Here is a 72089-nt window from a genome sequence, read left to right on the forward strand (position 1 = left end):
GGGAAATACCATCTGACGGATGTTCCCGGACTGACACTTTCGTCAATACCATCTCTGCCTTAGGTTGTGACCAGGCTTTTCTCATCGCAGATGAGTAAGGAAACTTTATTATGGAGATGAGACCACATTTGAGCAGATAACATAATTTGTAAGTGGAAATATATATCAAATTGAAGCTGATACAGCAGTTAATGCATACCGGTATTCTCTAATAATCCTATGTTAAAACTGGCTTCAGGGGGCCGGCAGGTGGGCGGTAACCTCTGACCTCACGCTCATGTCAGCCAATAACCATAAAAGGAGTTCCCAATGCAGCGAAACGCCCAAATATGGAGTGTGTTGTGCATCAGTTATCTCCACATATGGGCACAAACGGGGGCATGCTCATATTCGGCCATGCTGACGACATCAGGGAACTCCATATACGGGCGTGTCAGCGTGCACATATATGGGCAACGCGTTGCACCGAGCGCTCAGTCTTTCGTTCCACCGCGGTCAAGACAGCCAGAAGGTCGAATCAGCTCGACAGCTCCACGCAAAGGATACCCCAAAGGACAGTTTAGTAGAGAAGAAATCCCTTGTCTTTAGTTATGAGTCATGTGGTCGTGGATAATTCACACGGTGTAGAGCAGCAGCGCGCTGTCCTAGACCGTACCTCCGCTGTGGACGGACAGGGTGGAGGAGGAGGAGGAGGCACTGGCAGGCACTACATTCCGCCTCACTTGAGGAACAACGACGCCTCCAGAAATGACGGCGGCGGACGCGGCAACGGATCCGCGAACGGGAACCACGACGGCCGCGGCACTGACGCCGCCGGAGGGCGTGGCGGACCACCACCCCTTCGCAACGATAACAGGGGGTACGGCGGAGGAGGTTTCGGCGGCAAAGAAGGAGGCGGTGGCGGCGCATGGGGAGGAGCTCCCAGGGATGCCGACCGTAGCGGCGGCTTTGCGGGACGCAGCGATAGGGGCCAGTCTGCCGTCTTCGGCGACCGAGGGGCGGGTAACAGAGGAAGTTTCCAGCGCGTGGGGGGCTTCGGTGGCGGTGGTGGCGGTGGAGGAGGAAGCCGGCGCTGGCAGGAGGAATCCAGAGACGACGAGGATTGGTCCAAACCCACTCCGGCCAACAAGCGTGTGGAAAACGAGCTGTTCTCCGGGAGCAACACGGGCATCAACTTTGAGAAATACGACGACATTCCCGTGAATGCCACCGGAAACGACTGCCCGCCGCACATAGAGAGCTTCAACGACTTGGACATGGGTGAGATCGTCATGGGCAACATCAATCTGACAAAGTACACTCTGCCCACTCCAGTCCAGAAGCACGCCATCCCCATCATCAAGCAGAAGAGGGACCTGATGGCGTGTGCCCAGACTGGCTCCGGTAAGACCGCCGCATTCCTGCTGCCAGTGCTGAGTCTGATGTACACGGACGGGCCCGGAGCTGCCCTGCAGGCCACAAAGAACACCGGTCATGAGCACGGAAAGTACGGACGCCGCAAGCAATACCCCCTGGCCCTGGTCCTGGCTCCCACCAGAGAGCTGGCCATGCAGATCTACGATGAGGCGAGGAAGTTTGCCTACCGCTCCAAGGTGCGTCCCTGCGTGCTGTACGGCGGCACCGATGTTGGCCAACAGATCAGAGAGCTGGAGAGGGGCTGCCACCTCCTGGTGGCCACACCCGGGCGTCTGCTGGACATGATGGAGAGAGGCAGGATCGGTCTGGATTACTGCAACTACCTCGTGCTGGACGAGGCCGACCGCATGCTGGACATGGGCTTCGAGCCCCAGATCAGACGTATCGTGGAGCAGGACACGATGCCACGCAAGGGCACTCGCCAGACCATGATGTTCAGCGCCACCTTCCCCAAAGAGATCCAGAGCTTGGCGCGCGACTTCCTCGAGGACTACATTTTCCTGGCTGTGGGCCGCGTCGGCTCCACCTCTGAGAACATCACCCAGAAGGTGGAGTACGTGAGGGACAATGACAAGAGGTCCTACCTTTTGGACCTTCTGAACGCCACGGGGAAAGACTCCCTGACGCTGGTGTTCGTGGAGACCAAGAAGGGCGCCGACTCCCTGGAGGACTTCCTCTACAAAGCGGGCTACAACTGCACCAGCATCCACGGAGACCGCTCCCAGAGGGACAGAGAGGCGGCGCTCGCCGAGTTCCGCTCCGGACGCTGCCCCATCCTGGTGGCCACGGCCGTGGCCGCCAGAGGCCTGGACATCTCCAACGTGAAGCACGTCATCAACTTCGACCTGCCCAACGACATCGAGGAGTACGTCCACCGCATCGGCCGCACGGGCCGCGTGGGCAACCTGGGCCAGGCCACGTCGCTCTTCAACGAGAAGAACAGCAACATCACCAAAGACCTGCTGGACATCCTGGTGGAGGCCAAGCAGGATGTTCCCCAGTTCCTGGAGACCATGGCCTACGAGCACCAGCATAAGTGCAGCAGCAGCGCCCGCGGGCGCTCCAAGAGGTCCTCCGGCGGTGGTTTCGGGGCCAGGGACTACCGCCAGACGTCTGGAGGTGGTGGCGGTAGTGGGCGTGGCGGGCGTAGCACCAGTGGACATGGAGGAAGCCGTGGCTTTGGTGGTGGTGGCAACTACGGCAGTCATGATGGCTACGGTGGTGGAAACTACAGCCACTCTGGAAGTACGGACTGGTGGGGCAACGGCAACTAGTCGCCATCGCTATGCCAACCCCATGGAAACCACATAACGCCGGCGTGGATCGCTCTCTCCATTCCAGACAGTCATATCTTAAAATTAAAAATTAAAAAGATAACAATCCTTGTTTTACCATACCCAACAAGCCAAATGGCGTCGCTACGATGACGTCCTCCGGCTTCGGCGACGTTCAAGATGTTTAGGCCAGATCACAGCCCATATGGGGATGATCTTTACGTAATTTTCAGGACCTCTTCGCCAGTTGAAATAATATAGCTTATTCTGGGCCAGATCTGACTAGTCTTGGTTTGACTTGAACTGGCCCCAATCGAGACGTCACTAATTCGTCCAGGTCCTGACCGTCCGTGCTTGCTGGTATATGTTACATTGATCATAAAAGAATACAAAAAATACAAAAGTAACATTTTTTTTTCAGAGAGAAAAGAATGACGCATTTAGGCGGATGCGTTGTACCTACACATGAATGCACCAATCATAAAGTAAAATACAAAAAAATGCGATATACCAAAAAGTATAAAAGTAATAAAAGAAATATATAGATGACACATTTTTTAACACTCCAGTTCCTTTTTTTGTTAACCCTAGAACACTAAACACGGGTGATTTTCACCCGGATGATTACATTTTTGTAATTTTCATAATTTTGCTGATGTCCGTGGTGTGTGGGTCTTTCAGTACCTTCATGATGCTCAGTGACATCATTGGAGTTAGGTTTGTTTCCCTGCCCACATCCCTTTCCTTCAGGCAGGCATGGGTACATTTCACCCATGTTTAGTGATAGTGTGATAGAGAAAAATCCCATACACGCACAACAGATTTTTTTTCCTTCATCACTGGACGAACCATTCCCACACGTCCCAGGAATGGGTGGACCAAAGGAGAAGTTCACAGCTCCATTTTTGACCCTCCTATGTCCAGCTTTGAGGGCTTGTGTAAAAACAAACATTGTCTTAACACAAACATTGAATGCCATTGACAAAGAATGGCCAGATTTCAGTGTTTGCGTAAACACAAACATTGAAGACAAAGAAAGGTGAGGAAGCAAATTGTGATTGGCCAGGAATGAGATGATGATGATAAGAGCGCCCCTCACTTCACACAGGTGTGATTCTTTTTAGAGATTTTTTTTAAATAATATGCACGTTTTTACCCAATCTTTTCCTCCCTATGATAGGCTCCCCATGCTATCTATATGTTGTTCTTGTTTCTTGTGAAAAGCCATGATGACATTAAAGAAGAGGCGGCTGTTTTGACGTGCGCGGCGTTCGCAGACGGTGTTGTGAGGCCCTAACACACACATACAGATAGTTCTGGCGAGTTTATAAAGAAGCCCAATACACAAGGAATGGCTCAAACAGACAGTCAATTGACACCCAGACCAAAATAATGGTCAAAGTTAACATATCTCCATATATGGTGTGGTCACAGTAAGCACAGCAGGAACTCAGAGCATTTGCTACCATCAGCAAGAGATCAATAGTAGCTATAGTTTAACCATAGAATGCAAGCTGTTGGTGCCTATATGCGTCTGACATGTCCTGTGGCCTCTCACTCATGAGGTGAGACAAGAGACTCAGGTTTACACTTTAGTTTAAAACAATTATTTATGCTATATTAATGTGAATTGTGGTTCCATAATACAAAATGTACATGTACAGTAAGGACTTGAGTAAATGTATACTTGGTTACTTTCCACCATCACCTTGTTACCGTATCTGATCGAGGTTAGTGGTTCTGTAGTGTGTGTGTGTGTGTGTGTGTGTGTGTGAGGACTGAGGACAGACCAACAAGGCTGTCTTTCTGCAAAGACTGCTTTCTTCCCGTTAGACCCACCGAGATGGCATAATACTGGAAACGTGTGCATTAGTGTGCCCCAGTTTGGCCTTAGTGTGTAATGTGTGTGTGGGCATGTTGTGCTCCCTGCCTGTGCGTGTGTCGTGTGTGTGTGTACGCACGCGTGTGTGTGTGCGCGTGCGTGTGTGTGTGTGTGTGTGTGTGTGTGTGTGTAGTAGTGGATGTGTCGTGACGTTGGTGAGTCATACGCTGCCGGGAAACCGTGCATGCGTCTGTCTGTACAGTACCATCTGGCATCTGAATTATTAAAAGGTGTAAAATCTGCAGTTTGAAGATTTTTTAGACACGGTCCGGCTCTTAACCCGTTCAGGACGGGAGGATTAACCCCTTTTTGGTGTTTTAAGGATGTATGTTGTACTTTTATAGCTATCAGATCTACAAGAGCTTGTATCTAAAATCCGAAATCGTGAACATGTGGCGCAAATCTTTGAATATATTCTTTCAGAGCGAACGTTTTTAACTCAAACATTTGCTTCTGGGGGGGCGGGGGGGGGGGGTCCCTGGAACTACATATTTTCAGGTAGGGGTCGGCGGCCAAATACACAATAATTCTGGGGGTCCTTGACATGAAATAGGTTGAGCACCACTGACATGAGAAACGTTTTTCAGAAAGCTGTTTCTTCAGAAGACATGTTTTAGAATGGGCCTTAGTCCTAAATGGGTTAACTACACTTTACCCCCCCCCACACACACACACACACACACACACACACACACACACACACACATACACACACATCCGACCCCCCCCCACCCCCCCATCATCATCATCATCAGGAAACAGGGACAGTGCTTACCGGAAGACCTCCTTGGTCGGCTGACCTAGAAATACCGCACATATAAGATACAGCCATGGTACTATACTGTATATAGTGAAAGTGGTTCTCAAACATTTTCATGAAGGATCCTGCAAGATTGGTGGTTATTTTTGTGTCTTAATTGTCTGTTATTTGAAAAGATTTTGTGCCAGTTAAAAATGTCCAAAATGATTCCTTTATTTACATATCGGATATATTTTCCGATAATAATGAATTGCTGTTATGGCCGATAACCGACATTACGGTTGTCGATAAGATCTCATTCTGTCTTAAAAAGTTATGATAATTTTGGCCATTCTGAAAAATACATGCAGGGTCTGCACTGCAGACTTATAGGCAAGCCAGATTGAACTTTAATACCTTGTATTTAATATTGTGAGCTTGTAGATCTGTTCAAGCTGTTAATTTGGGCTTGTTTATCTCTAAAGACAATCAGACCGATTAATTAATAATCGGGAAGATGCAGGTTAATGAACAGAATTGTGTTTGCCGATTCATCTCCCATCACAAAATACTGTAAATAACTCATTTGGGGATCCCCTCTCACCCCCGCAAGAACCACTGCTGTAGCGTATAGAAGTGTGCCTGCGTAGGCTTATATCATCGCCAAATGGGAATGCATGCTGTTCAGAACAGCGCTAACTACAGTACTAATATAGTGTATAAGAATGCATGCTGTTCAGAACAGCGCTAACTACTAATATAGTGTATAAGAATGTATGGTGTTCAGAACAGCAGCTAACTACTAATATAGTGTGTAAGAATGTATGGTGTTCAGAACAGCGCTCACTAATACTATAGTGTGTAAGAATGTATGGTGTTCAGAACAGCGCTCACTAATACTATAGTGTGTAAGAATGTATGGTGTTCAGAACAGCGCTCACTAATACTATAGTGTGTAAGAATGTATGGTGTTCAGAACAGCGCTCACTAATACTATAGTGTGTAAGAATGCATGCTGTTCAGAACAGTGCTATAGCCTTCAGGAATACTATAGTGTGTAAGCGTGGCTTCCCTGCACCATGTCTAACCCATTTAGACCTGAGGACGATTCTACACATGTCTTCTAAATCCTGACAGTTTCCTGAAAAACCCATGTTTCTATGTCAGTCGTTCTCAAACATTTTCATGTCAAGGACCCCTAAACATAATTATACGTAATTGGCCGCCGACCCCCATCTGAAAATATGTTGTTCCAGGGACCCCCCCCCCCCCCGACACCAAGAGTTGAGTTAAAAACATTCGCCGTGAAAGAATATACATTCAAAGATTTGCTCCACATTTTTCACGATTTCCCCAAAAAATAGCAGATCTACACGCTCGTAGCGCGGCACCAAGTGCAGCGCCACGTGCTTGTAGATCTGCTATTTTTTCAACAGCTATAAAGCATACAGTAGGCCTATAACAAAAATGCTTAAAACACCAAAAGGGGGGGGATTGCCGTTCTGAATGGGCTAAAGAGATTCACACGGCAATGCTACGTCACCGCTATCAGAAAGAAGCACCCTGCTGCTGCCGTGACCCACTTACTGTACTCGCGTACACGTGTTACTGCTACCGTATATACACTGACGTACTGTATAGAGTTGCTGCTGTCACTCAGGCAGGCAGAGAACCTCATATCTCCACATTCTAACTTGAGTTTTTTCGTAAAATGAACGCTCTACTTCAGTGGTTTTCAACCCTTTTCATGTCAAAAGTTCCATTATTTATTCAGCATTTTGAGCCACGGGAGGGAGGGAGGGAAACGCACCATTTGATGACATTTTGAAGCCTCTCTCCGACCCAAAATGAAATAATATTATTTTGTTGTTGGATGGATACACACGATTCCATGCTGTAACGATGTGGTTGTACCATTAGGAGAGATAACGGCTAAACGTAAATCGAAATACAACATATTGTCTGTAGACTTGTTGTGAATTAAGAAATGCAGATGTTTTTTAACGATTATTTTAACTGTTCCGCTTGGTTTCATTTTCTACGAGTTAAAGATCTAAAAGGGGTCCATTTGGTTACACCCAGCAGATCCATGAGCTCGAAGTGTGGTGTGGTGCGGTGCGATGTGACGCGTTCTGAGCTTGTCAATCCGCCGGTTGCAATTTTTTCACTGGAAAGTATAACCGTTTTGGACATAATATGAGGTTTCCCCGCGACAAAGACAATATACAGTACAGCGAGTGACCTAGAAACATGCATATGCCTCAACTATATGCCCATATCTGATTCAAGATATTGCTCTCATAACCCATTCTGAACGGGAACCCATTTCGGTGTTATAGCATCATGTTATGCTTTGGCTATTGAAAAACAGCAGATCTACAAGCTCGTAGCGCGCCACCGAGTGGCGCGCTACGAGCTTGTAGGTCTGCTATTTTTGAAAAATCGAAGAACGACTGACATTTTTAGAATCTGATCTCAGGTCAGAATGGGTTCATCAGACCAGTGTGTGTCCAGTGGAAAACCTCGTATGAATCTGATCTCAGGTCAGAATGGGATAAGCTACAGTATAGGCTTCACACATTGACCTACATCTGACCTGAACACACATAATACACGCACAGTTGTGGCAGTTGTGTGTGTAAACGTTGACGTGCGTCGACCATTTATCTGCGTTATGTCATGACGGGGGAGGCGTGTTATGTGGCGGTGCGGCAGCAGCAGAGATATAATGTACAGTATACGTGGTTTCTTCATCATGTGTCAATCATATCACATCATCGTTATGCATCAGTGTTGCTTTTGTCGACTACCCTTTTTCACTGAGGAAAACTGAATGGAAACTAAATGAAAACTAAGCTATATATGATGACTAAAACTAAGACTAAATATAGGCTATTGACAATTTCGTCAACAAATACAAAAACTAGACTAAAATGTTAGGAAGGGACAAGTGGACAAGAGATCCAGTATGAGTTATTTTACACTTGGTTGCATGCTGAAAATAGCTGATCTACAAGCTCACAACGCGTCGCAGCGCGAGTTTAAAATCAGCCATTACGACGGCATCAAGGCCCGCACAAATACATTTTAGTCGACTAAATCAACTGTAGAATTAGTCGACTAAAATTACATTTAGTCCCGATTTAGACTAAAACTAGACTAACACTAAAACATTCCGGGTGACTAAAATAAAATGAACTAAACTAAATGAAAACTATTCAAAAGACTATGACTAAAACTAAAATCAAAATGTGACGCCAAAAACAACACATCATGCAGTAAGGATTCATTTGTCAGGAAATATTCAAACCTGTGGTCGTCTAAATGGGGTCCTTGAGGGGGTTCCAAAAGGACCCTTACAGGTCTGCAACTCTGATTAATGGACCCGGAGCAAATGGACCCTTACTTACGGGTAAGGGTCCATTTTGGTTCCATTGATATACTCTCAGAGTTGGATCTTTGAAATTTAAAAACGAGAACCAAGCCATCATACACAGCATCAGTTAGCTGTGCCATAATTACGAGCTTATCTCGTGAATAGCTATTGTATCCAACGGTGCCAATCACGAGATTATGAGATTTGATTAACACAATAATTCCCGGGATTCCTTCAAAAGAGGAGCAATGGGGTGCTGAGAAGTCAGAGTTGAAGCGTTTAGTATATCCATCCACGGAGAGCGCCCTGGATTAGCAGATACAGCTAACAGCTAAGTGAAAGGGACACTAATATGAATGAGTAAGACTCAGATTGTGGTGAAACTGTGCATGCATATCCCACTAGGCTGAGGAAGAAATGCCACTTGACAGTTTTCAAATCAGCGTCATGGTGGCGCTACAACAGGCCAGTTTGTGACACACACACACACACACACACACACACACACACACACACACACACACACAATACATGTTTATATTTCTCCTAAACATTTTGCCAAACACCACACACACCCCTGCCCAGAAGGGCACTTTTTTCTAGTTTATGCTATATTAATGTGAATTGTGGTTCCCTAAGATACCACACTATCACATCCGGGGATGGAAGTGACCTGTCTTGTGTATAATGCTTATACTGTATATCGCGGATGTCTGCAGGAGTTCCGGGATATATACATATATAGGGAATGGTGTTCATTAACATGTTGTGCTAATGGCCCCATTGTCACTTCCATCCAATGCAGCTCACGGATGCAGCGAGGACTGCCGCGCTAGGGTGCCGCCCCCCAAGCCCAAGAGGAACCCCAACACCCAGCTCAGCGTCTCCTTCGACGAGTCCTACATCAAGACGCACCACGGCTGCTCCTCCTCCTCCAGCAGACCCGGAGGCGGAGCCCTGCACCACCCCTGCTGCACCTCGCCCTGCGGCGAGCGCCGCGTCTCGCCGTCGACCAGCGACGACACGGCGAGCCCCGACTGCGAGGACGAGCCCGTCTACATCGAGATGGGCGGCATCGACGCGGGCGGCGGCGGCGGCTCCTCCGCCTCCTCCCGGCCGAGTTACGAGGAGGGGGGCTACGGCGGCGGCGGGGAGTCCGTGTACGAGGAGATGAAGTACCCGGCGCTGGACGACATGGAGTACCGCAGCGACCCGGTGGGCTGCCGCTCGGCGTGCCCCACCCCGGCGCCCTACGACCCCGCCGGCGAGACGCCGCTGGGCAGCCGCTGCTCCACGCCCCGGAGCATCCCGCTCTGCGACATCCCGGCGCCGTTCCCCAACCTGCTCACGCACCGGCCGCCGCTGCTGGTGTTCCCGCCGGCGCCGGCGCAGTGCTCGCCCAACTCGGACGAGTCCCCGCTCACGCCGCTGGACGTGGCCAACAAGCTGCCGGCGCTGGAGAGCGGCGGCGAGCCCTCGCTGTACGGCAAGTCCCCGACCTCCTCCTCCTCCTCCTCCGCCTGCACCGAGCCGTCGCAGCAGCCGCCGTCGTCCTCCTCCTCCTCCTCCTCGGCCTCCCGCCTCCGCCGAGAGCTCACGGCCACGCCGACCCTCACGGCGTCGGGGCGGTCCTCGGCGCCTCCCCTGCCCTGCACCCTCTACAAGTCCTCCTCCTCCTCCTCCTCCTCCTCCTATCAGCGCAGCCACTCGGCGTGTCCGTCCCCGGTGAGCATGGGCCGCTGCCTGACGCCGCTCAGCCTCATGCGGACGTCGGCGGCCTTCGACGCTCCGCCCGGCGGCGGCATGCCGCGGAGCGCGTCGGCCACGCCTCACGGGAAAGGCTCGCCGCCTGCGCAGGACGGCGGCGGCGGCGTGGGGGGAGGGAGGCTCCACGGCTCCATGCAGAACGTGTCCACGGGGCGCTCGCGGACGCCCACCAGCCCTCTGGACGAGCTCACTAACCTGTTCACCGCCGGCCGCCACATGCTGAAGAAGAACACCAGTGGCAGGAAGTCCAAGGAGCCCGGAGAGAGTGAGTTACCCCCCCCCATCCCATCCCATCCCATCCCCCCCCTACTTCACATTCAATAGATCAGGGCTCGCCCTATAGGGGGCTCCCCAAATTAGGGTGATGTCAGCTAATTTGGTCCGCTTTTTGGTAATTAGCCTGGGAAACTATAAGAAAAAGCGATGCATGACACTGAACTGGGTTTATATGATCAACATTGGCTCTTTTTTTATACGTTTGGGTTAAATTTATATAATAAAAAAGAATAGTTTAGGCCCTACAGCTTTTGAAACATAAGCTGTCACATCTTTTTATTTTATTTTGCGTTTTCATGTAAAATGAGCCACCTGATCAGCTAAGATGAGCCACATTGCTTTTTAGCCTATTAGCTCCTTGCTCTTTAAGGTTGAACAGCCAATGGATGCACATGATTCTTGCCACAGTTGTACTTGACATAAACCAGTTGCTTTGATTGGTCTATGGTTGTTATGGTGGGAGATGCAATGCATCACATCTGATGAGGTGCAATCAGCTAAAATGACTCGAGCCACTCTATCATCTACAATGCAAAGGCAAAACAGTCATTTCCGATAAAATATTTTATTCATTTTTTAATAATACAATGAATAGCATGCATCATACAGTGTAGAATTACATGATTAAATGATAAAACAATGAACAACTTTAAGTCAATTGAACTCTGGAGTGGAATGTACCGTATGTGCATGCAAAAACAGCCCCAATCACATAGATGCAACGTATTTCCAATCACACAGGTGCAAGCGTGCAGAAATTACAATACCTATTATATTCATATTTAGAAAATGTTTCAGATGTCAAACATTTCTGAGACGATAGAATGGTGATGGATGAGGATGGTCATGGAAGGGGAACCTTCTGAATGCTTCATGGGCAAAATAAAATGAAAAATGTCAAAATGACCTCTCAGACATGCTAGTGTTAACCCATTCTGACCGGGCACCCATTTTGGTGTTAGCATCATGTTATGCTTTAGCTATTGAAAAATAGCAGATCTACAAGCTCAAAATCGAAGAGCGACTGACATTTTTAGAATCTGATCTCAGGTCAGAATGGGTTAATCAGACCAGTGTGTGTCCAGTGGAAACCTCGTATGAATCTGATCTCAGGTCAGAATGGGTTAAAGGAAAGGGTGGCCAGTTGTGTACACAGACCATACATGCAGTATTATGCTCCTTGTGAGCGCGATAGCACCATGCAGGTTCTGAATCCCAACTGTCTCTCATGTCTATCAGTGTTGATTTCGTCGACTAAAACCAAGACGAAAAATGTTCGTCGACTATATCTTTTTTCACTGACGAAAACTAAATGGAAACTAAATGGAAACTAAGCTATGATGACTAAAACTATGACTAAATATACTGACAATTTCGTCAACAGATAGAAAGTAGACTAAAATGTTAGGAAGGGACTAGTGGACAAGAGATCCAGTATAAGTAATTTTACAATTAGTTGCATGCTGAAAATAGCCGGCATCAAGGTCCGCCAAAATACATTTTGTTCGATTAAATCAACTGTCTGTAGATTCAGTCGACTAAAATCTTATCATATTTAGTCGACTAAAACTAGACTAACTCTAAAACATTCCAGGTGACTAAAATGTGACTAAAACTAAATGAAAACTATATTCAAGAGACTATGACTAAAACTAAAATCAAAATGTGCTGCCAAAAACAACACTGATGTCTATCCTGTCTCTTTAGGCCCCGTATACACAGCAAATCGGGCAGAGCAGCTCGCAATTCATTTTCAATGGGAGTCACTGTGTTTCACAGAGCAGCTCTGCGCGGCACTAGCTTGTAGATCTGCTATTTTTGAAAAATGAAAATGTTGGAATATATATTCTTTCATAGCAAACTTTTTTACAGGGGGGTCCCTGGAAGTGGAACGACATATTTTCAGATGCGGGTCGGAGGCCAATTACATATAATATTTGGGGTCCTTGACATGAAATATTGAGCACCACTGACATACAAACATAGGTATTTCAGAAAACTGCGTGTCCTGCATGAATCACGCAGTATTTACCTGGCGACGTTTGTAGTGTCTCTGCAGACTTCCCTGTAGTTTGCCCTATACTGTATAGGCCTTGCCAGAGCCATCTAATAGAAGAGTTACGACACTGAGGGGGCAGAAACCGCGCTCGAGCGCTGTTCATGCAGCCCTGAACTGAGCCAAGCTGGAGTTGGAAATACATTGTTTTCAATGAGGGCGGCGCAAACAAGAGCTATTTGAAGCATGTGTGCAACATGACAACTGACCACTAAGGTCTCTGTAATGTTTATGTTGTACTATTACTACAAAACAATCTAAACTAAAGGGATTTAAGATCATTAAAGCTGGGCTGTTGCCCTGAGTCCAATGCATTTCTGCCTATACTTCCCGGTCCAGGACTTGTCCCAGTTGGTTGTCCCCTGCATGCTCAATAGAAGTCTATGTACAGTAGGAGAGCCACCATTGAACTGAAGCCCCATGAAGTGAACGCAGTTTGCGTAACTCTGGCCAAACCGACTCTGATCAGGTCATTATGAATTAATCTGAAGGATTAGAGGCTATAAAGCATTAGGCCGCCAGACAGCATTGCTTTAAAATACGTAAACATCGTGTTTAAAGATGCCTCCACACAAAACCCTGTCAAAACAAATTCAAATATGTAACCTGCAGACAACCCTGAATAACTTATGAATTTAAGAATAATAAATAAAAACAAATTTATTTTTGTCTTTCCCCCCCCACTGTGATATGGGGGAGCATGGTGCAAATACTGTTAACCATCAGTCATGCATTAATGCTTCAATTCTCATGCATAATGCAAGCATTATTTTCCTTCCGATGAAAAAGCTCTGGTGAGGCGATGTATTTTGAAGGTTTAATGCCCCGATGTAAAGGAATAAGACATGAAGCCCTGCCTGGCAGTCATGCCAGATAACTGAATTACTTTTAGAGATGTCTGTATCGGTATCCGAAATGTATCGGATCGGCCCTTATTTGGTCATATCGGGTCATATCGGTATCGGCGAATGTGCCAGTCTAACCACCGATCCGACACAGGGGTAAGGGGTTGACACTATGGCAGGTAAATACAATTTACCTGGTAAATACAATTTACCTGCCATAGGGCATGTGGAGTTTGCTTTCGAGTTGCCCAAACTGCAAGTGCACATTTGAGTGAGGAGACTGCTATAAACACAACTCAAGATATATAACTAGACAGCTATAAACACTATTCCCGGTCGGTGGACTTCAAAATAAGATAGAAGATTCAAAATATGTATGAAAGCAGGTCAAACATACTATAGTTTTTTCCTTTGGTCACAAAATGGGCTATATTTCCCACCATATTACATTTAGACTTAGAGACTTGCATTTAGCAATATTACAGTGTACCCAAAAGACTCCCTGATGTTGAAATATAACAATTATTAAACAAAAAGTAGGTAAGTAAGTATGGCATAGAATGATCCCCCACCCCTGGGAAATTACCCTGCAGAAAGTTACAAGTTACTGTTCACATGTAAAAAATATCATTAATATCTTTCATTTCACTGATAGTAATTTATGTTAGATGTTTCTTGAGAATCTCACAGTCTGACCTAGTTCTGGGAGTGGGCGTGTCTGACTGAGCCTCCTGCCTGGCAGGTGGACACCACCTGGAGACAATCATACTACAATCAAGCCAGCCCTATTTAAGCCCCAGTTTGACTGGAGCTCAGATTTGTTTCTCCACTCAGACAGAGCAGTGAGCAAGCCAGTCAGCAAGCAAGCAAGCAAGCAAGCAAGCAAGCAAGCAAGCAAGCATTAGCAAGCAAGCATTAGCAAGCAAGCATGGAACCAGATCAGAGACCAGTAATCAATAGGCAGGAGTCCACTGACTGTGTTGTACACAGTTCTTTGGATTCTCCAATGGCCCCATTAGTATAACCGAGGGACTTAAATTCATGGGCTACGTTATTACAAGCCGCCCAGATCCGTGAATTTCAGCCCCTCGTGGATATTGCACATAACTTGCCTCCAAATGAAATCCCCAAAATACAATATCATGCTATTAAGTGCAGGAAAATTTTCACAATGAAAAGAGATTTAGACACCATTGTGCAGCGACAATCCAGCGAAAATGCAACATCATCCAATGATGAAGTTAAAATACGACGATCAATTAGACAACCAGGGTCAAGCTCAACTGTTTATGAGAAAGTATGTATTGTATGTGGAAAAAGTACAGAAATATATCAAAGGCACAAAAACACGGGAACCTTTAATAAAATGTGTCACAGAGGAAGCGGACTGTGCATTACGCAAGGCTGCTGTTTCTAAAATGGACAGTAGAGTCATTGCTGTCTTAAGCCGTAATGCGATAGGTGCCGAGGTGCACTTTCACAGAACATGTTATCGATTGTACACCAAAACAGATCAGACCAAGTCTTCCCAAACTTCTGATGCAGGACAAAGTAACGAGTACTCAGAAATAGAAGCAATGGCATTCAATAAGGTCTGTGAGTACATACGATCTGATATAATTCAAAATCCCCATGCGGTTTTTCTAACAGAACTGAGAAATATGTTGATAATAACCCATATGAACATGTCAAAAAATGTTACCGTTACTCAATCAACAAAGAAAAACTTTTGTTCCAAACTTAACAATACAATACATAGTCTTTGGAATGAAACTTCATTTCGTTTTAGTCACATTTTAGTCGCCTGGAATGTTTTAGTGTTATAGTCTAGTTTTAGTCGACTAAATATCATAAGATTTTAGTCGATTGAATCTACGGTTGATGTAGTCGACTGAAATGTGTTTTGGCGGGCCTTGATGCCGTCGTAATTACACTTGCTGAAAAATTTACATTATGGCCAGTGATTTACACTATGGCCCATGGCCATGGAAGAGCAACATACGTTGCTACCTTGAAATATAGCCTATTTATATTTGATACAGAGGCAGGGTTGTTTTGTGTCCAGTAGCTCCAACACAGCCTCACTCGTGCAAATCTAATAACTTCTTTGACTAGACAATTAAACACAATAAGCACAAGGAATTAAAGGGTATATTTGGTTACCAACTCTGCATGTCATTATAACTGGGGACCACCTGGAACCCCCTCAAGGACCACTGGTTGAGAACCACTGGTGTAGCCTATGAGGTTAATGGTGTTTACCTCATTTACTGAGACAGTGGAGGCAGAATCAGCTAGCATGACCCACTTTACCAATTGGTTAATCACTAGACTACTCTCTCTCTCTCTCTCTCTCTCTCTCTCTCTCTCTCTCTGCCCCACCACACACACACACACACACACACACACACACACACACACACACACACACACACACACACACACACACAGTAAACCAGTGTGTTCATTTAACTCTACTGATAGTAGAAAATGGATCAAATGGGTCCATTTACACTTAGAGTAAAATGAACACTGAGCATATTATTTGTTCCTGCGTGCACTCACACACACTCAAGTGGCATGTGTGACACATGGCCACGTCAAGGGACCTCTGTAAATGGTAGCCTACATGGCAGGCCACATACGGGTCAGGCATTAAAATCCATCATGCACATGAATTTGTTATTGGTGCACGGCACAATCTATATCTTTATTGGACCTTGAACGAAAGGTCACAGATGAGACGCGCTTCTCTGCTTATGTTGGCTTCCTGTTGATGAAATCTCCAGAGTCCAGGAGCATGTGTCTGTACAGTATGGCCTATTGGTCTGATTTATATGTTGTTGTTGCGCGTCAGTGTCTCATGCCTTGTAGTAGCCGTGTTGTGTGAGCTTGTAGATTCTCACTGTGCGACACCATTGGCATTGTACAATATGCACATTACTTATTTGGTGACAATAGGAGAGAAAATGGTATGGTAGAAAATGTAACACAATCATGCTGATTACCAACCATGCGCACTCACATGAGCCTTTTTCACTAGAGCACACAATATAAATGTGAAAACCAATCGGTGACAATATCTGTCAACAGCTGTTGCCCACCAATTCATTTGGCAGAGTCTCCCATATTCTCCTCTATCTACCAGAGTTGGTAGAGAGTGACACCCAGTGGTTAGTTGTTGGTAATGCAGTGACTCAAAGCTGCAGAACTGCACTTGCTCATTGTGAGTTTATTTTGTAGGAATAGTATCTAATTGTATACGTAGCGTTTACTTTTGGTAATATTAATATATTTTATATATATATATTGTACTGGACTATTGCCACTACTGTTGGAGCAGCCATAAACTACACAGGTTCATCCCGATGTTCTGGAGCATCTTTATAATGTTAGTGTTAGTAAAAAGCAGGTAAAAGAGTAACGTTTGAGGCAGACTAACATCAGTCACTCTGCCGTTCACTATAGTAGAAGAGGTCGAGTCCGCCTACAGGAAATACGTAAGCTGTGACCATGAGACCCTTTCCTGGATTCGTTTATAGTGGCCCTCTCCATTGTCAAAGTTGCTCACTCCTGATATAAGAAACAAAAGCTGGTATAAAATGTGATGACATCATCTGTCCCCTTTTCCCCCCTGTCCTTTCAGCCGAATCCAAGAGCAAGTCCCACGGCGAGTCCAAGCGCGAGGGCAAGGAGCGCCACGGCAAGGAGTCAAAGCACGAGTCCAAGGAGCGCCACGGCAAGGAGTCAAAGCACGAGTCCAAGGAGCGCCACGGCAAGGAGTCGAAGCGAGAGGCCAAGGAGCGCCACGGCAAGGAGTCGTCGTCGTCGTCGTCCTCCCACCACCGGCGGGACGGAAAAGACCGCGGCTGCAGCTCCGTGGAACCACTGCCCGCCCGCCGGGACAGCAGGGACCGCGGCTGCAGCTCCGTGGAACCACTGCCCGCCCGCCGGGACAGCAGGGACCGCGGCTGCAGCTCCGTGGAACCCGTCCTCGTGCGACGGGACTCTAAAGACAGAGGCTGCAACAGCTCCGTGGAGCCCATCCCTCTGATGAGGAGAGACTCCAAGGAGAGAGGAGGAGGAGGAGGGGGTGGCAGCGGTGCAGGGGACCCGGTGCCTCAGAGGAGGAACAGCAAAGACAGGAGCGGGGGAGGAGGCGGAGGAGGAGGAGGTGCAGCACACGGCGCAGAGTCTTTGGCGAGGCCGGACAGCAAAGACAGAGAGAGGCTGGAGCTGGCCCCCGCCGAGCTCTTGGCGAGGCAGGACGGCGGCAAGGAGAGGACGAGGAACGGACCGGACGGCGGCCGGCACGAGAGCAGCAGGGAGAGGCTGCCGGATGCGCCGCCGCCCGATCTCATACCCCGACAGGAGAGCAAAGAGCGCAGCAGGAGCGGCGGCTGCCCCGACTCAAAGCACGAGGGCAGAGCGCCTCCTCCGGAGCTCCTGCCCCGGCAGGACAGCAAGGAGAGAGCCAGGGGCGGAGGGGAGTACAGGCACGACGGCAAAGAGCACGCGCCCGAGCTGCTGCCGCCGCCGCCGCGACAGGACAGCAAGGAGCGAGCGTGCAATGGCATGATGGAGCACAGGCACGACGGCAGAATAGACCAACCGCCCGAGATCCTTCCCCGGCTGCAGGACAGCAGCAGCTCCAGGAGTGGCCTGGAGTGCCGGAGGAACAGCAAGGATCGATACCCCGAGACGGGCCGAGGAGATCGGAGCTGTTGTTACAACAACAACAACGGCACGGCGGTGGTGGACCCCCCTCCTCCTCCGCCTCCCCTGCTGCCCAGACAGGACAGCAAGGACATGCAGGGCAGAACGGGCCTGGAGGTCAGACGGGACAGCAAGGACAGGAGTCTGAATGGCTCGGAGCAGCAGCAGCAGCGCTGTGAGCCGAAGGACGCCAAGAGCCCCGACGGCTCTCTGGAGTACCGGCGCACTGCCAAGGAGAGAGGCTACGGTTCAGCGGAGGCCACGCCCTGCAGGCGAGAGAACCGGGACAGAGCAAACCACATGAGCGCGGACCAATCGAAAGCACAGGAGAGGAACGGCGGAAGCACATCGGGACAGCAGTCGTCCACGCCTACTCGCCATGGGAGACCTGCCGGCAGCCCGCCCATGGCGCTGGGATCTGGAAATGGTATGGAATCAATAATAATAATATTCTGTATTGTCCCGAAGGATATTCGTCTTCACAGTCCCCCACATCAAAAACGACACGGAACACATAACACCAAGACAATACAAAAACACAAGGTCTCCACAATTCAAACATAGAAGAAACATTTAGTTCAAATGCAAGTCGTTTATGCATTTTATGTATTATAATATTGGCATTTATTGAAGTCTAATGTGTGACTTTGTTATATTTCTCTGAAGAACTGAAACTGGCATCCAGGTATGGACGTTCGCCTTCCCTGCCCGGCACTCCCTCTCCAATGGGCACTCCACAGAGGAAAGCAGCAGAAGCACACCAGAGTCAGGTAGGCAGATACTGTATCTTCATCTTTCACAAATCACATTTGTGGCATCCTGCATGGAAAGGCATTTAGGCATTAGGCAGTTATTCCACCTTATTAGCTTACTGTAACCAACTAAAACCCAGTCTAGACCTGAGTTGGCTCTGTATTTGGACAGCTTTTTCCCTTTTAGCCAAACTCTTCTTCGATCTACAATCTCACAACGCATCGAGTTTAAGGGCCACTTCACCCCTTTTTCAGCCAGAGCTTATTTAAATTATGTTTAGGACACACGAAACACAGACATAAAAACACCCCGTCGCACGTCAGCTAACTTGCCGATAACTTGCTTCTTACAGTACATGCGCTGGACAGCAGTGGAAATAGGAAGGTGCTGGAGCAATTTGTGTTATTCTAAAAAGAGTTGTAATAAACATGGTTATTTTTATGACATGGAATTAATGTTATTTCTTCATTCAGAGCATGCCAACACATTACACAGCAGAAGAGAGAAGTGAAGGAGCAATGGACAGTTTATTTCAATAAACATGCTTCAGTCAGACAACTCACAAATAGATTTAACCAATATTTATTGTAGAATGACAATAGTGTGCATCTGATATTTGACATCGGCTCTGCTGCATTTTCTCCCTGCACGATTAAGCACCGTCATAAAACATTAAGAGCAGGGAGATAGATATACAATAAAACACCCATGGGGAACATAAATAACAGAGCCCACGGGTGGTGCTGGGGTGGTGGTGGGAGCAAACATCACATAACAATCCAGGAACCATATGCAGAAGAAGACAGGAAGAGCATGCAGTCTAGTGAGCTTAAGTAGCCCGCCCAATTGGTCAGCTGACTGCCCATCAGCGAATGACGTGTTGGACTTACACACCCACATAGTAATGCAGCATGTTAACCCCTTGAGTATAGTATGCGCCTTGAACACGGCATGAGCCCCCTCGAGTATATCTTACTGAACTGACTCCGCAAGCTATACGTATCATTTATGACATGGCGTTGTAGACACTACGTGGAAGTATAGGTTCTGCCGTCGTAGGAACGGCTGCGGTGGCAAGCAGGTTTATCTATCGAGCACTGATCCATTTCCGGTTGCCGGAGCGGACTTCCGTAGCCGTCGTTGCTTAAAGTCCCTAATAATGTCCCTTTTTAACTTGTGGCAACAAGTGGCTAATCCTCTCCAACCCTCTCTCTCTCTCTCTCTCTCTCCGCATTAGATGCCCCAGATGCCGTGGATGTGTGGAGACAACACCATGCTGGAGCAGATCGAGAGGAAGCGCACCCTCTGCAAGGAGATCCGCTCCAGGCAACATCCGCACCTGCAGAGGTCCCTGGAGAGGCCCCCGCGCTCCGCCGCCGAGAGGAACCACGAACCACGAAGTCAGTGCAAGATGCAGGAGAGCGGCGCGGCGCCCATTCACCCGGGTTGGGGCAAGGGCTCCAAAAAGCTCCGTCCTCCACCGTACCCCACGCAGACCACCGTGTTCTGGGACACGGCCATCTGAGAAGGATCCATGCATCATCCCCCCCCTGCCCTCACCCTCCCCCACTCCAGTGTTGATTTCGTCGACTAAAACTAAGACGAAAAATGGTCGTCGACTACCTTTTTCCACTGACGAAAACGACATGGAAACGGATATAACGAATATACTGACAATGTCGTCAACAAATAAAAACGAGACTAAAATGTTAGGAAGGGACTAGTGGACAAGAGATCCAGTATAAGTCATTTTACAATTAGTTAGCTACAAGCTACAAGCTCTGCGTTGTGAGCTTGTAGATCGGCTATTTTCAGAGAGTGAAAAAACCAGTCATTACGATGGCATCAAGTCCCACAAAAATACATTTTGTTCGACTAAATCAACTGTAGATTTAGTCGACTAAAACGTATAATATTTAGTCGACTAAAATTAGACTAACACTAAAACATTCCAGGTGACTAAAATGTGACTAAAACTAAATGAAAACTATTCAAGAGACTATGACTAAAACAAAAATCAAAATTTGCTGCCAAAAACAACACTGTCCCCCCCACTCCCTTCTCCTGTGAGGCTGTGCTGGATCTGCTGATGGATCCCTGTGCACAGGGCAGCCGGCAGGACTCGCTGATGTCAAAAAAGGACAATGGTGGTTATGTAGCAATATTTCTGCTTGTTCAGGTTGTCATGTTCTTTTTCTTATCATCACCTGGTGATATTTGATATTTTTCTATTTCCCTGTGATTGGATCCTTGTAATATACTTAGTAACGATCAATAGATATTTTCTAAATCAAATGGGGATTGAAAAGCAGTTCAAATTATGTATAGTTGATGTAGATGCAATCCAATGTTTGTTTTCTTTTTTGTTATGTTTCGTTTTGGTCATTTACATTTGAAAAGCATAATCTATCAATACGTGTACTGTAGTAGCATAATGTTCTTATGCGTGACTCAATGATTTGCGTTTGTGCTGAAAAAAGCATCAACATGAATGGACTCGATTCTGACTGTCAACATAATAATACTCTATATTGTGCACTGTTTGTATTGTAAATTGAGGAGTTGAGTTCAACGTATTTTAGATTTCCAAGGACCTTCCGTGGGTGCTCTGGGGTGTTCTAGAATGTTCTAGAATGTACAACAGGTGATCCTAGAACGGATACAGAAACGTTGTACGCTATACAGTTTGTAATGTTACAGTAACAAGCTGGGTAGTCCTAGGGGTGTAACGATACATTTTACCAGCGATACAATACGTACCACGATACATGGTTGACGATACGATACGTGGACGATATTCGTTCATTATGGTGATCCGATACGATTCAATCATTTGAAATCGATACAGTAACTATTTAAAATACATTGGCAAGTAATTAATCCCCTCTTTTTCTTTTATCGTCTAAAAATTGCTAAATACCACGCACAAAAAATTAGTATTGATACAATCGATTATTTGCATAGCAAAACGAGTCGATACCGATTATTTGCATTGCAAAACGATACGATACGATACATAATCAATGTTGCTGTTTTCATTTCGATATACTTCGATTTGTGAAGTTACTATATCGTTACACCCCTGTAACGAACCCCTGTCGAAGCCTCCTTTTGAACAGGTGGACTCTTTTTTTCTATGGAAACACGTTGGCTGGCATATTGTAGAGGAGTGAAATGAAAGTGTGAAATGTTTTTACTGTATTCTATAAGATAGAACACGAGGGTGGGGTTATTATGGTAGTACATTAGGGGACAAAACATAAACAGATTAATTCCCCCAAACCAGCCAAAGCCTATTAAAGTCAGATATGGGTGTGGTCGCACTTTGGAAGGTTGGTTATCTGAAATGGGGTTGGTGGCACTAGCTGGCAAATACCAGCATCCTTACTTTGCCATGCACATTGAGAGCACCTGCAGGCACCCTGGCACAGGAACACAAATGGTGCGATACTTGATCGATGCCCACAACCAGCCAGTACAATCAACACCTGAGCTTTTCTTTTGAATATTTCTTAATTCTAATGCAGACTATAGTAGCCATATGCACTTGCTTGAGATAATAACTGTCAAGATTATGCTTATATATTTTTTAAAATGTTAAAGAGTTAGTGGAGCTGTGCCATGTATGTTTTCAGTTTTAACTTATTTGCCCGGGAGGTAAAGGCCTCAGGTTGATTGGCTATTATGTGACACGCAGTCGTCTATGATTGGCTGTCTGTGACAATGTTTTCCCCTTAACTTGATTGGCTCCTTATTGGCAGCCATATGTTAGAGATCAAATGATAACTATAAGGACCTATGGCATGGCCACAGCTCTACCCAGTAAAGGACAGGGGTTGCACAACGGCCTAAACATCACTGAGGCTTTGTAAAATAAAAAATAAATACAAAACAAATACAAATCCCTTCACCACCCACCACCACCATCCTCCAGGCTGGTTACATACATGTCTCTCTCCCCCATCCCCCTCTACCTCAACCTCCAACTCACATCATGCATATAGTGGTTCTCTTTTGCACGCAAAAATGCAATGTCTGCATTGCCAAAATAGTATGGAACTGACACGTGGGCTCTGTAGCCTAATTTTATACTCTGTAGTACGAAGGTGTCGCTTGCCAAAAATAAATAAAAAATAATATTTTCAAGCTGACTGTAGATTGGTTGTACTTGTTGGCAAGACACACATCATGCGGGTATAAATTAAGCTTGAGTGCAGTAACCCCTTTCTGGTTAGAAATAACGAGAATCCAGTTCCCGCGGAGGTTCCTCTGTTTTTACGGTATTTGTACTGTACATGTGCGAGGAGAGAGTGAGTGTGTGTGTGTGTGTGCGCGCGTGTGTGTGTGTGCGCGTGGGTGCGTGCACGCGCGCGTGCATGCGTGCGTGCGTGCACGTGTGCCAAGCTACACTGTATGCAGGTCGGTTATACAAAAAAATACAACAAAAAAAAAAGATTGTTTTAAGACATTCACTTTGTCTGTCCCATCCATGTTGTTGGTGGGTGCAGGTTGGAAATGTAACGATGATGATGACGACGATGATGATTATGATGATGATGGTGATGTACAATCTTTGTGTGTAATAATGTGCACTGTGAAAAGGTAGGGAGCACCGCACTGTCAGTCCTCTGTCTTTATTGCACTGAGTGTCCTCTTTTTTTTCTTTTCTTTTTTTTGGGGGCGTAAATAATATATAAAGAAAAGAAGAAGGAAAAAAAAACATGTTTGAGGGAGAAGCCGTTTTAATAAAAGACGTACTGTATGCTGATTGTCACTTCATGGGTTCTGTTGAGAGAAATAAATAAATATGAACTTGAAATCTGTGGTGGTATACATGATGGTCTCATTTGCAAAAGATTTGAACGCTAAACATACATTCAAGGCGCAATGACGCGTCGCGCTCGGTCGGTTGCCTCTGTTGCAGAAGGTTGCAGGTACAGATGCTGCAGACAGGTTGCAGGTACAGATGCTGCAGACAGGTTGCAGGTACAGATGCTGCAGACAGGTTGCAGGTACAGATGTTGCAGACAGGTTGCAGGTACAGATGCTGCAGACAGGTTGCAGGTACAGCTGTTGCAGACAGGTTGCAGGTACAGATGCTGCAGAAAGGTTGCAGGTACAGATGCTGCAGACAGGTTGCAGGTACAGATGCTGCAGACAGGTTGCAGGTACAGATGCTGCAGACAGGTTGCAGGTACAGATGCTGCAGACAGGTTGCAGGTACAGATGCTGCAGACAGGTTGCAGGTACAGATGCTGCAGACCGGTTGCAGGTACAGATGCTGCAGACAGGTTGCAGGTACAGATGTTGCAGACAGGTTGCAGGTACAGATGATTAGAGTGGCAGCCTGCAGGTGCGAAAATCCCGCAAGAGGGCACTTAGTAAAATTAGCAGATCTACAAGCTCACAACGCGTCGTGCTGCAACGCGTTGAAAGCTTGTAGATCAGCTATTTTCGGGGCGCAACCCTGCACTCTTTCGCTATAGAGATGTACGGCATGGATTTCGAAAACGAATTTGTTCAACGTAAAATACTGTGTTCAAGTTCAGGAGATCTGCATGCTGTCTTACTGGCAGCCTCTGGTGGACACTCCCCATTCCCTGCATCCACAATCACACATGTGTTTTCCATTAACACCACTCAACTCACTAGCCAATCACAGTCTAGGTGTGCCACATATAACCAGCAACTCACCCCACACTCCTCCTCACTCAGTCTCCAGCCTTCATACATGTAGGCAACATGCAGCACCTGCAGACCTCACTGAGTCTATACCCACTACTCCAGCCATGCGTACTTCACCAAAGTAAGCCTTTATGTTCTGTATTGACTTAATGTATTCTATGTTGATCACCTTGCCTACTATGATTACGACACACAGGTTGGGAAACGGAAACACTGCTCTAGGGCAATACATGACAAAAAGGGAGTCCACACACAAGGCAACCTTTTTATATTATATATTTATTATTCTAAATTAAAATAAACTGGTATGAGATGTGACAATGTCAGTAATCAGTCATGTATGCAGTGTATGGATGTATGGAGTGTGCTGTGTGTGAGTGTTGTAAAAGGTGTGCAACTGCTTGAAAGGAAGCTTGAATAAAATAGCTGGCTTGAGAGCATGGAAGGAGAGGCCCTTATATACTCTCCCAGACCACACCCCACTCAGGTGTACACAGTTGGCCTGACGGCCTGCTCCACTCTGCCCTAATCACCCAGGCTGCCAGATATCCTGCTGTGCAGAGGCAGAACACAGCAGAGATCACAGCCCTGGGTACGTTTGGTCCGAAAAACAGACCCAACCAGGTTGTCTTTAGAGGCCCCAAGCTGCAGCGGGTCATACGAGCAGCAGAGAGGGTGATTGGCTGCCCTTTGCCCCCCCCTTGAGGCCCTGTTTAGGAGTAGAGCCTTGAGGAGGGCCAGGAAGATCATGGCTGACCCTGCACACCCAGGCCACAGTCTTTTTGCCCCGCTTCCCTCAGGCAGGAGGTTGCGGTCCTTAAAGACTATGAAGGCCCGACATTCGAACAGATTTTTCCCCACGGCTATCCGGCTCCTCAACACTGCTGGTGCCCCCCCCCCCCCCCCCCCCCTGACCCCCCTTTACCCTCCCTCCACCCCCACTCAGATTGGAATGGATTGACTTGTGCTCTGAACTGATCACTGAACTCTCTGCACTTTATATTTATTTACTATTCTTTGCACTGTCTTGTCCTGTTTTGCACTTGGCCTAATGTTGTAACTGCACTCTGCTGTCCCACCAAACCAAATTCCTAACATGTTTACATGTCTTCTGACTCTGATTCTGATTCAAGTATCATGGAGATGTCATCCATTTTAGTGGGGGAGCACACGCTTTTACGACCGGGCATTAGCCCGACATTGATCCCAATGTCGGACCACCGCCTGCCGGTTAGGTTTAGGTGTGCTGCCCCGTGCTCGCGGTTAGGTTTAGAATAGGAGATGAGGAAGCTGAACTACATACTGGACCCATTTTAGTGTCGTAACCCTAACTTTGGACCACCCATAAGTCCGCTCACGGGGTGATGCAGGTGTTCAAACACAATCCATTCTTTTCAGCATTGTCTTCTGCACGCGCAGACATCTGCATTATAATCATGGCATGTACGGTTCACGAGATGCCACTCAAAATGTTTCAAGTCCCCAAAATCTAGGCTGGCTTCAAAGTGGGGCATAAATTATAAAATTAGGACGTTCCCCTGACTCGTCATGACTGATTGGGTACACCTGTGGTTAGGGTATTTAAGCAGACAGAATGCCAGAATTTTCTTCCTGTTGGTGAGACAAGAGGAAGCAAGCAGACACAAAGGACAAGACATAACCCTGACAAGACAAGAAGCAGAAACAAACCAAGCACACAGAAGCAAACAGAAGCAGTAACCCTAACCCTAATCCCAGGAGTTTTTCATCAAAATGGCTGTGAGTTTTCACTGAGTTAGCCAAAAGCTAATTTACATCTGTAGTCCCCTCTTAAAATGGTAGTAAACTAAACATACAAAGACACATACAGTACAATACAGATCAAAGAAAGACAGAGTGTATGGTGTGCCAGCTCGGGGCAGCAAGTGGACCATTTAGTGACCTTTTAGTGCTTTTTGTTAATTGTTAATTAGAGTGACATGATTCCCCTCAAGGCTTTTTTTTTTACTGGGGGAGGGGAATCGTTTGAAAATGTGGGTTAGGGTTGTGCGACACATATTGGTTGAGAAAATCATTGGTTTTGATAGGAAATTGGGCAACCAATGCCATTCATTTTTCACCCAATTTCTGAAAATGCTTATTGGGTGAAAAAAATCATTGGATTTCCAATAAATTTTTCGCACAATATCTGAAACTGACCCTAACTGGGGGTACAATGGGGGTGAGGGGTGGTACTTGGGGGGGGGGGGGGGGGCACTGTCTGGGGAGGCACTGGGGGGGGACACTGTGGGTGCACTGTCTGGGGAAGCACTGGGGGCCAGTTGGGGGCACTTGGGGGATCACAGTGGTGACGACCTCGCCAGTACCTTTACTAATCGCAATTAACTTTTGTTTTAGGAAAAAAGGAAGAGAACACCCGTCAAAAAAAAAGACTGCCCCATTTGCCACGGGACCGTCTTTTTAAAATCCCACCTGACGAAAGGCCACGGCCTAAAGGACGAGGAGAGAAGACTCATCCAGGACTACGTCCATGGAAGGTAAAGTCGACTCCAGGAGCATCATTGTTAAATGAAAATAAGCAGACACTTTCTACACTAACGTGGCTTACCTTGTCTTCGTTTGTTAGGAATCATCCCGGGGACAAACATGTTTGTCCAATTTGTGACCAGCAAAACGTGTCCAGATTGGACAAACACTTGGAGAACAATCATGGTATCACCGTAAGTTAATGTTTTTTTGCTTACTACTTAACAAAGATTTATATTCAGATCACTTTGGCAAGATGTTCGCCCCCTTGGCTTCTTACGGTCCCCATGACATGTTTAAGTCAAATCCTGCCAGGGAACACATATTGGGTCAATAAATAATTTAAATTGATAGGTACTTGACTGACCCTATGACCAGTGATTGATAAGGCTGTACTTTTCTTAACAGGGACAAAACAGGACGGTCCTCTTCACTGGGGCAAAGAGGGTTATTTGCCTCCAGAAGCTGAGGGAGCTGAGGGCCACAGGCTACCCCATGAAGACGTGGCTGGACCAGCCCAGAGATGCTGGTAGGTTCAATGACCATTACAATTATAATAATACTTGTGTGTTGTGTTTGTAGTGGTATTGGTTGCCCAATTTCCTATCAAATAACCCTAACCCTAACCCTAAAACCCAATAAAATGCCCTAAACCCTAACATAGGTTAATAATGTGTGTTTCAGAAGATTCTGCTGGTCCAGCCCGGCCTCCACCACCACAGGCTCCCCCCATTCCTGCCACACCCCCACCACCACATGTCCCTGGCAGCCCACCACCACAGGCCCCCCAAATTCCTGCCACACCCCCACCACCACAGGTACCTGAACCCTGCCGCCTCTGTTTGGCCAGCGTGGCAGAGCGTGACAGGCTCAACGTGGAGAACACGCAGCTGCGGGCGGACCTCCAGAGGTATAGGGACTGGAGGGTGGCAACAACAAATAGGGACTGGAGGGTGGCAACAACGAAGGGTGTTGTTGCCACCTCCCAGAAGGTGCACAAAGGACGCACGGAGAAACCCCCGGAGGTGGGTTTGTATTGTAAGTATCCTTCATTCTTGGCATTTAATAGTTACTTTTAGGATTTAGGATATTGGTCTCCTTTTTGAAGCTACGCGTTGAGGAAGGCCATCAATGGACGAGAGCAGGACCTTGGCCTCACCATAACACCAAGGAGGTCGAGGCGACACCCAACAGTAGTCCTGACAGACTTGGACTACGCGGACGACATCAGCCTGCTCTCTGACCACGTGGAACAAGCGCAGGAGCTCCTGACCAGAGTGGAGTCAGAATGTGCCAAGGTTGGCCTCCGGCTGAATGCCAAGAAAACTCAAGTTATCACTTATAACATCCCATCAGAGCATCCACCTCTAACAACAACAGAAGGCACTGCTTTGAAGGAAGTCAATGACTTCAAGTACCTGGGCTCATGGGTCAACTCCACCGAACAAGACCTGAAAGTGAGGAAGGCCCTTGCATGGAGGGCCCTAAACGGCATGGCCAGCGTATGGAACTCCAACCTCCCCCGTCAAACCAGACTAAGCTTCTTCTACGCAACGGTAGAGTCCGTTCTCCTATATGGCAGTGAATGCTGGACCTTGAAGCCAACCCTGCAGAAGTCTCTCGATGGTTGCTACACCAGAATGTTGCGGGCAGTACTCAACATCAATAAGAGCACACATGTTACAAACACAACTCTGTATGATGGAATGCCAAGGGTGACCCAGAAAATAGCAGCCAGGAGAATGAGACTAGCAGGACACTGCCAAAGACACCAAGAGCTGCCAGCCAGTAAACTAGTGCTGTGGGAACCAACACACGGGCACCGGTCACGAGGACGTCCAACGCTAACATACGTGGATGTACTCAAGAACGACGCAGGAGCACAAAGTACCAACGAACTGGCCAGATGTATGGAGAACCGGGATGACTGGAAACGACGATGGAGGGCTCGTCTGAGGACGACCTAGAGAGAGAGAGGCATAAATGTAATCCTTAATTCATATGCTGAATGTAGCCGATCTACAAACTCACAACACATTGCATAGCAACATGTTATGACAAATTGTACACTTGAACAGTGGCGTGTATATTGTAAATCAGGCTTACATTTCCTCCCTGCAGGTTACTCTCCATGACTCAGGAACATGGCAGAGTTGAGCCAATCTCAGGCACACTGGATTACAGCAAATACCCTCTGGGTACTCTGCTCCGGCTGATCCCCTACCATGTTAGTGTTCTGTTCTGTTCTGTTCTGTTCTGTTCTGTTCTGTTCTGTTCTGTTCTGGGTTCTCTGCTCCGGCTGATCCCCTACCATGTTAGTACTGTAATCAATGTTCTGTTCTGGGTTCTGTTCTGTTCTGCACGGCTTTCTGGTTCCACTGAAAAATATCTGGTTTATTTTTCCCATATAGATTTATAAGATATCACACCTGTGTGTGATGTGAGGGGCGCTCTTATCATCATACCATCATCATACATCATCTCATTCTGGCCAATCACAATTTGCATCCTCACTTTTCCTTCTTCACTTTTATTTTACTTCATGTTTGTGTTTCACAAACCCGGAAAGCTGTGCATAGGAGGGGCTAGCACCCCATAGGAGGGTCTAGCGCCCTTTTAAGCCTAGAATGAATCCATCCAGGATCCTGGTGATTCATACTGTCCATGTCTAACAGAAACAAACTTTTCAGTATTACCCGTATTGCTTCCAACAAGATCAATGGACTCCCTACAGCAGTGGTTCCCAAACCTTTTCACGTCAAGGACCCCCAAATTGACACTAATTAGCCAGCAGACCCCCATTTGAAAACATATGCCAGGAACCCTCATGAGAGAAGATTTTTAAGGCTCTAGCAGTGATTCTCAACCCGTTTAATTTCAAGGACCCCCAGTTTGACATGCATATTAGTCTACGGACCCCCATTTAATGGCATTTCTATCTCTGGAACCCAAATTTATAATTGTAAAATCAAAGTTAATTTAACTCTGAGAGTATACAAATGGAACCAAATGGACCCGTTAGGGTCCATTTGGTGACTGACTGTAACTGTCTCTGTTAATAATAATAATAATAATAAAGCTGAGACTAACTGTCTCTGTTGGTCTCTGCAGTCGTGTGCTACGGCGATGATGCATCCAGTGTACCACATCCACTGCTCGGGACGTTCGATGGGGAAGTGGACGCCCACGCGTGGTTGGTGAAGGATGGGACGTTCGATGGGGAAGTGGACGCCCACGCGTGGTTGGTGAAGGATGGGACGGACGACGGAACGCGTGATTGTGGAAACGTAACCCTCCGACAAGATCCACATGTTCCTCCATGCGTTGCTATAAGTCGTCAACAGAAATTAATTTTGATTACACTTATTATAAAATCAATAAGAGAGTCTTCGTCTTCACTTACTTACACTGTGTGTGTGTGTGTGTGTGTGTGTGTGTGTGTGTGTGTGTGTGTGTGTGTGTGTGTGTGTGAGAGTCAGTCAGTCACACCTCTCACTCTTTATTCTCCTTTACACACACACACACACCTCCTGAGGAGCACTCTTTGTGTGCAAACATTTTCGTACTGACTTAAAATTGTCATTGTGTTGTTGTGGTCAATAGATCAAGTGAAACGACAGAGAGTTAAAGAACCATCAGTTTATCTTCCTGTTCTGCCAGCCTATTGTAGCTTCTCTCTTCATCCTTGGCCCAAACAATGGCGATGGTTTCTTTTACTTAATGTTCCTTATATCGACAGATCCTTGAGGGGTTTCCAGGTCGTCCCCAGCTAAGTGATGGAGTTGGTAACCAAATGGACCCTTATTGATCTTTAACTCTTGAGTGTGTAAAATTTAACCGAATGGACCCTTACGGGTCGATTTTGTTTCATTTTACACACTCAAGTCAAGAGTTACATTATTGTTAAACATCTGCATTACTTAATTTACAAGAAGTCTACACAATTACATAAAGTAAAATCATAATTGTTATTTTGATCAACATTTGCCTGTTATCTCTCCTATGGTACCAACATCAATACAGCTTGGAATTGTGGACAAAGTCGTATCCAATGACAGCAAAATATTCTGAGTTTTGGGTCTGAGAAATGTTATCAAATGGTGGTCCGTACGTGGCTCAAATGGCGAATAAATAATGGAGCTTGATATGAAAAACAGTAGCTGGGACATGGAAGGTTTTCTCTGTTTAACTCGCACAAACGGTAGGTTCACAATAAAGATGCCACTACCAACACTGTATCACCAGCAATAGAAATACAGTTTTATACTATACGTTGACTTGATGTAAATTCAGGCAATTTGACAGAATTTTTGCATGTATTCATTATATTTATTAATTAACCAAGTATATATATTAGTAATAAAAGACTCTTCAAAAATATGCACTCGTGTCTAAATACTCATTATTGGCTTAATTGTGAAAGTAATAAAACATGGCAAGTTCTTTGAAAATAAGTCGGAACTTTTTGGCTGACTGGATAAGAAATTGTCGGACCCCTTTGAGTACTGAACCACACGACATGCATCTTGGGAAATGACGTTTTACCCAATGCGATGTTTTCATTGGCTTAAATGTAACCTATGACTTGTCACGTGGTTTAAAAACTTCAGGGGATGGCGCGGAATCTGTCACATATGTCAATAGTTTGTTTTCCAGTTTTTAATTCGTTTTGTTAACGTCCTTCTGTCGATATAAGGAACATTAAGTAAGTCGTTGTATATAGCTGGTGTTCTGTACCTTTTCCTCACGTTTAATGCAGTCATTTGTTAAGTATTGTACTCTCTGTGTCGGCGTGCATGCATTTATAGATATTCTGTTTGGTAACGTGTCCATACTCCATAATAATGGCATAAAGGTTGTTGGTGTTGTTGGAGATGGTAACGTTATTCTTTGTCCTGTTTCAGCTATGAGTGTTTTGGAGGTGAAGTTCGTGGGTGATGCGGACGTTTTTGAACACATCGTAGACAAACAGGATGGAGGTATGATGACGAATAGTGTTGTTATTCAATCATCAATGTCTCTCGATCGATCGATGCTGCTGAAAAATAAATCTACATATTCGGCAGTAGCCATGGTTCACATGACGTACTTATATTATGACAGTCATGTTTCAGGGCTAATTTTGTTCCTATCTCTATACTATACACGTCATCCCTTTTTTCTAACCGTGAATAATACGACAATTTACTGAGTAAATTGAAAATTATTACTTATATAAACAAGTCTTTAGTGCTTTTTCTGGTTTTATCCACTTAGCAGATTTTGTATAGTTCACCTGTACTTATCTTGAACTAAAAAACATTGCTAGGATGCAACTGGGACGTATCCTCAGTGAAGTATCCATCCCAAGGTCCTCTGGGTTTCGGGTCTTCGGGTCTTCCAACATCATACCCCTCACTCGGGTGACCCAGCCGGGGTCATCAAGTCCAGACTTACGTCCCAGTAGCTACCCTCGGTCAGTCCCTTAGGGAAAAAAACCAGGGACACACAATCATCCGCTGCTCCAGAACTACTCTGCCGGTACTGGGCGTGCCATCCGGTGCGTGGAGGGACTAGGCACTGTGGGTTGACTCCTGGCCGGGCACTTCCTACGTCTCACCAGGAGTATGACCAGGACCTCTGCGTTGCACCAGACACTTCCTTGAACTGTACAAAGTCGACAAACTGTAACCATGTTTCAATGAATCAATATTTAGTTGGGACTTCCCCAACTCAAGGACCGGGGTCATAAGTTGCCCCACTTTTTTTTCTTCTTCTCCATCTTAATGCCTGTCTGTCTGTCCTATTTTGTGTGTTTCCATGAAGGTGGGCGTCACCGTGGCAGCAGTGACTCCATTCAGAAGATCGTGAAGTTAAAGATAAAGCTCCCTGCCGGCCGAAAAGCCAGAGAGGAGGACGACGAAGATGAGGCTGAAGTGCTCAGCGAACAGAACTATGTCCAGGCATTGGGAACAGACAACACAGAAGGTTATTGGAATTGTTATTTATTCAAGTGTGTGTGTGACATGTGTGTAAAAAATAAGATACCGTAATTGTAGATCGGCTATTTTCAGCATGCAACAAAGTGTAAAATCAGGCATTGTGATGCCATCAAGGCCCACTACTAAATCAACTGTGGATTGAGTTGACTAAAATCTTATGGTATTTAGTCGACATCTAAAAGTAACTAAACATTTCAGATGACTAAAATATGACTAAAACTAAATGACTTTTTTATTCAATTAAACAATTCTGTAAAAAATAATCCACTGATTCACTGTAGTGAATGAAGAGAAGTTGTCTGTGTGATACAGTTATAGGCCAATATTGGAATGTCAAGGACCCCCAAATTAATTGACACTAATTAGCCTGCGGACCCCCATTTGAAGATTTTTACGGCTGTATCAGAGATTCTCAACCCGTTTAATTTCAAGGACCCCCAGTTTGACATGCATTAGTCTACGGACCCCCACTTAATGTCATTTATATCTCAGGGACCCCCAATTCATATTGTGAAATCAATGTGTTTTTAGTTTTTTTTTTTTAAATATGTTTTATCCGAACTACACTTCCTCTGCCAATCTGGGGGGGCAGCGGACTGACCTCATGTTTCCTTCTATGCATGAGGAGTCCAAGCTGCTTCTTTTCACCTGACAAGTAAAATCAATGTTAAGTTAACGCTGAGAGTGTACAAATCGAACCAAATGGACCCGAAATTGATCCATTTGTAGTTGTACACTCTCAGAGTTACAGACCCATAAGGGTCCATTTGGTTCCAAACTATCATTTATCTGGGGACCCCCTGGAACTCCCTCACGGCCTGGGAGTTGAACCACTGCTATACCAGGAATAATGCTTCTGTTCCTGGCCCTGCAGAAGGTGATGATGCCTGGAGCGTGTCTGGGGGAGTGGCAGGAGCCTCCGTCTTCACCTTCCAGAAGATCAAGCGCTCCCACGCCATGTCAACGACGGGTGAGAACCGCCACGTCGTTCCCCGCAAAACTCTACGCTTTGTCTGTCAGAGCTGCTCATTGTTTAACACTTTTATCTGGTATTGGCTTGCTTTTTTGTTTTGGTATAGTCATGGTAACATGCTTTTTTTTCATCTTCTTGCTCGTATAGCAAATGAGTTGGCACGGACCCCTGGGAAAAGTGTGACCTTCAGTACGAGTTCTGAACCAGAACCCTCCACTCCTGTCCGTCTGGGCCGCAGTGAGTCCAGACACGCATTGTCTAACTTTATTTTGGTATCTATTGTATTTAACGCATTTACACCTGAGGACGATTCTACAAAATTCGATTCTTCTAAATCCTGACAGTTTTATGAAAAAAACCTATGTTTCTATGTCTGTCGTTCTCAGACATTTTCATGTCAAGGACCCCAAAAAGATTTACGTAATTGGCCTCCGACCCCCATCTGAAAATATGTTGTTCCAGGAACCCCCCAGAAGCAAAGATTTGAGATGAAAACGTTTGCTGTGAAAGAATATATATTCCAAATTACACACATTTTCACGATAGCAGATCTAAAATACCAGATCTACAAGCTCGTAGTGCCGCACTATGAGCTTGTAGATCTGTTATTTTTAAATAGCTAAAGCATAACAGAATGCTTAAAACACCAAATAGGGTTCCCACCCTAAATCACGCTTTGTTTTTGCTCCCGATCCGATTCCGAGTATCAGGCAGCCAATACACATTTTTATTTATATTTTTATAGAACACTTATGCCATATCACAATAGTACAATATCCCAAATCACAGACAATATCCAGTCTAATATCATGATATGGATATAATATTGATGCTAGGGGATGTCCCGGTCATGTTTTTTTTCCTGCTCCGGATCCGATTCCGATCGTTTGAAAAGGACATGATCGGCCCTGATTTCCACCAACAACAATCACATCGTATTGTATGTCTACTTCCAACCATATGCATTTCACTCTCCCTCTCTCTCTCTCCCTCTCTAGAGCAGTCAAGTGAAAACAGGACACCACAGAAGGTCAGTGTTATTCATTTATTTATTCTATCAGTCAATCAGGCTTTGCCTGTAAGCTGTGCTGTAGTCTACTGCATGTTCTCTGTGTAACGTCTGCTCTCTATTTACCTGACAGGGCAAGAAGGTGCAGTTTGTCTCCACAACACCCCACAGACTCAGGAAGAGGATAACGGGTAAGTTACAACGTTGTCATGCATTGTCGTCGTCGTCCCCCACCGCCATCTAAGAATTTAAGAATTCATGCTTTAAAACACTATAGTCGACTACTAGTTAACATTTAGCCAATCAGATTCGACTATAAAAAATCTTAGTCGGGGACGGCCATAGTTCAGGTTAATGTCACATTGTGACACTTCACATCTCTGTTTGTGACACACATTCTATACGGTCTTGAACCATTTTGTACCACTTTCCCGACAATGTTGTTGACCGAGTCGACTCTTCCACATAAAAGTGCAATTGTACACGGTGTCTGAACTTACTATGTGTGCTGTGTAGTGTACCTTCACTGAGCTGCCAAGTCAAATCCCCATGCATTGATTTCAGCATAGGAATAAATTGTTTTGCGATTATGATGAATAGGCCTATACAGTATGTATGACTGAATTGTATATGGTATTATCTGCTTGATGTTTGCAGCACCCAGCCTGGGGTCGGACAGCGACAGTGAACTGTCACCATCAGATTCAGGCGAGGACGACGAGGAAGAGGAGGAGAAGGAGAAGGAGAAGGAGAAGGGAGGGAAGGAAGTAAAGGACAAGGAAAACATAAAGCAACTCAAAACACCCAGTAAATCCCAGTCCTCTGCAGCCCTGTACAAGACCTGGCTTCAAAGTGGGGCATAAATTATAAAATTAGGACGTTCCCCTGACTCGTCATGACTGATTGGGTACACCTGTGGTTAGGGTATTTAAGCAGACAGAATGCCAGAATTTTCTTCCTGTTGGTGAGACAAGAGGAAGCAAGCAGACACAAAGGACAAGACATAACCCTGACAAGACAAGAAGCAGAAACAAACCAAGCACACAGAAGCAAACAGAAGCAGTAACCCTAACCCTAATCCCAGGAGTTTTTCATCAAAATGGCTGTGAGTTTTCACTGAGTTAGCCAAAAGCTAATTTACATCTGTAGTCCCCTCTTAAAATGGTAGTAAACTAAACATACAAAGACACATACAGTACAATACAGATCAAAGAAAGACAGAGTGTATGGTGTGCCAGCTCGGGGCAGCAAGTGGACCATTTAGTGACCTTTTAGTGCTTTTTGTTAATTGTTAATTAGAGTGACATGATTCCCCTCAAGGCTTTTTTTTTTACTGGGGGAGGGGAATCGTTTGAAAATGTGGGTTAGGGTTGTGCGACACATATTGGTTGAGAAAATCATTGGTTTTGATAGGAAATTGGGCAACCAATGCCATTCATTTTTCACCCAATTTCTGAAAATGCTTATTGGGTGAAAAAAATCATTGGATTTCCAATAAATTTTTCGCACAATATCTGAAACTGACCCTAACTGGGGGTACAATGGGGGTGAGGGGTGGTACTTGGGGGGGGGGGGGGGGGCACTGTCTGGGGAGGCACTGGGGGGGGACACTGTGGGGGCACTGTCTGGGGAAGCACTGGGGGCCAGTTGGGGGCACTTGGGGGATCACAGTGGTGACGACCTCGCCAGTACCTTTACTAATCGCAATTAACTTTTGTTTTAGGAAAAAAGGAAGAGAACACCCGTCAAAAAAAAAGACTGCCCCATTTGCCACGGGACCGTCTTTTTAAAATCCCACCTGACGAAAGGCCACGGCCTAAAGGACGAGGAGAGAAGACTCATCCAGGACTACGTCCATGGAAGGTAAAGTCGACTCCAGGAGCATCATTGTTAAATGAAAATAAGCAGACACTTTCTACACTAACGTGGCTTACCTTGTCTTCGTTTGTTAGGAATCATCCCGGGGACAAACATGTTTGTCCAATTTGTGACCAGCAAAACGTGTCCAGATTGGACAAACACTTGGAGAACAATCATGGTATCACCGTAAGTTAATGTTTTTTTGCTTACTACTTAACAAAGATTTATATTCAGATCACTTTGGCAAGATGTTCGCCCCCTTGGCTTCTTACGGTCCCCATGACATGTTTAAGTCAAATCCTGCCAGGGAACACATATTGGGTCAATAAATAATTTAAATTGATAGGTACTTGACTGACCCTATAACCAGTGATTGATAAGGCTGTACTTTTCAACAGGGACAAAACAGGACGGTCCTCTTCACTGGGGCAAAGAGGGTTATTTGCCTCCAGAAGCTGAGGGAGCTGAGGGCCACAGGCTACCCCATGAAGACGTGGCTGGACCAGCCCAGAGATGCTGGTAGGTTCATGACCATTACAATTATAATAATACTTGTGTGTTGTGTTTGTAGTGGTATTGGTTGCCCAATTTCCTATCAAATCCACCCTAACCCTAAAACCCAATAAAATGCCCTAAACCCTAACATAGGTTAATAATGTGTGTTTCAGAAGATCCTGCTGGTCCAGCCCGGCCTCCACCACCACAGGCCCCCCAGATTCCTGCCACACCCCCACCACCACATGTCCCTGGCAGCCCACCACCACAGGCCCCCCAGATTCCTGCCACACCCCCACCACCACAGGTACCTGAACCCTGCCGCCTCTGTTTGGCCAGCGTGGCAGAGCGTGACAGGCTCAACGTGGAGAACACGCAGCTGCGGGCGGACCTCCAGAGGTATAGGGACTGGAGGGTGGCAACAACAAATAGGGACTGGAGGGTGGCAACAACGAAGGGTGTTGTTGCCACCTCCCAGAAGGTGCACAAAGGCCGCACGGAGAAACCCCCGGAGGAGGGTTTGTATTGTAAGTATCCTTCATTCTTGGCATTTAATAGTTACTTTTAGGATTTAGGATATTGGTCTCCTTTTGATAGGAGAAATCAGTTGAATCTTGTATCTTGTAGCGCGCAAGTACTAGTTTCGCCCAGGACAATATTCGATGCGTATGTACCGTCCAAGCAAATGACGTAATGACTACTTGTGCCTGATAAGGCAGTGGTGCCAGATTACATACATGTATACATAGGATCATTACCTTTAATCCTCCCGACACTAAAACATATCGTCATTACGTCACCATCGAAAACCAATTACACTCTGGCATTGGGTCCTTTAATCCACATCTTTATTACGTCATTATTGAGAGCTAGTTATACCAGTTACCCTGACGTCATATGCTGGGACGGTGCATACGCATCAAAAGTGCTGGGACGGTGCATACGCATCAAAAGTGGCGCAAAGTAACCACTGTACACCGCTCATCAACTTACAAATCACATATACATATACACAGAGGCATTTAGTATTAATATCACTATAGTCCAAGATTAAGTACATTTAAAGCAATTGACGATTTAAAATGAATAATTAAATAATTATACTGTATACGTGATAACATATTTTATTTCAGTTTATATACCTTTTTTTTCATCGGATATCGATGATTTATGTTTCTTTGAGAAACTAAAAAGGGATCCAGAATAATTCTAAATCGATAAAACTATTTATTTTATAGATAGAAAAATAGCTAAACCTAATAATTCAACATTTCAAACGTTCCTTCACAGAGAAGCTGAGATTTGACAGTTTGTAGCGGTCGACAGTACTTGCGCGCTCTGCTTGCACACTAGTAGGCCATTTATGGCCTACTAGTGTGCAACACATACTTGTGTGCAACACAAGTATGCACTCGACAGAGTGCAGTTCTAGTTTTGTTTTGTTTTTAATGAGAATAAACTTTTGGAAATGAAAAATGTATTTACAGCTGAACTATCAAAGCTAAAGTTCAAACATTTAATGGTGTTGTCTCATTCTATATTTCCCCCTCCCCCTAGACTTCCTGCCCCTGTCTGTGTGTAAAGAGGAGGTTTCTCCTGAACATGAGGAGAGGAGCCCCAGTCTGGTCCAGGAGGAACCACAACCTCCACAGATTAAATATGAGCAGGAGGAGCTACCAGAGGAGGCTGTGATGTTACTAGCAGTGAAAAGTGAAGATGATGATGAAAACGGAGAGACAGAGGCTGTAGCCAGCACCTCAACTCAACACATGACAACACAAGCTGGTGTAGAGGACTGTGGGACATCACAGCCATCTAGTGGTGAACACATTAAAACACAAGCTGATGTAGAGGACTGTGGAACAGCACAACCAACCAGAGATGGGCAGCTCCTCTCTCCACACTGTTCTGAATCTGATATCACTGAAGACAGTGATGACTGGTAGGAAAGCTGGGGTATTATTTGGCTATACAGATGTTTGTTTTTTATGTGGACTATTGTGTGGACTATGTTCAAAGGGCCATTTGAGGTTTTTGTGGTATGGTACACCATGTAGTGAGTGAGGGTGCACATTTAAAAAGAGTAAAAGAAAAGGATGGTGCCAGGAATGTCATTGGGCGTAACATCATAACATGCATATGCACCTGAGCTCCAGGTGACCGGAATCCTATGTAACGTCATTGTCCTTGCTGAACACTCTGTAAATGTTGTCTTACATTTTACCTTTCGTGTCTGACTCATGCCTAAACTGCCTAATAAAGGTATTTGTTGCTTCCTCTTGCCTCTCATGTAAAGCATCTTTGGTTACTCAAAGTGTGAGATATTGTTGCGAACATAGGTCGCATTTACTATGAAAACCTGCGTCTCCCATCCCGCCGGCCTTCCGTTAGTCACCCACGCCTCCACTCCATACTGTATATGGGCGAATTACGTTGCGTCGATTATCGACATGTTATGTTAATTTGGCATGGATATCACAGATGCATGTTTGGTCCAACGTACTTAACATTCACACCCTACCAAAACCCAACCCCAAACCTGGCCTCACAGGAAGTCGTGAGTTAGTTTTAACCTGCCACGCACGTCAGGAGCCACGGGTGAGTATTAACCCGGCAACGGGTTAGTTGTAACCGGCAGTGCATGTCGGGAGTTGTCGGACTAATGCTTGTCGGACTGATAGTATGTCTCACAAATGTATGCACCCCAGATATCACAATCACATATTGCACAATTTGTAGATGTTTTGCTTACAGTGTAAGCACCTGTCCACAGGAGACTTTACTAAAATATGTTGACACTATATTCTACATCAAGATCACACAAAAGAACAAGCATATAGACAATGATTCAGGTAACCAGAAAATATACGTTCATTCGTTCAAGTTTTATTTATTCTCTAAATTAAACTGAGTAATTAAACTCATTTTCAGTGTCGTCGGGTAATACAATATCATAGAAAAACACATGACAATACATCAGAAGATCAGGGAAAGAAAAAACAAAAGGCATACATGTGACATTCATCTAAAAACAGTTGCATATTGTGGGGGTCTGTATGCTCACCAAGGTTTTACTCAAGGGTACCAATGTGGTCAATTTTAATGTTGTTTGCAGGTCATTCCATTTATTAGGGCCACAGAAGCTAAAAGCAGATCTACCAAGTTCAGAGTTAACTTTTGGGACCTTGAATTTGGGGAAATTACTTGACCGGGTGTGGTAGGGTTCAGAGATCCTTTTCAGGAAAGCACATGCGGCTGCTCCTTCGCAAACCCCCCTCAGTGCTTTATTCTAGTGTATTTCTCGTTTTCTGTTGTTGTGAGGAAAGCCTTTTCTGCTGAAAATAGCCGATTGACAACCTTTGGGATGGCTCAAGTTAGGATAAAGCAAATATCACATCATTATCAATACGACCGTCAAAGGGACGGTGCCCTCAGTACCCCTCATATACCTGTCAAACTACTTCTCCACAGCGAGTGACAGCCGCACAGCCACAACACAGAGAGAGAGACCATGATCTGGTAACCACCCTAGAACAAACATGGGAAAGTTGTCATTCCACCGCTCTGCCTCAGAAATGGAATTGGTTTGATTGATTGATGTCATCAAACTACAGCGTCCCAAACGTGGAATGGATCTATACCAGCAAAAGGATTTCTCATCTCCTAAAAATGTTGAACAACAACGACAAGGATGTCACACTTGTCACAGGCCACAGTCTTTTTGCCCCGCTTCCCTCAGGTAGGAGGTTGCGGTCCCTAAAGACTACGAAGGCCCGACACTCAAACAGTTTTTTCCCCACGGCTATCCGGCTCCTCAACGCTGCTGGTGTCCCCCCCCTGATCCCCTGACCCCCCCCCCCCCCCCCCCCTTTTACCCTCCACCCCCACTCAGAGTGGTACGAAATGGACTGGTCACTTGAACACTTGAACACTTGATCTCTCTGCACTTTATTTTTATTCACTATGTTGTTTTTGCACTGCCTTGTCCTGTTTGCACTTGAATGTTGAATGTTGAAACTGCACTCTGCTGCCCACCAAAGCAAATTCCTAACATGTTTACATGTAATGGCAAATAAAGTCTTCTGATTCTGATTCTGATTCTGATGTTAGGGAGCTGGCTCGATCCTCCCTGTTCCTGGACCTATTAAGGAAATGTGAATCCCTAGACTCCTTCAAAACCGCTCTCAAAGAGCCCTTACAGGTGGCTGCAGTTCAAAACCGGCCCGGTAAAAAGTCAATTTAGCTGGGGACCCCCTAGAACTGCCTCAAGGACCCCTGGGGGTCCCCGGACCCCACTTTGTGAACCACTGTCTTTAGAAGGCTGATTCTGTGTTTCAGAAACACGGTGTTTCTCTGGTAAACACAGACATTATATTTGAACACATAATAGAAGAAACCTTGACATGAACACAGAGAGAGAATACATGTATTTATATAGACCAAGTGTAACCATATATGGAACGGAAAAGTATAGCAGTAATTTAATCAGATTGATGGAATACTTTATTAACACTTTGTAGAGAAAAGAAAAGCACAGTAAAGTCCAGTTCAATACAAGGTCTGTTAAGAGGATTTATAAATAAAGCACCATGGCTTGTTGTTTCCATTGTGGTCCATCATTAATAATATTCAATTCAACAGAACATTTTAACGCCATACAAATGTAGTGCTAGTATTTGGATGCACTTCTCGTTGTGTCCAGCAGATGGAGTGAGTTGTTATATGAAGATTCACGTGTTCATATGTAGCTATTTTGTATTTACAATGAGAAGTGGACGGGACCCGGATGTAACGTAGGAGGACTACAATATGACTACAGGAAAAATCGCGGTTAAATCTCGCGGGCGTGGCCTCACACCGGAAGGAAGTGATGACACTACGGCGCAGACGCGATGACGTGGTTTGGTCAGTGTTTGTTTGGATATGCCACGGTCTGCAGGCAGAAGGTAAGTAATTAAATGTTATTTAATACTTAACGCTGTTGTTGTTTATGTCACTTGTTCAAACGTCTATCACTTATGAAGTTACTTGTTATGATGTTTATATATGATGTTTTTACAAAGCTGTAAAACAGTGTTCCAGTAACCGAATGGTTATTCTCGGCGGTTTGTAAACAATTGGGTGCCCGAGTTCAGGTCCCCGTCGATGACTGAGAGTGTTTTTCCTTCCTACCAAAACAAACACAATTGTGTACAAAAGTAGAACCTGGGCCTTAATGTTTACTAACCGTCGAGAGTACCCACTCGGCTACCGGAACACGGCTTTACAGAGTAGTATGTACATATATAAACACAACAAGTAACTTCAAAAGCGATAACATGTTAGAGCCACGGACCACCATTTCACATTAATACACTCTCTCAATGGTGGTCAGTGTGGCTCAAATGGGTCTGAGAGACTAAATGGCCTCAAATGGTGGTCCGTGGCTCAAATGCTGAATAAATAATCGACTAGAGATGAAAAGAGTATTGTTTGGTAGGTAAAAGGACAAACATTCTGTGAAAATTGGTGGGAAGCAACAAACATTCTTTGAAAGTGGCTGGAAACGATCCTGGGCACTCATGTTAACAAAGCTCAGTCACTAACCACTATGCATTATGCAATCGGCATTATATAATCAAAGGATCAAAAGCAATCTTCTACATTCTCTAATTGTGTAGTTTTTTGGAAATTAAGCAGATGCTTAACAACAATTGAACTATTGAGAGTGTAAATATCTACTATTGGGGTCCATTTGGTTACCTAAATTAAATTGCTCTGTATTGTGACAGTAATCATTGCTATAGTGTGTGTTCAGTAACAGTGTTAAATAGCTCTATAGTGTGACAGTAATCATTGCTATAGTGTGTGTTCAGTAACAGTGTTAAATAGCTCTATATTGTGACAGTAATCATTGCTATAGTGTGTGTTCAGTAACAGTGTTAAATAGCTCTATATTGTGACAGTAATCATTGCTATAGTGTGTGTTCAGTAACAGTGTTAAATAGCTCTATATTGTGACAGTAATCATTGCTATAGTGTGTGTTCAGAGGTCTCCCGGTCTCTCCAGCTCAGTGTCCGGGTTCAGGTGCAAAAATCGCAAAGCAAATGCCCAAAATAAATAAAGGCAGTGCAAAACAGGCGTTTGCGTCACTAATAAAAGTCTGGCAGTGACAAAACATCAATAATAATAACGGACGGCAATGCAGAAAACTTGTCACCAATAAAAGTCCGACGGTGACAAAACATCAATAATAAAACAATGGACAGCAGTGCAGCACTTGTCAGCAACGTCTCACCAATAAAAGATAGCAGTGAGTGACACACGAAAAATAAAAGAACTCCAGTAGTTATTTGCTGTTTTCCTGTACAGCCTTTTCGGTGTTTCGTTACATACCACCATGGGCTTGATATTGATGAGGCTTAGCTTGTGCTGCGTGCTGCGCGTCCACTTGTTAATACTTTGAGTTTGTCCTTTGTCGTTGCACTCCGTCTCCTTCCAGACATGCTGTAATGAGGTGTCTCCTCCACTAGGGACAGTAAGCTGACCGTGCTGTAATGAGGTGTAATCCCGTGTCTCCTCCACTAGGGACAGTATAAGATGACCATGCTGTAATGAGGTGTAATCCCGTGTCTCCTCCACTAGGGACAGTAAGCTGACCATGCTGCTTCGGGAGGCTCTGGGTAATGTGAACTGTCGGACCGTCATGGTCGCCCACGTGTCCGACTCGCCGGCCAACTACATGGAGACTCTGACCACGGCGCAGCTGGCCTCGCGCATCCAGCGCATGAGGAAGAGCAAGGGCAAGGTACCGCGCACGCACGCACACATACACACACACACACACACACACACACACACCAGTCCAGCTGGTGCTCGTTGACCCTCGTTAATGTCAAGGCAATTATGTTTATGCACTGTCTAATAGGTCTTCCATCGCTACTAGGGTGAGCAAAAAGGCCCTGACTGCTAGTTTAAATTAATGTTTTATTGTATTTTTATTATTATTAATATTATGTTAATGTTAATGTCGTTGTTGGCGCTGTGGGAGTTGATAAAAAATAAGTTAATTAAGTCCTTGGCAGACATTGAGGACATATAATATCCTTCAGGAGAAAGCTGCTGGTGGTTGTAATATTAAGAATAAAGCCATAGAAACACTTGAAAGAAAAATCCAGTCTACGATCCGTTATTTTCACGATTCAAGATTGTGAAATGTCTTCTAAATCATTTTAGACAGTTTCCTTAGTGTCAGTCGTTCTCAAACATTTTCATGTCAAGGACCCCCAAAAATGTATGTAATTGGCCGTCGACCCCCCCATCTGAAAATATGTAGTTCCAGGGACCCCCCCCAAGAAGCAAGTTATACATGCGTTAAAAACGAAAGAATACACATTCAAAGATTTGTACACGTTTTCACGATTTTTCAAAAAATACCTAAAGTTTATTATAATGGTTAAAACACCGAAAAGGGTGTACTTTTGTACTTTACACTCCAAAATAGCGAGGACTTATTTTCTGCCACCACTGTTTGTTTTCTCTCCAGTACGCTTCCAGCTCCTCGGGCGGGGACAGCTCCTGTGAGGAGGGGGGTTGTGGGGGGTCGGGCAGACGACCGCTCCACCCGCGCACGGCGGCCCTGGACCCCGCCACCCCTCCCCCGCTGCCCCCCCCCCCTCCTCCTCCGCTGGCGAGCGGGACTACTCGTCCAGCAGCGAGCAGTCGTGTGACACGGTCATCTACGTGGGCCCCGGGGGAGGGGCCTCCGGGTCGGACAACGAGGGCCCGCCTGCCTCTGTCCCCATCGTCCCCTCGCTCAACAAGAGGCTGAGGATCAGCCGCCCCAGGTCAGTCGGTCGGTCAGTCAGTCAGTCAGTCAAGCCCATCGCACACCGTCTGCGACCGCGCCGCCTGGAAAATAGAACTGTGTTCTATATATAATGACTCGTCTCTCCTAATCCAGGGCGCTCTCTGTGGTGATGAACTGATCGATATGCTGGCGCTTCATTTCTGCTTCTCATCCGTCTCTCTCGCGCACAATAATATGAACGCTTTTTTTGATCATATATCGTATACACTAAAACGATAGCAATGTAAGCTAGCAAATGTAAAGCACACTTATTTAGTGGATTGTTTTTCCGGGTTTCAGAGTAAAAGCGGCCAACTCTCTTACTGTATAAGGGCCGATTCATACTCGGCCCTCATACTCCTATTTTACCGCTGTTTTGTGACGTCAAATTGTAGGCTCTACAGAGCCGAACCGACTTTTATTCGGCTCTAAAATAAGAGTATGAATCGGCCCTTACTCTGCCCTAGGGATGCTCCCATCAGGTTGTTTGGGACCGATACTGATCACCCATTGTTTTTTCTCATGATCGGCCGATACCGATAGGTCCAATACTGATCTTGTGAAATGTTGCAAATCTTTATATTTCCAAAATGATTATATTAGGTCAAAACTGTTCCTGTTCCCTGTTCCCCGTCCCCGTCCCATCTCTCAGACGGGCGCCGCGGCCGTGCTGAGGAGCAGGATGCTGCGTCTGGAGGAGCGGGACGCGGTGCGGACCGCCACGGTGACGCTGCGGCGCCCGCTGGAGCTGAGCGGAGAGGACGAGCTGGTGTTCACCGTGGTGGAGGAGCTCCCCGCCGCCGGCCTGCTGCCGGACAACGGCCGGCCCTCCTTCTGCGACCACTTCTACCACCACTGGGAGGCGCTGTCGTGTCCGCCAGGCTCCTCCTCGCGGCCCGTCAGCATCATCAGCAGCATCAACGACGAGTACGACCTCTACACGTCGTGCGGCGAAGGTCGCGGCGGCCCTGACGGCCACGATGACGACGAACGGCCGCCCGTCGGCTGCTCGTGGGCGAGCGAGGCGAGCGTGAGGTCGGCGCACGGCGAAGGTATTTTCTTTTATTTATTTGTATTTTTATTTAACCTTTATTTAACCAGTAAAAACCACATTGAGACTGAAGTCTCTTTTACACAGTGTGAACTGGCCAGGACAATAGGCAAAATAAGTGACACAACTCTGCCAGTAACAAAAAATACACAACAAAAAAACAGGACAGACATACAATGCTCATAAATACAGAACCCACTACCGAAGAAGCTTAAAGGGAGAACAGGAACGCGACCAATAAGGACGAATAAATAAAAACTAAGCAACGGAAATTGCTAGTTGACTAAGAAGCAAGCAGACAGTTGCTATACGTCAAAGCAGGAGCAATGTATGGGAAGTGTGCATGATGGCAATCCTTTTAAAGCTCACTAGGGGAATCACATCGCTCCCTATCTTCCGCCGTAGTCTGAAAACCCACCTTTTCAGACTCCCATCGCGGCCCCGTAGCACTTACCCTATAGCACCTTAGATGGCACTTCATGTAGACTTAGATAGCATTGTTTATTGTTTTAAAATTATAGCATGTTACGCACTAGAATTGCATTTTATGTAGTCATGGCACTTTATAGTATAATATACTATAAAGTAGTATAATATACTATAAAGTGCTATGACTATACATATACATATATACATATATTATATGTATATGGTATAGTGTATTATATATGGATAGTTTACACAATATAGTTTCATTATATAGATATATTCCACTGATACGTTCTTAGCTTACGCATGTTTCATGATAACTACTTTATGTATGTGATGTATTGCCATGCTTTCTGCTCTTGCCTAAAGGACCACTTCACCACTTTTCAACTTATCTTCATATAATAGGTCCTCACTAATAATCTACTCGGTCTGTGTCTCATAGGAGGGCTGTGGGCAGTTCAGAAACCGTCTTCCAGTGACATCATCGATGGGGAATACAAGCTAATAAAAACGGCAGGCTTTCTAGTCCTGAAAAGTTGCAATGCGAAAATGGAAGCCATCGTTTATCGCGATAATTAAAATCTAAATATTTTTGTAAAAAGAAATCTTGTTTAAAAAAAAAAATCTGCCTAATGATGATGTCACTGGAAGACGGTTTCTAAACTGCCCACAGCCGTCCTATGAGACACAGACTGAGTAGAAAAAAATGTCACAATTTTTTCATGATTATTAGTGAGGACCTATTTTATGAAGATAGGTTGAAAAGTGGTGAAGTGGTCCTTTAATTGTAAAGTCGCTCTGGATTAAAGAGCGTCTGCTAAATCCATACATTGTAAATGGTTAAAGGTGGCGCCCGTTCGGAGGTTCGCGAGCGCCGCGCCACCGCTGCGTCCTCCGCGCGGCGGCTGTCTCCCGCCCCGTACCGCCGCAGGGAGACGTTTCTGACGCGCAGCGGCTGTCTCCCGCCCCGTACTGCCGCAGGGAGACGTTTCTGACGCGCGGCGGCTGTCTCCCGCCCCGTACCGCCGCAGGGAGACGTTTCTGACGCGCGGCGGCTGTCTCCCGCCCCGTACCGCCGCAGGGAGACGTTTCTGACGCGCGGCGGCCACGGCGACGCAGAGAGCTCGCTCTGCGACCGCGGCGGCGTGGGCTTCTCGTCGGGGCTGGACATCGCTGACCCCGCCCACGCCACGCCCCCCAGCAAGCCTCGCTTCTTCTTCTTGACCGCCGGGCGTCCTCGCTCCCCCAACGACGACAACGCCAATAAAGCCTCGCCGCCGCCACCGAGAGGTGAACAACCAAAAGTGTCAAATAATGTTTTAGGAGCTGTTTCTTAATAACCAAAAGTGTAAAATAATGTTTTAGGAGCTGTTTCTCAACAACCAAAGTGTCAAATAATGGTTAGAAGCTGTTTTTCAACAACCAAAAGTGTCAAATAATGTTTTAGGAGCTGTTTCTCAATAACCAAAAGTGTAAAATAATGTTTTAGGAGCTGTTTCTCAACAACCAAAGTGTCAAATAATGGTTAGAAGCTGTTTTTCAACAACCAAAAGTGTCAAATAATGTTTTAGGAGCTGTTTCTCAATAACCAAAAGTGTAAAATAATGTTTTAGGAGCTGTTTCTCAACAACCAAAGTGTCAAATAATGGTTAGAAGCTGTTTTTCAACAACCAAAAGTGTCAAATAATGTTTTAGGAGCTGTTTCTCAATAACCAAAAGTGTAAAATAATGTTTTAGGAGCTGTTTCTCAACAACCAAGGTGTCAAATAATGGTTAGAAGCTGTTTTTCAACAACCAAAAGTGTCAAATAATGTTTTAGGAGCTGTTTCTCAATAACCAAAAGTGTAAAATAATGTTTTAGGAGCTGTTTCTCAACAACCAAAGTGTCAAATAATGGTTAGAAGCTGTTTTTCAACAACCAAAAGTGTCAAATAATGTTTTAGGAGCTGTTTCTCAATAACCAAAAGTGTAAAATAATGTTTTAGGAGCTGTTTCTCAACAACTAAAGTGTCAAATAATGGTTAGAAGCTGTTTTTCAACAACCAAAAGTGTCAAATAATGTTTTAGGAGCTGTTTCTCAACAACCAAAAGTGTAAAATAATGTTTTAGGAGCTGTTTCTCAACAACCAAAGTGTCAAATTAAGGTTAGAAGCTGTTTTTCAACAACCAAAAGTGTCAAATAATGTTTTAGGAGCTGTTTCTCAATAACCAAAAGTGTAAAATAATGTTTTAGGAGCTGTTTCTCAACAACCAAAGTGTCAAATAATGGTTAGAAGCTGTTTTTGAACAACCAAAAGTGTCAAATAATGTTTTAGGAGCTGTTTCTCAATAACCAAAAGTGTAAAATAATGTTTTAGGAGCTGTTTCTCAACAACCAAAGTGTCAAATAATGGTTAGAAGCTGTTTTTCAACAACCAAAAGTGTCAAATAATGTTTTAGGAGCTGTTTCTCAACAACCAAAGTGTCAAATAATGGTTAGAAGCTGTTTTTCAACAACCAAAAGTGTCAAATAATGTTTTAGGAGCTGTTTCTCAATAACCAAAAGTGTAAAATAATGTTTTAGGAGCTGTTTCTCAACAACCAAAGTGTCAAATAATGGTTAGAAGCTGTTTTTCAACAACCAAAAGTGTCAAATAATGTTTTAGGAGCTGTTTCTCAATAACCAAAAGTGTAAAATAATTTGCCAAAATAATTTGCCTCCCAAAATAATTTGCCAAAATAATTTGCCTCCCAAAATAATTTGCCAAAATAATTTGCCAAAATAATTTGCCTCCCAAAATAATTTGCCTCCCAAAATAATTTGCCAAAATAATTTGTCTCCCAAAATAATTTGCCTCCCAAAATAATTTGCCAAAATAATTTGCCTCCCAAAATAATTTGCCTGCCAAAATAATTTGCCTCCCAAAATAATTTGCCAAAATAATTTGCCTCCCAAAATAATTTGCCAAAATAATTTGCCTCCCAAAATAATTTGCCTCCCAAAATAAATTGCCAAAATAATTTGCCTCCCAAAATAATTTGCCTCCCAAAATAATTTGTCTCCCAAAATAATTTGCCTCCCAAAATAATTTGCCAAAATAATTTGCCTCCCAAAATAATTTGCCTCCCAAAATAATTTGCCAAAATAATTTGCCTCCCAAAATAATTTGCCAAAATAATTTGCCTCCCAAAATAATTTGCCAAAAGTGTCAAATAATGTTTTAGGAGCTGTTTCTCAACAACCAAAAGTGTAAAATAATGTTTTAGGAGCTGTTTCTCAACAACCAAAGTGTCAAATAATGGTTAAAAGCTGTTTTTCAACAACCAAAAGTGTCAAATAATGTTTTAGGAGCTGTTTCTCAATAACCAAAAGTGTAAAATAATGTTTTAAGAGCTGTTTCTCAACAACCAAAGTGTCAAATAATGGTTAGAAGCTGTTTTTCAACAACCAAAAGTGTCAAATAATGTTTTAGGAGCTGTTTCTCAATAACCAAAAGTGTAAAATAATGTTTTAGGAGCTGTTTCTCAACAACCAAAGTGTCAAATAATGGTTAGAAGCTGTTTTTCAACAACCAAAAGTGTCAAATAATGTTTTAGGAGCTGTTTCTCAACAACCAAAAGTGTAAAATAATGTTTTAGGAGCTGTTTCTCAACAACCAAAGTGTCAAATAATGGTTAGAAGCTGTTTTTGAACAACCAAAAGTGTCAAATAATGTTTTAGGAGCTGTTTCTTAATAACCAAAAGTGTAAAATAATGTTTTAGGAGCTGTTTCTCAACAACCAAAGTGTCAAATAATGGTTAGAAGCTGTTTTTCAACAACCAAAAGTGTCAAATAATGTTTTAGGAGCTGTTTCTCAATAACCAAAAGTGTAAAATAATGTTTTAGGAGCTGTTTCTCAACAACCAAAGTGTCAAATAATGGTTAGAAGCTGTTTTTCAACAACCAAAAGTGTCAAATAATGTTTTAGGAGCTGTTTCTCAATAACCAAAAGTGTAAAATAATGTTTTAGGAGCTGTTTCTCAACAACCAAAGTGTCAAATAATGGTTAAAAGCTGTTTTTCAACAACCAAAAGTGTCAAATAATGTTTTAGGAGCTGTTTCTCAATAACCAAAAGTGTAAAATAATGTTTTAGGAGCTGTTTCTCAACAACCAAAGTGTCAAATAATGGTTAGAAGCTGTTTTTCAACAACCAAAAGTGTCAAATAATGTTTTAGGAGCTGTTTCTCAATAACCAAAAGTGTAAAATAATGTTTTAGGAGCTGTTTCTCAACAACCAAAGTGTCAAATAATGGTTAGAAGCTGTTTTTCAACAACCAAAAGTGTCAAATAATGTTTTAGGAGCTGTTTCTCAACAACCAAAAGTGTAAAATAATGTTTTAGGAGCTGTTTTTCAACAACCAAAGTGTCAAATAAAGGTTAGAAGCTGTTTTTCAACAACCAAAAGTGTCAATGTTTTAGGAGCTGTTTCTCAATAACCAAAAGTGTAAAATAATGTTTTAGGAGCTGTTTCTCAACAACCAAAGTGTCAAATAATGGTTAGAAGCTGTTTTTCAACAACCAAAAGTGTCAAATAATGTTTTAGGAGCTGTTTCTCAATAACCAAAAGTGTAAAATAATGTTTTAGGAGCTGTTTCTCAACAACCAAAGTGTCAAATAATGGTTAGAAGCTGTTTTTCAACAACCAAAAGTGTCAAATAATGTTTTAGGAGCTGTTTCTCAACAACCAAAGTGTCAAATAATGGTTAGAAGCTGTTTTTCAACAACCAAAAGTGTCAAATAATGTTTTAAGAGCTGTTTCTCAATAACCAAAAGTGTAAAATAATGTTTTAGGAGCTGTTTCTCAACAACCAAAGTGTCAAATAATGGTTAGAAGCTGTTTTTCAACAACCAAAAGTGTCAAATAATGTTTTAGGAGCTGTTTCTCAATAACCAAAAGTGTAAAATAATTTGCCAAAATAATTTGCCTCCCAAAATAATTTGCCAAAATAATTTGCCTCCCAAAATAATTTGCCAAAATAATTTGCCTCCCAAAATAATTTGCCTCCCAAAATAATTTGCCAAAATAATTTGTCTCCCAAAATAATTTGCCTCCCAAAATAATTTGCCTGCCAAAATAATTTGCCTCCCAAAATAATTTGCCAAAATAATTTGCCTCCCAAAATAATTTGCCAAAATAATTTGCCTCCCAAAATAATTTGCCAAAATAATTTGCCTCCCAAAATAATTTGCCTCCCAAAATAATTTGCCAAAATAATTTGCCTCCCAAAATATAATTTTCCAAAATAATTTGCCTCCCAAAATAATTTGCCAAAATAATTTGCCTCCCAAAATAATTTGCCAAAATAATTTGTCTCCCAAAATAATTTGCCTCCCAAAATAATTTGCCAAAATAATTTGCCTCCCAAAATAATTTGCCAAAATAATTTGCCTCCCAAAATAATTTGCCTCCCAAAATAATTTGCCAAAATAATTTGTCTCCCAAAATAATTTGCCTCCCAAAATAATTTGCCTCCCAAAATAATTTGCCTCCCAAAATAATTTGCCAAAATAATTTGCCTCCCAAAATAATTTGCCAAAATAATTTGCCTCCCAAAATAATTTGCCAAAATAATTTGTCTCCCAAAATAATTTGCCTCCCAAAATAATTTGCCAAAATAATTGCCTCCCAAAATAATTTGCCTCCCAAAATAATTTGCCAAAATAATTTGCCAAAATAATTTGCCTCCCAAAATAATTTGCCTCCCAAAATAATTTGCCTCCCAAAATAATTTGCCAAAATAATTTGCCTCCCAAAATAATTTGCCTCCCAAAATAATTTGCCTCCCAAAATAATTTGCCAAAATAATTTGCCAAAATAATTTGCCTCCCAAAATAATTTGCCTCCCAAAATAATTTGCCTCCCAAAATAATTTGCCTCCCAAAATAATTTGCCTCCCAAAATAATTTGCCAAAAGTGTCAAATAATGTTTTAGGAGCTGTTTCTCAACAACCAAAAGTGTAAAATAATGTTTTAGGAGCTGTTTCTCAACAACCAAAGTGTCAAATAATGGTTAAAAGCTGTTTTTCAACAACCAAAAGTGTCAAATAATGTTTTAGGAGCTGTTTCTCAATAACCAAAAGTGTAAAATAATGTTTTAAGAGCTGTTTCTCAACAACCAAAGTGTCAAATAATGGTTAGAAGCTGTTTTTCAACAACCAAAAGTGTCAAATAATGTTTTAGGAGCTGTTTCTCAATAACCAAAAGTGTAAAATAATTTGCCAAAATAATTTGCCTCCCAAAATAATTTGCCAAAATAATTTGCCTCCCAAAATAATTTGCCTCCCAAAATAATTTGCCTCCCAAAATAATTTGTCTCCCAAAATAATTTGCCTCCCAAAATAATTTGCCAAAATAATTTGCCTCCCAAAATAATTTGCCTGCCAAAATAATTTGCCTCCCAAAATAATTTGCCAAAATAATTTGCCTCCCAAAATAATTTGCCAAAATAATTTGCCTCCCAAAATAATTTTCCAAAATAATTTGCCTCCCAAAATAATTTGCCAAAATAATTTGCCTCCCAAAATAATTTGCCAAAATAATTTGTCTCCCAAAATAATTTGCCTCCCAAAATAATTTGCCAAAATAATTTGCCTCCCAAAATAATTTGCCTCCCAAAATAATTTGCCAAAATAATTTGCCTCCCAAAATAATTTGCCTCCCAAAATAATTTGCCAAAATAATTTGCCTCCCAAAATAATTTGCCAAAATAATTTGCCTCCCAAAATAATTTGCCAAAATAATTTGCCTCCCAAAATAATTTGCCAAAAGTGTCAAATAATGTTTTAGGAGCTGTTTCTCAACAACCAAAAGTGTAAAATAATGTTTTAGGAGCTGTTTCTCAACAACCAAAGTGTCAAATAATGGTTAAAAGCTGTTTTTCAACAACCAAAAGTGTCAAATAATGTTTTAGGAGCTGTTTCTCAATAACCAAAAGTGTAACATAATGTTTTAAGAGCTGTTTCTCAACAACCAAAGTGTCAAATAATGGTTAGAAGCTGTTTTTCAACAACCAAAAGTGTCAAATAATGTTTTAGGAGCTGTTTCTCAATAACCAAAAGTGTAAAATAATTTGCCAAAATAATTTGCCAAAATAATTTGCCAAAATAATTTGCCAAAATAATTTGCCTCCCAAAATAATTTGCCTCCCAAAATAATTTGCCAAAATAATTTGTCTCCCAAAATAATTTGCCTCCCAAAATAATTTGCCAAAATAATTTGCCTCCCAAAATAATTTGCCTGCCAAAATAATTTGCCTCCCAAAATAATTTGCCAAAATAATTTGCCTCCCAAAATAATTTGCCAAAATAATTTGCCTCCCAAAATAATTTGCCTCCCAAAATAATTTTCCAAAATAATTTGCCTCCCAAAATAATTTGCCAAAATAATTTGCCTCCCAAAATAATTTGCCAAAATAATTTGTCTCCCAAAATAATTTGCCTCCCAAAATAATTTGCCAAAATAATTTGCCAAAATAATTTGCCTCCCAAAATAATTTGCCAAAATAATTTGCCTCCCAAAATAATTTGCCTCCCAAAATAATTTGCCTCCCAAAATAATTTGCCTCCCAAAATAATTTGCCAAAATAATTTGCCTCCCAAAATAATTTGCCAAAATAATTTGCCTCCCAAAATAATTTGCCAAAATAATTTGTCTCCCAAAATAATTTGCCTCCCAAAATAATTTGCCAAAATAATTTGCCTCCCAAAATAATTTGCCTCCCAAAATAATTTGCCAAAATAATTTGCCAAAATAATTTGCCAAAATAATTTGCCTCCCAAAATAATTTGCCTCCCAAAATAATTTGCCTCCCAAAATAATTTGCCTCCCAAAATAATTTGCCAAAATAATTTGCCTCCCAAAATAATTTGCCTCCCAAAATAATTTGCCTGCCAAAATAATTTGCCAAAATAATTTGCCTCCCAAAATAATTTGCCTCCCAAAATAATTTGCCTCCCAAAATAATTTGCCAAAATAATTTGCCTCCCAAAATAATTTGCCAAAAGTGTCAAATAATGTTTTAGGAGCTGTTTCTCAACAACCAAAAGTGTAAAATAATGTTTTAGGAGCTGTTTCTCAACAACCAAAGTGTCAAATAATGGTTAAAAGCTGTTTTTCAACAACCAAAAGTGTCAAATAATGTTTTAGGAGCTGTTTCTCAATAACCAAAAGTGTAAAATAATGTTTTAAGAGCTGTTTCTCAACAACCAAAGTGTCAAATAATGGTTAGAAGCTGTTTTTCAACAACCAAAAGTGTCAAATAATGTTTTAGGAGCTGTTTCTCAATAACCAAAAGTGTAAAATAATTTGCCAAAATAATTTGCCTCCCAAAATAATTTGCCAAAATAATTTGCCTCCCAAAATAATTTGCCTCCCAAAATAATTTGCCTCCCAAAATAATTTGTCTCCCAAAATAATTTGCCTCCCAAAATAATTTGCCAAAATAATTTGCCTCCCAAAATAATTTGCCTGCCAAAATAATTTGCCTCCCAAAATAATTTGCCAAAATAATTTGCCTCCCAAAATAATTTGCCAAAATAATTTGCCTCCCAAAATAATTTTCCAAAATAATTTGCCTCCCAAAATAATTTGCCAAAATAATTTGCCTCCCAAAATAATTTGCCAAAATAATTTGTCTCCCAAAATAATTTGCCTCCAAAAATAATTTGCCAAAATAATTTGCCTCCCAAAATAATTTGCCTCCCAAAATAATTTGCCAAAATAATTTGCCTCCCAAAATAATTTGCCTCCCAAAATAATTTGCCAAAATAATTTGCCTCCCAAAATAATTTGCCAAAATAATTTGCCTCCCAAAATAATTTGCCAAAATAATTTGCCTCCCAAAATAATTTGCCAAAAGTGTCAAATAATGTTTTAGGAGCTGTTTCTCAACAACCAAAAGTGTAAAATAATGTTTTAGGAGCTGTTTCTCAACAACCAAAGTGTCAAATAATGGTTAAAAGCTGTTTTTCAACAACCAAAAGTGTCAAATAATGTTTTAGGAGCTGTTTCTCAATAACCAAAAGTGTAACATAATGTTTTAAGAGCTGTTTCTCAACAACCAAAGTGTCAAATAATGGTTAGAAGCTGTTTTTCAACAACCAAAAGTGTCAAATAATGTTTTAGGAGCTGTTTCTCAATAACCAAAAGTGTAAAATAATTTGCCAAAATAATTTGCCTCCCAAAATAATTTGCCAAAATAATTTGCCAAAATAATTTGCCTCCCAAAATAATTTGCCAAAATAATTTGTCTCCCAAAATAATTTGCCTCCCAAAATAATTTGCCAAAATAATTTGCCTCCCAAAATAATTTGCCTGCCAAAATAATTTGCCTCCCAAAATAATTTGCCTGCCAAAATAATTTGCCTCCCAAAATAATTTGCCAAAATAATTTGCCTCCCAAAATAATTTGCCTCCCAAAATAATTTGCCAAAATAATTTGCCTCCCAAAATAATTTGCCTCCCAAAATAATTTTCCAAAATAATTTGCCTCCCAAAATAATTTGCCAAAATAATTTGCCTCCCAAAATAATTTGCCAAAATAATTTGTCTCCCAAAATAATTTGCCTCCCAAAATAATTTGCCAAAATAATTTGCCTCCCAAAATAATTTGCCTCCCAAAATAATTTGCCTCCCAAAATAATTTGCCTCCCAAAATAATTTGCCAAAATAATTTGCCTCCCAAAATAATTTGCCAAAATAATTTGCCTCCCAAAATAATTTGCCAAAATAATTTGCCTCCCAAAATAATTTGCCAAAATAATTTGCCTCCCAAAATAATTTGCCAAAATAATTTGCCTCCCAAAATAATTTGCCAAAATAATTTGCCTCCCAAAATAATTTGCCAAAAGTGTCAAATAATGTTTTAGGAGCTGTTTCTCAACAACCAAAAGTGTCAAATAATGTTTTAGGAGCTGTTTCTCAATAACCAAAAGTGTAAAATAATGTTTTAAGAGCTGTTTCTCAACAACCAAAGTGTCAAATAATGGTTAGAAGCTGTTTTTCAACAACCAAAAGTGTCAAATAATGTTTTAGGAGCTGTTTCTCAATAACCAAAAGTGTAAAATAATGTTTTAGGAGCTGTTTCTCAACAACCAAAGTGTCAAATAATGGTTAGAAGCTGTTTTTCAACAACCAAAAGTGTCAAATAATGTTTTAGGAGCTGTTTCTCAACAACCAAAAGTGTAAAATAATGTTTTAGGAGCTGTTTCTCAACAACCAAAGTGTCAAATAATGGTTAGAAGCTGTTTTTGAACAACCAAAAGTGTCAAATAATGTTTTAGGAGCTGTTTCTTAATAACCAAAAGTGTAAAATAATGTTTTAGGAGCTGTTTCTCAACAACCAAAGTGTCAAATAATGGTTAGAAGCTGTTTTTCAACAACCAAAAGTGTCAAATAATGTTTTAGGAGCTGTTTCTCAATAACCAAAAGTGTAAAATAATGTTTTAGGAGCTGTTTCTCAACAACCAAAGTGTCAAATAATGGTTAGAAGCTGTTTTTCAACAACCAAAAGTGTCAAATAATGTTTTAGGAGCTGTTTCTCAACAACCAAAAGTGTAAAATAATGTTTTAGGAGCTGTTTCTCAACAACCAAAGTGTCAAATAATGGTTAGAAGCTGTTTTTCAACAACCAAAAGTGTCAAATAATGTTTTAGGAGCTGTTTCTCAACAACCAAAAGTGTAAAATAATGTTTTAGGAGCTGTTTCTCAACAACCAAAGTGTCAAATAAAGGTTAGAAGCTGTTTTTCAACAACCAAAAGTGTCAAATAATGTTTTAGGAGCTGTTTCTCAATAACCAAAAGTGTAAAATAATGTTTTAGGAGCTGTTTCTCAACAACCAAAGTGTCAAATAATGGTTAGAAGCTGTTTTTCAACAACCAAAAGTGTCAAATAATGTTTTAGGAGCTGTTTCTCAATAACCAAAAGTGTAAAATAATGTTTTAGGAGCTGTTTCTCAACAACCAAAGTGTCAAATAATGGTTAGAAGCTGTTTTTCAACAACCAAAAGTGTCAAATAATGTTTTAGGAGCTGTTTCTCAACAACCAAAGTGTCAAATAATGGTTAGAAGCTGTTTTTCAACAACCAAAAGTGTCAAATAATGTTTTAGGAGCTGTTTCTCAATAACCAAAAGTGTAAAATAATGTTTTAGGAGCTGTTTCTCAACAACCAAAGTGTCAAATAATGGTTAGAAGCTGTTTTTCAACAACCAAAAGTGTCAAATAATGTTTTAGGAGCTGTTTCTCAATAACCAAAAGTGTAAAATAATTTGCCAAAATAATTTGCCTCCCAAAATAATTTGCCAAAATAATTTGCCTCCCAAAATAATTTGCCAAAATAATTTGCCTCCCAAAATAATTTGCCTCCCAAAATAATTTGCCTCCCAAAATAATTTGCCTCCCAAAATAATTTGCCTCCCAAAATAATTTGCCAAAATAATTTGTCTCCCAAAATAATTTGCCTCCCAAAATAATTTGCCAAAATAATTTGCCTCCCAAAATAATTTGCCTGCCAAAATAATTTGCCTCCCAAAATAATTTGCCAAAATAATTTGCCTCCCAAAATAATTTGCCTCCCAAAATAATTTGCCTCCCAAAATAATTTGCCTCCCAAAATAAATTGCCAAAATAATTTGCCTCCCAAAATAATTTGCCAAAATAATTTGTCTCCCAAAATAATTTGCCTCCCAAAATAATTTGCCAAAATAATTTGCCTCCCAAAATAATTTGCCTCCCAAAATAATTTGCCTCCCAAAATAATTTGCCAAAATAATTTGCCTCCCAAAATAATTTGCCAAAATAATTTGCCTCCCAAAATAATTTGCCAAAAGTGTCAAATAATGTTTTAGGAGCTGTTTCTCAACAACCAAAAGTGTAAAATAATGTTTTAGGAGCTGTTTCTCAACAACCAAAGTGTCAAATAATGGTTAAAAGCTGTTTTTCAACAACCAAAAGTGTCAAATAATGTTTTAGGAGCTGTTTCTCAATAACCAAAAGTGTAAAATAATGTTTTAAGAGCTGTTTCTCAACAACCAAAGTGTCAAATAATGGTTAGAAGCTGTTTTTCAACAACCAAAAGTGTCAAATAATGTTTTAGGAGCTGTTTCTCAATAACCAAAAGTGTAAAATAATGTTTTAGGAGCTGTTTCTCAACAACCAAAGTGTCAAATAATGGTTAGAAGCTGTTTTTCAACAACCAAAAGTGTCAAATAATGTTTTAGGAGCTGTTTCTCAACAACCAAAAGTGTAAAATAATGTTTTAGGAGCTGTTTCTCAACAACCAAAGTGTCAAATAATGGTTAGAAGCTGTTTTTGAACAACCAAAAGTGTCAAATAATGTTTTAGGAGCTGTTTCTTAATAACCAAAAGTGTAAAATAATGTTTTAGGAGCTGTTTCTCAACAACCAAAGTGTCAAATAATGGTTAGAAGCTGTTTTTCAACAACCAAAAGTGTCAAATAATGTTTTAGGAGCTGTTTCTCAATAACCAAAAGTGTAAAATAATGTTTTAGGAGCTGTTTCTCAACAACCAAAGTGTCAAATAATGGTTAGAAGCTGTTTTTCAACAACCAAAAGTGTCAAATAATGTTTTAGGAGCTGTTTCTCAATAACCAAAAGTGTAAAATAATGTTTTAGGAGCTGTTTCTCAACAACCAAAGTGTCAAATAATGGTTAGAAGCTGTTTTTCAACAACCAAAAGTGTCAAATAATGTTTTAGGAGCTGTTTCTCAATAACCAAAAGTGTAAAATAATTTGCCAAAATAATTTGCCTCCCAAAATAATTTGCCAAAATAATTTGCCTCCCAAAATAATTTGCCAAAATAATTTGCCTCCCAAAATAATTTGCCTCCCAAAATAATTTGCCAAAATAATTTGTCTCCCAAAATAATTTGCCTCCCAAAATAATTTGCCTGCCAAAATAATTTGCCTCCCAAAATAATTTGCCTGCCAAAATAATTTGCCTCCCAAAATAATTTGCCAAAATAATTTGCCTCCCAAAATAATTTGCCAAAATAATTTGCCTCCCAAAATAAATTTCCAAAATAATTTGCCTCCCAAAATAATTTGCCTCCCAAAATAAATTGCCAAAATAATTTGCCTCCCAAAATAATTTGCCAAAATAATTTGTCTCCCAAAATAATTTGCCTCCCAAAATAATTTGCCAAAATAATTTGCCTCCCAAAATAATTTGCCTCCCAAAATAATTTGCCAAAATAATTTGCCTCCCAAAATAATTTGCCAAAATAATTTGCCTCCCAAAATAATTTGCCAAAAGTGTCAAATAATGTTTTAGGAGCTGTTTCTCAACAACCAAAAGTGTAAAATAATGTTTTAGGAGCTGTTTCTCAACAACCAAAGTGTCAAATAATGGTTAAAAGCTGTTTTTCAACAACCAAAAGTGTCAAATAATGTTTTAGGAGCTGTTTCTCAATAACCAAAAGTGTAAAATAATGTTTTAAGAGCTGTTTCTCAACAACCAAAGTGTCAAATAATGGTTAGAAGCTGTTTTTCAACAACCAAAAGTGTCAAATAATGTTTTAGGAGCTGTTTCTCAATAACCAAAAGTGTAAAATAATGTTTTAGGAGCTGTTTCTCAACAACCAAAGTGTCAAATAATGGTTAGAAGCTGTTTTTCAACAACCAAAAGTGTCAAATAATGTTTTAGGAGCTGTTTCTCAACAACCAAAAGTGTAAAATAATGTTTTAGGAGCTGTTTCTCAACAACCAAAGTGTCAAATAATGGTTAGAAGCTGTTTTTGAACAACCAAAAGTGTCAAATAATGTTTTAGGAGCTGTTTCTTAATAACCAAAAGTGTAAAATAATGTTTTAGGAGCTGTTTCTCAACAACCAAAGTGTCAAATAATGGTTAGAAGCTGTTTTTCAACAACCAAAAGTGTCAAATAATGTTTTAGGAGCTGTTTCTCAATAACCAAAAGTGTAAAATAATGTTTTAGGAGCTGTTTCTCAACAACCAAAGTGTCAAATAATGGTTAGAAGCTGTTTTTCAACAACCAAAAGTGTCAAATAATGTTTTAGGAGCTGTTTCTCAATAACCAAAAGTGTAAAATAATGTTTTAGGAGCTGTTTCTCAACAACCAAAGTGTCAAATAATGGTTAAAAGCTGTTTTTCAACAACCAAAAGTGTCAAATAATGTTTTAGGAGCTGTTTCTCAATAACCAAAAGTGTAAAATAATGTTTTAGGAGCTGTTTCTCAACAACCAAAGTGTCAAATAATGGTTAGAAGCTGTTTTTCAACAACCAAAAGTGTCAAATAATGTTTTAGGAGCTGTTTCTCAATAACCAAAAGTGTAAAATAATGTTTTAGGAGCTGTTTCTCAACAACCAAAGTGTCAAATAATGGTTAGAAGCTGTTTTTCAACAACCAAAAGTGTCAAATAATGTTTTAGGAGCTGTTTCTCAACAACCAAAAGTGTAAAATAATGTTTTAGGAGCTGTTTTTCAACAACCAAAGTGTCAAATAAAGGTTAGAAGCTGTTTTTCAACAACCAAAAGTGTCAAATAATGTTTTAGGAGCTGTTTCTCAATAACCAAAAGTGTAAAATAATGTTTTAGGAGCTGTTTCTCAACAACCAAAGTGTCAAATAATGGTTAGAAGCTGTTTTTCAACAACCAAAAGTGTCAAATAATGTTTTAGGAGCTGTTTCTCAACAACCAAAGTGTCAAATAATGGTTAGAAGCTGTTTTTCAACAACCAAAAGTGTCAAATAATGTTTTAGGAGCTGTTTCTCAATAACCAAAAGTGTAAAATAATGTTTTAGGAGCTGTTTCTCAACAACCAAAGTGTCAAATAATGGTTAGAAGCTGTTTTTCAACAACCAAAAGTGTCAAATAATGTTTTAGGAGCTGTTTCTCAATAACCAAAAGTGTAAAATAATTTGCCAAAATAATTTGCCTCCCAAAATAATTTGCCTCCCAAAATAATTTGCCAAAATAATTTGCCTCCCAAAATAATTTGCCTCCCAAAATAATTTGCCAAAATAATTTGTCTCCCAAAATAATTTGCCTCCCAAAATAATTTGCCAAAATAATTTGCCTCCCAAAATAATTTGCCTGCCAAAATAATTTGCCTCCCAAAATAATTTGCCAAAATAATTTGCCTCCCAAAATAATTTGCCAAAATAATTTGCCTCCCAAAATAATTTGCCAAAATAATTTGCCTCCCAAAATATAATTTTCCAAAATAATTTGCCTCCCAAAATAATTTGCCTCCCAAAATAATTTGCCAAAATAATTTGTCTCCCAAAATAATTTGCCTCCCAAAATAATTTGCCAAAATAATTTGCCTCCCAAAATAATTTGCCAAAATAATTTGCCTCCCAAAATAATTTGCCTCCCAAAATAATTTGCCTCCCAAAATAATTTGCCAAAATAATTTGTCTCCCAAAATAATTTGCCTCCCAAAATAATTTGCCAAAATAATTTGCCTCCCAAAATAATTTGCCTCCCAAAATAATTTGCCAAAATAATTTGCCTCCCAAAATAATTTGCCAAAATAATTTGCCTCCCAAAATAATTTGCCAAAATAATTTGTCTCCCAAAATAATTTGCCTCCCAAAATAATTTGCCAAAATAATTTGCCTCCCAAAATAATTTGCCTCCCAAAATAATTTGCCTCCCAAAATAATTTGCCTCCCAAAATAATTTGCCAAAATAATTTGCCTCCCAAAATAATTTGCCAAAATAATTTGCCTCCCAAAATAATTTGCCAAAAGTGTCAAATAATGTTTTAGGAGCTGTTTCTCAACAACCAAAAGTGTAAAATAATGTTTTAGGAGCTGTTTCTCAACAACCAAAGTGTCAAATAATGGTTAAAAGCTGTTTTTCAACAACCAAAAGTGTCAAATAATGTTTTAGGAGCTGTTTCTCAATAACCAAAAGTGTAAAATAATGTTTTAAGAGCTGTTTCTCAACAACCAAAGTGTCAAATAATGGTTAGAAGCTGTTTTTCAACAACCAAAAGTGTCAAATAATGTTTTAGGAGCTGTTTCTCAATAACCAAAAGTGTAAAATAATTTGCCAAAATAATTTGCCTCCCAAAATAATTTGCCAAAATAATTTGCCTCCCAAAATAATTTGCCTCCCAAAATAATTTGCCAAAATAATTTGTCTCCCAAAATAATTTGCCTCCCAAAATAATTTGCCAAAATAATTTGCCTCCCAAAATAATTTGCCTGCCAAAATAATTTGCCTCCCAAAATAATTGCCAAAATAATTTGCCTCCCAAAATAATTTGCCTCCCAAAATAATTTGCCTCCCAAAATAATTTTCCAAAATAATTTGCCTCCCAAAATAATTTGCCAAAATAATTTGCCTCCCAAAATAATTTGCCAAAATAATTTGTCTCCCAAAATAATTTGCCTCCCAAAATAATTTGCCAAAATAATTTGCCTCCCAAAATAATTTGCCTCCCAAAATAATTTGCCAAAATAATTTGCCTCCCAAAATAATTTGCCTCCCAAAATAATTTGCCAAAATAATTTGCCTCCCAAAATAATTTGCCAAAATAATTTGCCTCCCAAAATAATTTGCCAAAATAATTTGCCTCCCAAAATAATTTGCCAAAATAATTTGCCTCCCAAAATAATTTGCCAAAATAATTTGCCTCCCAAAATAATTTGCCAAAAGTGTCAAATAATGTTTTAGGAGCTGTTTCTCAACAACCAAAAGTGTAAAATAATGTTTTAGGAGCTGTTTCTCAACAACCAAAGTGTCAAATAATGGTTAAAAGCTGTTTTTCAACAACCAAAAGTGTCAAATAATGTTTTAGGAGCTGTTTCTCAATAACCAAAAGTGTAAAATAATGTTTTAGGAGCTGTTTCTCAACAACCAAAGTGTCAAATAATGGTTAGAAGCTGTTTTTCAACAACCAAAAGTGTCAAATAATGTTTTAGGAGCTGTTTCTCAATAACCAAAAGTGTAAAATAATGTTTTAGGAGCTGTTTCTCAACAACCAAAGTGTCAAATAATGGTTAGAAGCTGTTTTTCAACAACCAAAAGTGTCAAATAATGTTTTAGGAGCTGTTTCTCAATAACCAAAAGTGTAAAATAATTTGCCAAAATAATTTGCCTCCCAAAATAATTTGCCAAAATAATTTGCCTCCCAAAATAATTTGCCAAAATAATTTGCCTCCCAAAATAATTTGCCTCCCAAAATAATTTGCCAAAATAATTTGTCTCCCAAAATAATTTGCCTCCCAAAATAATTTGCCAAAATAATTTGCCTCCCAAAATAATTTGCCTGCCAAAATAATTTGCCTCCCAAAATAATTTGCCAAAATAATTTGCCTCCCAAAATAATTTGCCAAAATAATTTGCCTCCCAAAATAATTTTCCAAAATAATTTGCCTCCCAAAATAATTTGCCTCCCAAAATAAATTGCCAAAATAATTTGCCTCCCAAAATAATTTGCCAAAATAATTTGTCTCCCAAAATAATTTGCCTCCCAAAATAATTTGCCAAAATAATTTGCCTCCCAAAATAATTTGCCTCCCAAAATAATTTGCCTCCCAAAATAATTTGCCAAAATAATTTGCCTCCCAAAATAATTTGCCAAAATAATTTGCCTCCCAAAATAATTTGCCAAAAGTGTCAAATAATGTTTTAGGAGCTGTTTCTCAACAACCAAAAGTGTAAAATAATGTTTTAGGAGCTGTTTCTCAACAACCAAAGTGTCAAATAATGGTTAAAAGCTGTTTTTCAACAACCAAAAGTGTCAAATAATGTTTTAGGAGCTGTTTCTCAATAACCAAAAGTGTAAAATAATGTTTTAGGAGCTGTTTCTCAACAACCAAAGTGTCAAATAATGGTTAGAAGCTGTTTTTCAACAACCAAAAGTGTCAAATAATGTTTTAGGAGCTGTTTCTCAATAACCAAAAGTGTAAAATAATTTGCCAAAATAATTTGCCTCCCAAAATAATTTGCCAAAATAATTTGCCTCCCAAAATAATTTGCCAAAATAATTTGCCTCCCAAAATAATTTGCCTCCCAAAATAATTTGCCAAAATAATTTGTCTCCCAAAATAATTTGCCTCCCAAAATAATTTGCCAAAATAATTTGCCTCCCAAAATAATTTGCCTGCCAAAATAATTTGCCTCCCAAAATAATTTGCCAAAATAATTTGCCTCCCAAAATAATTTGCCAAAATAATTTGCCTCCCAAAATAATTTTCCAAAATAATTTGCCTCCCAAAATAATTTGCCTCCCAAAATAAATTGCCAAAATAATTTGCCTCCCAAAATAATTTGTCTCCCAAAATAATTTGCCTCCCAAAATAATTTGCCAAAATAATTTGCCTCCCAAAATAATTTGCCTCCCAAAATAATTTGCCTCCCAAAATAATTTGCCAAAATAATTTGCCTCCCAAAATAATTTGCCAAAATAATTTGCCTCCCAAAATAATTTGCCAAAAGTGTCAAATAATGTTTTAGGAGCTGTTTCTCAACAACCAAAAGTGTAAAATAATGTTTTAGGAGCTGTTTCTCAACAACCAAAGTGTCAAATAATGGTTAAAAGCTGTTTTTCAACAACCAAAAGTGTCAAATAATGTTTTAGGAGCTGTTTCTCAATAACCAAAAGTGTAAAATAATGTTTTAGGAGCTGTTTCTCAACAACCAAAGTGTCAAATAATGGTTAGAAGCTGTTTTTCAACAACCAAAAGTGTCAAATAATGTTTTAGGAGCTGTTTCTCAACAACCAAAAGTGTAAAATAATGTTTTAGGAGCTGTTTCTCAACAACCAAAGTGTCAAATAATGGTTAGAAGCTGTTTTTGAACAACCAAAAGTGTCAAATAATGTTTTAGGAGCTGTTTCTTAATAACCAAAAGTGTAAAATAATGTTTTAGGAGCTGTTTCTCAACAACCAAAGTGTCAAATAATGGTTAGAAGCTGTTTTTCAACAACCAAAAGTGTCAAATAATGTTTTAGGAGCTGTTTCTCAATAACCAAAAGTGTAAAATAATGTTTTAGGAGCTGTTTCTCAACAACCAAAGTGTCAAATAATGGTTAGAAGCTGTTTTTCAACAACCAAAAGTGTCAAATAATGTTTTAGGAGCTGTTTCTCAATAACCAAAAGTGTAAAATAATGTTTTAGGAGCTGTTTCTCAACAACCAAAGTGTCAAATAATGGTTAAAAGCTGTTTTTCAACAACCAAAAGTGTCAAATAATGTTTTAGGAGCTGTTTCTCAATAACCAAAAGTGTAAAATAATGTTTTAGGAGCTGTTTCTCAACAACCAAAGTGTCAAATAATGGTTAGAAGCTGTTTTTCAACAACCAAAAGTGTCAAATAATGTTTTAGGAGCTGTTTCTCAATAACCAAAAGTGTAAAATAATGTTTTAGGAGCTGTTTCTCAACAACCAAAATGTCAAATAATGGTTAGAAGCTGTTTTTCAATAACCAAAAGTGTCAAATAATGTTTTAGGAGCTGTTTCTCAACAACCAAAAGTGTAAAATAATGTTTTAGGAGCTGTTTTTCAACAACCAAAGTGTCAAATAAAGGTTAGAAGCTGTTTTTCAACAACCAAAAGTGTCAAATAATGTTTTAGGAGCTGTTTCTCAATAACCAAAAGTGTAAAATAATGTTTTAGGAGCTGTTTCTCAACAACCAAAGTGTCAAATAATGGTTAGAAGCTGTTTTTCAACAACCAAAAGTGTCAAATAATGTTTTAGGAGCTGTTTCTCAACAACCAAAGTGTCAAATAATGGTTAGAAGCTGTTTTTCAACAACCAAAAGTGTCAAATAATGTTTTAGGAGCTGTTTCTCAATAACCAAAAGTGTAAAATAATGTTTTAGGAGCTGTTTCTCAACAACCAAAGTGTCAAATAATGGTTAGAAGCTGTTTTTCAACAACCAAAAGTGTCAAATAATGTTTTAGGAGCTGTTTCTCAATAACCAAAAGTGTAAAATAATTTGCCAAAATAATTTGCCTCCCAAAATAATTTGCCTCCCAAAATAATTTGCCTCCCAAAATAATTTGCCTCCCAAAATAATTTGTCTCCCAAAATAATTTGCCTCCCAAAATAATTTGCCAAAATAATTTGCCTCCCAAAATAATTTGCCTGCCAAAATAATTTGCCTCCCAAAATAATTTGCCAAAATAATTTGCCTCCCAAAATAATTTGCCAAAATAATTTGCCTCCCAAAATAATTTGCCAAAATAATTTGCCTCCCAAAATATAATTTTCCAAAATAATTTGCCTCCCAAAATAATTTGCCAAAATAATTTGTCTCCCAAAATAATTTGCCTCCCAAAATAATTTGCCAAAATAATTTGCCTCCCAAAATAATTTGCCAAAATAATTTGCCTCCCAAAATAATTTGCCAAAATAATTTGCCTCCCAAAATAATTTGCCTCCCAAAATAATTTGTCTCCCAAAATAATTTGCCTCCCAAAATAATTTGCCAAAATAATTTGCCTCCCAAAATAATTTGCCTCCCAAAATAATTTGCCAAAATAATTTGCCTCCCAAAATAATTTGCCTCCCAAAATAATTTGCCTCCCAAAATAATTTGCCAAAATAATTTGTCTCCCAAAATAATTTGCCTCCCAAAATAATTTGCCAAAATAATTTGCCTCCCAAAATAATTTGCCAAAATAATTTGCCTCCCAAAATAATTTGCCAAAATAATTTGCCTCCCAAAATAATTTGCCTCCCAAAATAATTTGCCTCCCAAAATAATTTGCCTCCCAAAATAATTTGCCAAAATAATTTGCCTCCCAAAATAATTTGCCAAAATAATTTGCCTCCCAAAATAATTTGCCAAAAGTGTCAAATAATGTTTTAGGAGCTGTTTCTCAACAACCAAAAGTGTAAAATAATGTTTTAGGAGCTGTTTCTCAACAACCAAAGTGTCAAATAATGGTTAAAAGCTGTTTTTCAACAACCAAAAGTGTCAAATAATGTTTTAGGAGCTGTTTCTCAATAACCAAAAGTGTAAAATAATGTTTTAAGAGCTGTTTCTCAACAACCAAAGTGTCAAATAATGGTTAGAAGCTGTTTTTCAACAACCAAAAGTGTCAAATAATGTTTTAGGAGCTGTTTCTCAATAACCAAAAGTGTAAAATAATTTGCCAAAATAATTTGCCTCCCAAAATAATTTGCCAAAATAATTTGCCTCCCAAAATAATTTGCCTCCCAAAATAATTTGCCAAAATAATTTGTCTCCCAAAATAATTTGCCTCCCAAAATAATTTGCCAAAATAATTTGCCTCCCAAAATAATTTGCCAAAATAATTTGCCAAAATAATTTGCCAAAATAATTTGCCTCCCAAAATAATTTGCCTCCCAAAATAATTTGCCAAAATAATTTGTCTCCCAAAATAATTTGCCTCCCAAAATAATTTGCCAAAATAATTTGCCTCCCAAAATAATTTGCCTGCCAAAATAATTTGCCTCCCAAAATAATTTGCCAAAATAATTTGCCTCCCAAAATAATTTGCCTCCCAAAATAATTTGCCAAAATAATTTGCCTCCCAAAATAATTTGCCTCCCAAAATAATTTTCCAAAATAATTTGCCTCCCAAAATAATTTGCCAAAATAATTTGCCTCCCAAAATAATTTGCCAAAATAATTTGTCTCCCAAAATAATTTGCCTCCCAAAATAATTTGCCAAAATAATTTGCCTCCCAAAATAATTTGCCTCCCAAAATAATTTGCCTCCCAAAATAATTTGCCTCCCAAAATAATTTGCCTCCCAAAATAATTTGCCTCCCAAAATAATTTGCCTCCCAAAATAATTTGCCAAAATAATTTGCCTCCCAAAATAATTTGCCAAAATAATTTGCCTCCCAAAATAATTTGCCAAAATAATTTGCCTCCCAAAATAATTTGCCAAAATAATTTGCCTCCCAAAATAATTTGCCAAAATAATTTGCCTCCCAAAATAATTTGCCAAAAGTGTCAAATAATGTTTTAGGAGCTGTTTCTCAACAACCAAAAGTGTCAAATAATGTTTTAGGAGCTGTTTCTCAATAACCAAAAGTGTAAAATAATGTTTTAAGAGCTGTTTCTCAACAACCAAAGTGTCAAATAATGGTTAGAAGCTGTTTTTCAACAACCAAAAGTGTCAAATAATGTTTTAGGAGCTGTTTCTCAATAACCAAAAGTGTAAAATAATGTTTTAGGAGCTGTTTCTCAACAACCAAAGTGTCAAATAATGGTTAGAAGCTGTTTTTCAACAACCAAAAGTGTCAAATAATGTTTTAGGAGCTGTTTCTCAACAACCAAAAGTGTAAAATAATGTTTTAGGAGCTGTTTCTCAACAACCAAAGTGTCAAATAATGGTTAGAAGCTGTTTTTGAACAACCAAAAGTGTCAAATAATGTTTTAGGAGCTGTTTCTTAATAACCAAAAGTGTAAAATAATGTTTTAGGAGCTGTTTCTCAACAACCAAAGTGTCAAATAATGGTTAGAAGCTGTTTTTCAACAACCAAAAGTGTCAAATAATGTTTTAGGAGCTGTTTCTCAACAACCAAAAGTGTAAAATAATGTTTTAGGAGCTGTTTCTCAACAACCAAAGTGTCAAATAATGGTTAGAAGCTGTTTTTCAACAACCAAAAGTGTCAAATAATGTTTTAGGAGCTGTTTCTCAACAACCAAAAGTGTAAAATAATGTTTTAGGAGCTGTTTCTCAACAACCAAAGTGTCAAATAAAGGTTAGAAGCTGTTTTTCAACAACCAAAAGTGTCAAATAATGTTTTAGGAGCTGTTTCTCAATAACCAAAAGTGTAAAATAATGTTTTAGGAGCTGTTTCTCAACAACCAAAGTGTCAAATAATGGTTAGAAGCTGTTTTTCAACAACCAAAAGTGTCAAATAATGTTTTAGGAGCTGTTTCTCAATAACCAAAAGTGTAAAATAATGTTTTAGGAGCTGTTTCTCAACAACCAAAGTGTCAAATAATGGTTAGAAGCTGTTTTTCAACAACCAAAAGTGTCAAATAATGTTTTAGGAGCTGTTTCTCAACAACCAAAGTGTCAAATAATGGTTAGAAGCTGTTTTTCAACAACCAAAAGTGTCAAATAATGTTTTAGGAGCTGTTTCTCAATAACCAAAAGTGTAAAATAATGTTTTAGGAGCTGTTTCTCAACAACCAAAGTGTCAAATAATGGTTAGAAGCTGTTTTTCAACAACCAAAAGTGTCAAATAATGTTTTAGGAGCTGTTTCTCAATAACCAAAAGTGTAAAATAATTTGCCAAAATAATTTGCCTCCCAAAATAATTTGCCAAAATAATTTGCCTCCCAAAATAATTTGCCAAAATAATTTGCCTCCCAAAATAATTTGCCTCCCAAAATAATTTGCCTCCCAAAATAATTTGCCTCCCAAAATAATTTGCCTCCCAAAATAATTTGCCTCCCAAAATAATTTGCCAAAATAATTTGTCTCCCAAAATAATTTGCCTCCCAAAATAATTTGCCAAAATAATTTGCCTCCCAAAATAATTTGCCTGCCAAAATAATTTGCCTCCCAAAATAATTTGCCAAAATAATTTGCCTCCCAAAATAATTTGCCTCCCAAAATAATTTGCCTCCCAAAATAATTTGCCTCCCAAAATAAATTGCCAAAATAATTTGCCTCCCAAAATAATTTGCCAAAATAATTTGTCTCCCAAAATAATTTGCCTCCCAAAATAATTTGTCAAAATAATTTGCCTCCCAAAATAATTTGCCTCCCAAAATAATTTGCCTCCCAAAATAATTTGCCAAAATAATTTGCCTCCCAAAATAATTTGCCAAAATAATTTGCCTCCCAAAATAATTTGCCAAAAGTGTCAAATAATGTTTTAGGAGCTGTTTCTCAACAACCAAAAGTGTAAAATAATGTTTTAGGAGCTGTTTCTCAACAACCAAAGTGTCAAATAATGGTTAAAAGCTGTTTTTCAACAACCAAAAGTGTCAAATAATGTTTTAGGAGCTGTTTCTCAATAACCAAAAGTGTAAAATAATGTTTTAAGAGCTGTTTCTCAACAACCAAAGTGTCAAATAATGGTTAGAAGCTGTTTTTCAACAACCAAAAGTGTCAAATAATGTTTTAGGAGCTGTTTCTCAATAACCAAAAGTGTAAAATAATGTTTTAGGAGCTGTTTCTCAACAACCAAAGTGTCAAATAATGGTTAGAAGCTGTTTTTCAACAACCAAAAGTGTCAAATAATGTTTTAGGAGCTGTTTCTCAACAACCAAAAGTGTAAAATAATGTTTTAGGAGCTGTTTCTCAACAACCAAAGTGTCAAATAATGGTTAGAAGCTGTTTTTGAACAACCAAAAGTGTCAAATAATGTTTTAGGAGCTGTTTCTTAATAACCAAAAGTGTAAAATAATGTTTTAGGAGCTGTTTCTCAACAACCAAAGTGTCAAATAATGGTTAGAAGCTGTTTTTCAACAACCAAAAGTGTCAAATAATGTTTTAGGAGCTGTTTCTCAATAACCAAAAGTGTAAAATAATGTTTTAGGAGCTGTTTCTCAACAACCAAAGTGTCAAATAATGGTTAGAAGCTGTTTTTCAACAACCAAAAGTGTCAAATAATGTTTTAGGAGCTGTTTCTCAATAACCAAAAGTGTAAAATAATGTTTTAGGAGCTGTTTCTCAACAACCAAAGTGTCAAATAATGGTTAGAAGCTGTTTTTCAACAACCAAAAGTGTCAAATAATGTTTTAGGAGCTGTTTCTCAATAACCAAAAGTGTAAAATAATTTGCCAAAATAATTTGCCTCCCAAAATAATTTGCCAAAATAATTTGCCTCCCAAAATAATTTGCCAAAATAATTTGCCTCCCAAAATAATTTGCCTCCCAAAATAATTTGCCAAAATAATTTGTCTCCCAAAATAATTTGCCTCCCAAAATAATTTGCCTGCCAAAATAATTTGCCTCCCAAAATAATTTGCCTGCCAAAATAATTTGCCTCCCAAAATAATTTGCCAAAATAATTTGCCTCCCAAAATAATTTGCCAAAATAATTTGCCTCCCAAAATAATTTTCCAAAATAATTTGCCTCCCAAAATAATTTGCCTCCCAAAATAAATTGCCAAAATAATTTGCCTCCCAAAATAATTTGCCAAAATAATTTGTCTCCCAAAATAATTTGCCTCCCAAAATAATTTGCCAAAATAATTTGCCTCCCAAAATAATTT

At 41.0% G+C, this 72089-nt stretch overlaps 2 protein-coding genes across 2 annotated transcripts; both read left to right on the top strand.

Moving 5' to 3' along the window:
* Positions 1-590: 590 nt before the first annotated feature.
* Positions 591-2690, top strand: LOC308325357 (ATP-dependent RNA helicase DDX3X-like; the record flags this gene model as incomplete). Its single annotated transcript, XM_080777841.1, has 1 exon — positions 591-2690. The coding sequence occupies one exon, from the start codon at positions 591-593 to the stop codon at positions 2688-2690; it is 2100 nt and encodes a 699-aa protein (XP_080633967.1).
* Positions 2691-31897: 29207 nt separating this feature from the next.
* On the top strand, positions 31898-39883 carry LOC308326265 (uncharacterized protein). The gene is made up of 13 exons (XM_080779072.1): positions 31898-31995; positions 32195-32269; positions 33096-33257; positions 34146-34241; positions 34392-34481; positions 35243-35274; positions 35387-35444; positions 35911-36020; positions 36977-37116; positions 37206-37299; positions 37512-37632; positions 37782-38135; positions 39166-39883. Exons 2-13 carry the CDS (start codon positions 32197-32199, stop codon positions 39552-39554), a joined length of 1719 nt encoding a protein of 572 aa, XP_080635198.1. The 5' UTR covers positions 31898-31995; positions 32195-32196; the 3' UTR covers positions 39555-39883.
* The last annotated feature ends 32206 nt before the right edge of the window (positions 39884-72089 follow it).

The sequence above is a fragment of the Protomyctophum bolini genome (genome assembly GCF_963924005.1).
Source record: "Protomyctophum bolini genome assembly, chromosome: 12".
NCBI classification, from domain to species: Eukaryota; Metazoa; Chordata; class Actinopteri; order Myctophiformes; family Myctophidae; genus Protomyctophum; species Protomyctophum bolini.

Coding starts and splice junctions, on each gene's coding strand:
- LOC308326265 (XM_080779072.1), top strand. CDS start 32,197: ATGAGTGTTTTGGAGGTGAAGTTCGTGGGTGATGCGGACGTTTTTGAA. Junction 36,021..36,976: donor AGGAGAAGGGAGGGAAGGAA/GTAAAGGACAAG, acceptor CTTTTGTTTTAG/GAAAAAAGGAAGAGAACACC. Junction 38,136..39,165: donor CCCGGAGGAGGGTTTGTATT/GTAAGTATCCTT, acceptor CCCTCCCCCTAG/ACTTCCTGCCCCTGTCTGTG.